This window comes from Podarcis pityusensis, assembly GCF_964106645.2.
Source record: "Podarcis pityusensis genome assembly, chromosome: 16".
Classification (NCBI taxonomy): domain Eukaryota; kingdom Metazoa; phylum Chordata; class Lepidosauria; order Squamata; family Lacertidae; genus Podarcis; species Podarcis pityusensis.
The window spans coordinates 28,063,855-28,124,802 of NC_138041.1; the positions used below are offsets into that span (position 1 = coordinate 28,063,855).

At 46.1% G+C, this 60,948-nt stretch overlaps 1 protein-coding gene across 6 annotated transcripts; it reads right to left on the reverse strand.

Moving 5' to 3' along the window:
• Positions 1-10,538: 10,538 nt before the first annotated feature.
• LOC308465349 (carbonic anhydrase 15-like) lies at positions 10,539-57,038 on the reverse strand. 6 transcript variants are annotated; one of them, XM_080985240.1, is made up of 10 exons: positions 56,973-57,038; positions 51,845-52,116; positions 27,380-27,400; positions 26,760-26,795; positions 22,896-23,066; positions 21,860-22,020; positions 16,213-16,305; positions 15,588-15,654; positions 13,179-13,345; positions 10,539-10,989 (listed from the first exon to the last, which is right to left on the reverse strand). In XM_080985240.1, the coding sequence occupies exons 2-10, from the start codon at positions 51,912-51,914 to the stop codon at positions 10,777-10,779; spliced, it is 999 nt and encodes a 332-aa protein (XP_080841366.1). In that variant the 5' UTR covers positions 51,915-52,116; positions 56,973-57,038; the 3' UTR covers positions 10,539-10,776. The 6 variants fall into 6 exon arrangements, with proteins under 6 accessions (XP_080841366.1, XP_080841365.1, XP_080841367.1 ...); XM_080985239.1 differs by lacking the exon at positions 56,973-57,038 and having other exon boundaries at positions 51,845-52,431; XM_080985241.1 differs by lacking the exons at positions 27,380-27,400; positions 56,973-57,038 and having other exon boundaries at positions 51,845-52,431.
• Positions 57,039-60,948: the final 3,910 nt, after the last annotated feature.

A 60,948-nucleotide genomic window follows, 5' to 3' on the forward strand; every position in this document is an offset into this window, starting at 1 on the left:
TGGCCGGTATCGGCCCTTGAGGGATTTGGATTATGAACAAATACATCAGCCCCTACACAGACACTTCGGAAATCCATAGCCTATTACATGTCCAGCCCAAATTATTATCAGAGGTTTGGGCCCCGCCTTGCAACAGTTTCCCCCTTGCTATCAGCGAACCTTTCCTGCCAATTCCTCCCACTTCTGAAATACATTTAAGGGATCTTTACAACAAGTGGGTCATCTGTGTACAGGAAAACTTTGAGCAGTATATTGAGTTGTTCACATGTAACGCCCAGTGAGTACATAGTCTCTGCTTAAATTTAGGTGACCTGAATAAATAAGCTTGTGTGTAGAGAGAGAGGTGGGGAACCGGGCGGCGCTGTGGGTTAAACCACAGAGGCTAGGACTTGCTCATCAGAAGGTCGGCGGTTCGAATCCCCGCGACAGGGTGAGCTCCCGTTGCTCGGTCCCTGCCCCTGCCAACCTAGCAGTTCGAAAGCATGTCAAAGTGCAAGTAGATAAATAGGTACCGCTCTGGCGGGAAGGTAAACAGTGTTTCGGTGCACTGCTCTGGTTCACCAGAAGCGGCTTAGTCCTGCTGGCCACATGACCCGGAAGCTGTACGCCGGCTCCCTCGGCCAATAAAGCACGATGAGCGCCGCAACCCCAGAGTCGGCCACGACTGGACCTAATGGTCAGGGGTCCCTTTACCTAGAGAGAGAGAGACAGCTTGGACCTGTTTTCAATGTAATGCATAGACAAGTCTTGTGTTACCCATACGAAGGAGGAGGGAACCAGAGGTAAAGAAGGCTCACTGAAAACAGGAGATGCTTCATGGTTAAGCCTGGAGGCAAGCATCTTTATTTTCTGCCAGGATGCATGGGAATTAGTGTTTCCCATGTCTCCTGATTCGGGATGGGGGTGGACCAGAAGTGGGGACCAATGACAAGGAGTCCTCACTGAGGTCAGGAGAGACCTTGCTGTTAAGGTGTGGAGGGAAGCATCTTTATTTTATACCAGGATGCATGGGAGTTAAGAGTTTCCTATGTCTCCCGATTAAGGATGGGGGGAGAAAGTTGATTTAGTTCATGCTTGTGTTGTTAATTATGTCACGGCCTAGGACCCTCGTACCTACGGGACCGCCTCTCCCGGTATGCCCCACGGAGGACCTTAAGGTCCATAAATAGCAACACCCTAGAGGTCCTGGGGTATAAGGAAGTTAGATTAGCCTCATCCAGAGCCAGGGCCTTTTCAACACTGGCTCCGGCCTGGTGAAACGCTCTGTCTCATGAGACCAGGGCCCTGCGGGATCTGATTTCTTTCCACAGGGCCTGTAAGACAGAGTTGTTCCACCTGGCCTTTGGCTTAGAGTCAATTTGATTCCCTCCCCCTCTTTCTTTTTTTCCTTTCGCCTCCTGTGAAGAGGCTGCAACTTAATGTTTTAATGTTGTATTTTAGTCTTGTTTTTTAAGTTGTATTTTAATCAACTTGTTTTTATGATTGGTTGTTAGCCGCCCTGAGCCCAGTCTTGGCTGGGGAGGGCGGGGTATAAATAATTTTTTTTATTATTTTTTTTATTATTATTATTACCATTACAGTGGTACCTCAGGTTAAGTACTTAATTTGTTCCGGAGGTCCGTACTTAACCTGAATCTGTTCTTAACCTGAAGCACCACTTTAGCTAATGGGGCCTCCTGCTGCCGCCGCGCCACCAGAGCACAATTTCGGTTCTTATCCTGAAGCAAAGTTCTTAACCTGAAGCACTATTTCTGGGTTAGCAGAGTCTGTAACCTGAAGCATATGTAACCTGAAGCATATGTAACCCGAGGTACCACTGCACGTTATTCCACCTCATTCATTTTAATGCAAAGAAAACTCTATGCAAATTGACGGGGGAGATATAATCAGCTATGTCTCATTTGCAGACGGAAAACAATTGGATTGGTTTCGCTTCTGGACATGGGACGAAGAAGCGAGCATCCTCAGTTTCCACCCCTGTTAACACTTCTTTCGGAATTCTCCTTTGAGTGTGCAAATATATAGAGCACGAACTGCTCAGAGAGCTTCTTAACACTGACAAAATCGTGTGCTCTCCGCCTTCAAATTTTCCTTCCTGAAAGAATCAAAGACTTCATCAGTTGGTTAAGATCTGACGCATTGGGACAAAACATCCCCACCAGTCGTCAGAGAAGACACAGTCATCTCCTGCTGCTTATTTTTCTGTACAGTCAATCTCCTAACGATGCCACTTCAATCATTTTGCCAGGAAGCTGCTGGGATCGGCAGAGTGACAGACGTTCGTTCGATGGCTTCGAGTGTAATTGAGCTGTTGTGTTCCCACAATGAAGGGCATGCTTGGGATCGTTGTGAACCGTGCTGATTGTTAAACTGGCAATTTACACTCTGACACAAATAAACACAGTCAACCCTGCCTCCCTCACACCCCACAGATCATCTTCCCCCCTCCCAAGCCCAAACTTTGCTGATGCCTCATCAGAACCAACTATTCTGTGAAACAGCATGCCTTTCAAGATCTAACAGGTAAAAAAGGTAAAGGTAAAGGACCCCTGGACGGTTAAGTCCAGTCAAAGGTGACTATGGGGTTGCGGCACTCATCTCGCTTTCAGGCCAAGGGAGCTGGCGTTTGTCCGCAGACAGCTTTCCAGGTCATGTGGCCAGCATGACTAAACAGCTTCTAGTGCAACGGGACACTGTGATGGAAACCAGAGCTCACAGAAACACTGTTTACCTTCCCGCTGCAGCAGTACCTATTTATCTACTTGCACTGGCATGCTTTCGAACTGCTAGGTTGGCAGGAGCTGGGACAGGAGGCTCAGTGGTTTAGACCACAGTGCCACCCACATCCCTAAGATCTAACAGGTGACCCCCTACCAGCACATCCCAGAAACACCTGAAGATATTTTTGCTCTGACAGACTGTCCCAGCTGGATGAATAGGTCTTTACCACCAGTATCCGCTTGTTTCACAATTCCCAAAGTTCCATAGGCAGAGGATTAATTGTTCAACCACTCTGGGTCTTTGTTCAGGGAATAGCGGTTCCTCACCAACTCTCAGAGTCCTGAACAAACCACAGTTCCCAGATTACTTTGGAGGAAGCTACGACTATTTAAAGTGGTATGAAATTGCTTTAAACATATAGTGCAGATGGGACATCTATCCCGCTCTGGTGGTTGGGATCTGCTATCCTTAAGTTGCCTTGCCACCTTATGGTTAATTCAAGGCAAATTTACATATAAAGTTATCAAAAGCAGTTTTAAGCACAAAAGCAGGAAATATATTTAAATCGAGACGGAAATCCTAATTATAATTCCTCATTTAAATAGCAGAAGTCTACATATTTTTAGCAGAAGGGACCCTTTGTTAAGGGTGATGAGAGTTGTTAGGAGACCCCCTTATTCTCTTCAGAGAGCTACAATTCCCAAAATCCCCTGGGAAGAGGGGTTGATTGTTAAACTTCAGAATGGTTAAGTAAGTAATCCCTATTATTCTCCCAGGCCCAATCTCACCCACTCTTGGTACGCTGCTGAAATTAGAATCAAGGCTAATAGGCCAAAGATTTTGTTAAAAATCAAAACAACCACACACAGCAAAAGTCTAATTTGCGAGAAGCATGTAGGTGCTTTGTTTTTCTTTTATGCATGTTGAGATCCAGCTGGCCTCTTCTCAAAGCTAATTTTGGAACAGGAGAACTTTCTTTGTCGGTGCTAAATTTAAACCTGCAATTAGGGAGAACAAAAGGGGGGAATTTCAGTGTCTCCTTAACAGGTTTGCTATTTGCTGAAGAGCTCAATTTCCTTGGGTTTCTGCTTTCCTGACAAATGATGGGAGGGGGGGGTTGGAGGTTTGCCTATTCTGTCTGCTTTTCTCAATGGGATTTTCCTCCTCAGAGCTCCTTTGAAATTTAAATTGGTGGGAATGGCAGAGTCGTGCTAAAAGCCCCAGGAGAGGAGTGAAGCAAAATCTATGCAGCAGGCCTAGGGAAAGTAAATAATGCAAACTTTCAGTGGTGCAAATTGGAAAGGAAAGAGGATTGTTACCGATGGGATTCGCAGCAAAATGTTGTGACGCAGAGTGGTGCTGTTCTATGTCCCAGAGACACTTTCAGACCCTCCCAGTGTCCCTATTTTCCGGGGGCAGTCCTAGATTTATAGAAGCCATCCCAGTTTCTAATTTGATCCTGGAATGGTCCGCTTTTCCTTAGGATGTCCCTGTTTTCATTGGAGAAATGTTGGAGGGTATGGACCCCTGAGCCAAGGAGATAACTAACTATACAACCTTCAGAAGACCTCTGAAGGCAGCCCTGTATAGGGAAGTTTTTTAATGTTTAATGTTTTATTATGTTTTTACATATGTTGGAAGCTGCCCAGGCTAGCTGGGGCAACCCAGTCAGATGGGTGAGGTATTATTATTATTGTTGTTATTATTATTATTATTATTATTATTATTATTATTATTAGTTATAAGAATTTTAAGGTCATATATTAAAAAAATTAAATGTTCATAACTGTATATATAAACCACATGTCTGAAACCCCATAGACAAGGTCCTGAACAAATTGACCTCAAATATTTCTCTGCAAGGTCAAAGTGGGAAACCTCCCCATTATCTCTTTCCTCCCAAATCCTGTCCCCACAAACCCTGTCTAAAGGGCACATTCAAGCTATGAACAGGGTATGAGCCTGTGACCTGTGACCTAGATTCAGGAATTAAGTACTTATAATAACAAAAGAGTGGCCAAAACCCAGATAATGCAATCAGGTAACTTGCCACACATGAGATAAACAACGCACTCAGATTTCTGTTGTAGACCGCTTTTTCTCTGATGTAGGTATGATGTTTCTGGGGGGTGGTCTTGGGTTACACCCCTTCTGTGATGTATGTATGATGTTTCTGGGGGTGGTCTTGGACTCCAGGGCAGGCAATTTAAAATGTCTATATAAGGGCTTGCACGCATGGCTCTGGGTCCTCCTCTTTCCTTACGTGTGATTGTGAGCACCCTGTTGCAACAGTTAATAAAGATCAGGCTTACTAACTGCTTTGCTTCCCAATATTCTCTGGTTGGTCTCTGTTATTTTCTCCTACCGATGGAGAACCTACAAAAGGACTCTATATGGGCTCTTGGGTACCCCATCAGGAAAAAGGAGCAGTGTTTTCTACTTATATCATATTATTATTACTATTTGATAGGACGACATTCCATAGCCACTGAACATGCTCAGTCTTCATTTGACTGCCCTCTCTCTCTCTCTCTCTCTCTCTCTCTCCCCCCCCCCCCCCCCGGCTTGGTACTTTCATATTTATCTGTTTGTTAGATTTCTACCGCACCTTTCCTCCAAGGAGCACAAGGTGTTGACATACATGCAATAAAAATGACCCCTTCAGAGGCCCTAAAGAGTGTGGGGATAGGGAGGAAGAATCCGGCCCTTTTGCTCGCTCCCATCCTCATTTTGCTTCCCTGCTCCGATTACCAACTCTAAGGGAAAGACTTGATCGATCCTCTTCCCTGTAACTCCCCATTCTAACCTGGGGCAAGTTATGGAGTGGAACGGGGGTGACAAGCTAACGTGGCAGCTCCATCTATTTGTCACAGCTCTGCTCGCATCGTATTTCAGTCGCTCTCAGCCTATAATTAGTTCCTTCTAAAGGACCATCCATTGATCATTTCTTGGCTTGACAGAGCAGAACTTCCTCCAGGCAGGAGCAGAATAAGGATGTAGGAACATAGGACACTGCCAAATACAAAGTCCAACCAGCTCAGGGTTGTCGACACAGACTTGCAGTGGCTCTCCAATAATTCAAATGCGGTTCTCTCCCAGCCCTGCCTAGAGATGTTGGGGATTGAATCTGGGACCTTTTGCATCTAAAACCAACTCTCTACCACTGTCAAGGACTGGGCAGAGAAGAAGACAGTTCAGAATTACAGCAGGGGTTTGAGGGAGGTCACAGCTCAGAGGCAGATGAGGGGAAGAGCTGAGAAATAATGGGAGAGGAGGAAGAGCTGACAGACACAGTGTCTTTAGAAAGCATTCCAGACCCCCGCCTCCCAGAACCCGGCAGGCATTGAAAGTAGGAGAGCAGAGAGCTGAAATAAAAAGATTAAGGTCTTACATATATAATAAAGGTTCATAAATGTACCAAGCAAACACGTACATAAATATATAAACCACATATCTGAAGCTGCACAGGAGAACAGCCATGAAACCATTTTGACTCCCAAACTGAACAGGTGTTTACTCTGCAAAGTCAAATGGAAAAGCCTCCCCATTGTCTTTTCCTTCACAAATCCTGTCTTAAGGGTATGTCTGTGTATGAATAGGGTGAGCCTGTGACTTGGCTCAGGAGCTAAGTGTTTAAACAACCCACTCAGATTTCTGCTTTAGCCCACCCTTTCTGTGATGTAGGTATGATGTTTCTGGGGGTGGTCTTGGACTCCAGGGCTGCCAATTTAAAATCTCTATAAGGGCAGACACACCTTGGTTCCGGGTCCTCCTCCTTCTCCTGTGTGTGAAGGGGGCACCCTGTTGCAACAGTTCAATAAAGATCAGGCTTACTAGCTGCTTTGCTTCTCAATATTCTCTGGTTGGCCTCTGTTCTTATCGCCAACCGATGAAGAACCTACAAAGGACTCTATAAGGGCTCTTGTGTCCCCCATAAGGGAATAAGGGCAGATTTTTGTTTATTACAGAGCTCAGAGGCACAGGGCACATCTTGGCACCCATGGTGATGACACATGAAGGGAGAGAGGGAGGAGGTGGAGACTCACTCGAAGCAACACCATTACTCCCAGAGGCTGCATTTCTAAGCCTCTCTCTGTGAATATTGAATAAAAAGCAACTGGTAAGAACTTTCCTTGTCTTATCCATTCCTGGCAACCTGCCCTGGGGGTTGGATCCTCTGATGCCTGACAACCACTGAGCTGAGACTCGTGAGTGGGTGCAAATGTGCAGATACCAATACATGACTGAGACAGGTCTCCTGATCTTGAAGGTTTTACCAGGTGAGCTACTGTCCTGGGATAGGGATAGAAGTTCTTCTCTGTCCACCCACTCGCCCACCCTCCCTGGGCTCACAGCATACTGGCCGTCCTGATGAAATAGGACTTGCAACTTGAGGCTGGCGCTAGCGCAAAACACAGAAGAAGAAGAAAAAGAGTTTGGATTTGATATCCCGCCTTTCACTCCCCTTCAGGAGTCTCAAAGCGGATAACATTCTCCTTTCCCTTCTTCCTCCCCCACAACAAACACTCTGTGAGGTGAGTGGGGCTGAGAGACTTCAGAGAAGTGTGACTGGCCCAAGGTTGCCCAGCAGCTGCATGTGGAGGAGCGGAGACGCGAACCCGGTTCCCCAGATTACGAGACTACCGCTCTTAACCACTGCACCACACTGGCTCAGCTGCTCCCTAGGGCATATGTCCTTAAGACACCCCAGTCTCCACTGATCTTCCCTCCACATAGCTGTCAGCCTTCCCTTTTTTTGCAGGAAATTCGCTTATTCCAGCACTGTTTAACGCTGTTTCCCGCTGCTATCCCAGATTGTTAGATATCCCGTAGACTTTCCCTGGGACAGGTGAGGCTGCTGGTCCCATATTTTCGAGGCTGCTGATCCCTTATTTTCAAATCTGGAAGTTGACAGCTATGTCCCTCCAAGGAAACTGTTATAAGAATTTTAAGGTCTCAAATATAGAATAAATATTCATAAATGCACACATGTCTAAATATATGAACCATGTGTCTGAAATAGTATGGGAGAGCAATCCTGGAGCCATTTTGACTCTCCCAATGACCTCAAATATTCCTCTGCAGTAGGGAGGAAAATGGGGAAAGCCTTCCCATTGTCTTTTCACTTGCAAATCCTTTCTTAAGGGCGTGTTTGTGTATGGATAGGGTGAGCCTGTGACCTGGATTCAGGAACTAAAGTATTATTAACCATTACAAAAGAATGGCCAGGCTGCCCAGGTAATGCAGTCAGTGACCATTATCAGGTAGCCTGGCAAACAGGATTTCTGCTGTAGACCACCTCCTCTGCTGTAGACCACCTCCTCTGCTGTAGACCGCCTCCTTCTGTGATGGATGGATGATGTTTTAGGGGGTGGTCTTGGGCTACAGGGTGGGCAATTTCAAAAGTCTATATAAGGGCTTGTGCACCATTGTTCAAGGTTCTCCTCCCTCCTGCATGTGGTGAGTGGGGAGCGTGTTGCAACAATTCCTTGAATAAAGATCAGGATTACTAGCCGCTTTGCTTTTCAGTTTACTTTGGTTGGCCTCTGTTATTTCTCCTACCGATAGGGAACCCACTTAAGGACTCTATATGGGCTCTGGAATACCCCATAAGAGAAAAGGAGCAGTTTTTTTCTTATAACAAAACTGAACTCTGGGAAAGCACCCCAGCACCATGGCATCTTTCGCTCCTTGGAGATTGTGGTGGGTACAACACTGTGTTCTTAATTGTTTGTTGCCTTATTGTTCATGTGTGTGCATTTCATGGCTTGCGCGCTTACGATGGAAGTGTGAATGTATCTAACAAGGACTTCTTCCACAAACTCAACAGGAAGGGGCTGCCCAAGACAGATAGCGAAGCAGATATTTAATATTTTGGATGGGGAATGAATGGGACAGAGGCCTCCCATCATGGAAAAACTAAGAACTCTGGATTTATTCATTATAATTTCAGTTTACATCGTTTCAGATTTTGTTTCACATTGTGCGTTATGTTCCCTCTTCCCCAAAGCAGATCACGACATCTGGCAAAGTTGAAAGTTTGGCACAATTCTATTCCCAAGGCTGCCCCCAACTTGGTGAGTCAATTGTGGGGCTACGCTATCTATTTCAATGCAACTATACACAACTTGTAGATGGAGGTGTGTGTCTTATAGGCTAGGCCAGCCTTTCCTCTTTGGGTTACTGGATGCTGCTAGATTAAACCCCCATCATCTTATAATAATGGCACCTCCCAGCTAGGGATGATGGGAGTTCTAGTCCAGCAATATCTGAGGATCCAAGTCTGGGCTAGATTACTTTTCCAAGACTAACAACAGACAGGGGGGAATTAGGTGCAAGTGATGCTATTTCTGTATGGGGTGGGGGGGGAGTGTGCTGAATTCAAATATCAAGGATGCTAATTTTTTGTTGCTTAGGCACTTGGCCGCCATCTTGGAAAATGGCCACCAATATTGCCATTTTTGGTTTCTGCAAGTGGTCAAACCTATCAAGTTTTTTTTTCCCCATCTTGAATATTCTGCAGCTACCTTTGCAAGGATTACATGATATTAGCTGGCAGCAAGGCAGACCCGGCAAAATGTCTAGCAACTCGGGTAATGGCAAAGGCACCAAATGACAAGGACACTGTGGCAGCTGGAGCTTTTGCTGAAGTGAGATCATCTAAAAACAAGTTGGCTGCAGCATCTTAATGGTGGGGCTCCACACAGGGAATAGCTGACCTGGTCCAGTTCTGTCCCCAAAGCAATTCAAGGGCAGGACTAAAGTTTAATTAGAGTTTTTTGAACCCTAAAAGAGCATCTTGCTATATACATAAGTTGCCTCTATATATTCAGCCTAGTACTATTGATATGCGTGAAGCACCATGTGCTTTCTGGGGGATAGATCAAAGGAGGTGGTGTTGCGGGAAAAGGAGGTGGTGTTGCAGGCTTCACACCCCTACCATGCGCACAGCGCCTGGAGCTCAGCCTCCATGCGATTGAGGGAATCCCCGGCCACGTCACCCCCTGGACAGCCAATCGGTCAGGGGGCGTGGCCTGCCGGGGATCTCCCTCTTTTCCCGCCTTTCAGCTGTTCCTGTTTCCCACCTTCCCGCCCTTTAAGGTTTTCATACTTGACCTTGCTATGGACCTTGGTTGGTCGCCATTGAGGGGCCTGGTAGGAATTTTTTCCACTTGGCAAATTGGCACCAGCCACTTGGTTTTTCGCTTACCTCACAGCAAATCGTCACAACTTTCTTGGTGTTGGCAGTTAGGCATTGGTATTGGTATTGTTAGGTAGATGGAAGAGGGGAGGAAGCGACATCACCTGCCCCGCATATTGAAGGGTAGTCCGATAAAGGATTCCGGGGGGTGTGGCCCTGTCCGAAGCCTATGGAGGTGAGGGCCTAAGGCACGCCCCCGAGCGGTGACCCCGGGGGAGTTCCTAGTTGATGTGCATCAGCAGGACTCCCCCTACTAGTGATTAACCCTTCCCAGACTTCAAGCGGACGGGCTGAAGCCAGATATAGTCGGTAAGGACCAATGCCTAAGCCAATACAGCTCATCACCTGTAACCAATAAAGTTGTGGCCTGAATTAGCCCATTAACCTTAATATTTGTGTCATGTGTCTTCACTGGGGGGGGGGGGCGGGAACTCACCACGCAACATAAACAGGCCACCTTTGCAGGAAGATGCAGAAAGATTAACAAGGCTGCCTTCAGGCATCAGAAAATTTGGCACCCTACGTTTTTTGATTCAGCACACTTTTTTTTTTTTTTTGCTAAGGAACACCAGTTTGCTGCTAATTCCTCAGCAATGCCAGCGGGATTTCTGGAGGCCTCCTCAGGATTTTGAGCCAGTCTGTTAACAGGATGAAAGCACCTTTCCCCCCCCCCCCCAAAAAAAAATAAGCAAAATACAATCATCAGATGTTGCGTTCTTTTCTCGTTGCCAGTTTTGTTCCAACTCATTCAGCGTTCAGATCAGCGGCTAGAAAAGGATCACAGTGAAGATGCATGGATATGAAGATGCCACGAAGCCATCACCCATCATAATTATTGAACTCAGTAGAGACACCTAGGAGGGGCCAGAAAGCTGGCCAAGCAAAGCAGCCAAAAGCAGAGGGAAGAGATGATTGACAGCCAGCGGGGAGCCACGGCTAATGGTGGCGTCTCTGGAAGCGTAGACTTTACGACCATGAAGAGGCTGCGGTGGGCGAAAGTTGTTGGTCATTTTCAGGGAAGTTGTTCCAGCGCTTCTGTAGTAAAGGGTGTTGACAAATGCATTCAGCTAAATAGAGGAATGAGAGAATGGTTCAGCAGTTACTAGGGGCTAGGTGCTGGCATGTAGAAAGATTTATAAACCGTTTGTCATATGACGCTGAATGTGGAAAGTGTCAGTTTGCATTTCTTAGTGCAGAAAGCGTTGATCTGATGTGTAGAGATCTTTCCCATTCTAATTAATTCAAGAGGGTTCTGGAGGCTTCTCTGTGTGAAAGAAGCAAGCAGAAGGTTCATGATGTTTGGCTTATTCCTTCAGAGAAGCTGAGTACAGCTGGCTTAAACTGGTCCTGTTATCTCTTCTGTCAAGGTCATGCTGGCTATAATAATAGCCTCGGTTTCTTTTTCTATCGCTCTCCCTTCTGGTGTGGTGTTCTGCACATAGTTTGCTTAGTGTTAAGGTTTAGACTTTTTATAAGTTATTGTAAGTTTAAGTTAAGTCTGCTGCTACTGGATTTCTTGTGGACAGTGCCGATCCTGAATGTATTGGATTTGTGACCTGTTATGCTCATTTGCCTTCAGTAGAAATAAAGCTCTGCTGGATGAAATATTACTTGCCTCTGGTCTATTTTTGGGGAATCCTGCAACGTGTTTAAGTTTTTACTCTGCTAATTATACAGTGGTACCACAGGTTAAGAACTTAATTAGTTCCATAGGTCCATTCTTAACCTGAAAGTGTTCTTAACCTGAAGCACCACTTTAGCTAATGGGGCCTCCTGCTGCTGCCGCGCCGCCGGAGCCTGATTTCTGTTCTCATCCTGAAGCAAAGTTCTTAACCCGAGGTACTATTTCTGGGTTAGCGGAGTCTGTAACCTGAAGTATATGTAACCCGAGGTACCACTGTACATTGGAATCTGATCAATACTGAGTGGAATTTCAATGACATATGTCAATATATACCAATATACAGTGGTACCTCGCAAGACGAATGCCTCGCAAGACAAAAAACTCGCTAGACGAAAGGGTTTTTTGTTTTTTGAGCTGCTTCGCAAGACGATTTTCCCTATGGGCTTGCTTCGCAAGACGGAAACGTCTTGCAAGTTTGTTTCCTTTTTCTTAACACCGTTAATACAGTTGCGACTTGACTTCGAGGAGCAACTCATAGAACGCGGTGTGGTAGCCTTTTTTGAGGTTTTTAAAGACTTTGGTGATTTTTGAAGCTTTACCAAAACTTTCCCGACACCGTGCTTTGCAAGACGAAAAAAATCGCAAGACAACAAAACCCGCGGAACAAATTAATTTCGTCTTGCGAGGCACCACTGTATCACAACATATACCAGGGGTCAGCAAGGTTTACTGGCCATGGGCCAGGCTGGTGCAGCGCAATGCCGGAAATCGCGTCTGTGCATGTCTGCGGTGCTGGAAATCGCTTCTGCGCATGCCCAGATGTTGAAAATCGCGCCTGTGCAGAAGCAATTTTCGGCGTCTGTGCATGCGCAGACGCGATTTCCACTGCCACTCGGCAAGTCGCTGCACTGGTTTAGCACAGCATGCAAGGGACTTGCTGAGTGGGCTGCTCAGTTCAGGGGCGGCTCGTTGGCTGGTAAAACGGTCTTCGTGGGCCGACCCCTGGCATATACCAATATATCATGATAACTGAAATAGGGCTGGAGCTCTGTAGAGGCATGGGCTGGCTTCATGGTTTTTCCTGCATTGTGATTTCTGCCAACGCCTGCTCTTGCGATTTACTGCCCCCCTGCTTGAGCCAGGGGAGAGCTGAGCCAGCCAAGTTAAGCAATATGGACTTCAACCACTGTGGCTGACAATGGCTGTGTTTTCAACTGACAGAGGCAGTATTTCTTTGAATACAGTGGTACCTCGGGTTACATACACTTCAGGTTACAGACTCCGCTAACCCAGAAATAGTACCTCAGGTTAAGAACTTTGCTTCAGCATGAGAACAGAAATCATGCTCTGGTGGCGCAGTGGCAGCGGGAGGCCCCATTAGCTAAAGTGGTGCTTCAGGTTAAGAACAGTTTCAGGTTAAGAACGGACCTCCGAAACGAATTAAGTACTTAACCTGAGGTACCACTGTACAGGATGCTTGGCTAGATAGGCCATTAGCCTGATCTGGCAAGCTCTTCTTGTGTCATTTTAGATCGGGAGCCATTTTTGTTTTTCAAAAGCCACAGCCTTTTTTGGCTAAAAGGAGAAACAAGAGCAACAACACAGAGACATAGAAATGTCTGTTTTTCTCACCTGTGGCTTGCTGATTGGGATGTTCTCTTCGAACACAGTCCATTGCACCACTTCTTCGCAGTTTGGGGTGGTGAGGGAGCCCTTGTAGCGATAATATTTGGAGAGTAAGGCCATGTTGGGGAGGAGGTTGCTCAGAGAAAACGTGGAGGCCAACTCGACATAATCCTCTAAGCAGAGAAACAGATACAGAGAATTGGGGTTTGGATTTGATATCCCGCTTTACCACTACCCAAAGGAGTCTCAAAGCAGCCAACATTTTCCTTTCTCTTCCTCTCCTTCCCCACAACAAACACTCTGTGAGGTGAGTGAGGCTGAGAGACTTCAAAGAAGTGTGACTGGCCCAAGGTCACTCAGCAGCTGCATGTGGAGGAGCGGGGAATCGAATCCGGTTCACCAGATTACGAGTCCACTGCTCTTAACCACTACACCACACTGGCTCTCTCACTGGGGTGTCAGGAAGGGAAACGAGAAAGCGGGTTCTCCTTCATGGAGAGCACGTGTTGCAGTGGGAGCAACCATGACATCCCCTGTTGCTGGGCGGGTTAGTTTGGATGGCCACTGATTTGATTGGGCACCTTCAATGTTGCTGGGGAAAACTGATTGTTGAATTTTATTTGATTGATGGAGGTGCTATATAGGTCCCTGTGCACAGCGTTGAGCTTCTTCTTTTCGCTGCGCACATCGGATTACCCGCCCACCCTCCCTTTATTTAGGGTTTGTTTGCGCTGACCTTGCTATGCCTGTCATGGGGTTGTCTGCTTTGGAGCAGGGGCCTGGTAGGAATTTTTCCATTTGGCTGATTGGCTGGTGCCATTTGGGTTTTGCCTACTGCGTAGCAAATTGTCACAACTTGTAAGTCGCGGTTAAAGGTAAAGATAAATGGACCCCTGACCATTAGGTCCAGTTGTGACCAACTCTGGGGTTGCGGTGCTCATCTCGCTTTATTGGCTGAGGGAGCCGGCGTACATGTGGCCAGCATGACTAAGCCGCTTCTGGCGAACCAGAGCAGCACACGGAAATGCCATTTACCTTCCCACCTGAGCGGTACCTATTTATCTACTTGCACTTTGACGTGCTTTCGAACTGCTAGGTTGGCAGGAGCAGGGACCGAGCAACGGGAGCTCACCCCGTCATGGGGATTCGAACCACTGACCTTCTGATCAGCAAGTCCTAGGCTCTGTGGTTTAACCCACAGCGCCACCTGGCTGTGCCTGCCCCTCTAATGCTGCTGCTGCAAGGGTATTCCGTTAAAGGAATCCAGGGGCTCGCCATGCTTTTGTCCGTATCCCTGACAAAGTGCTAGGGCTACGCAAGAGTCCCAGGGAGCATTTGGGGAGAGGTGTGAGCCTGGCGCCCAGCTTTTTTTCTCCCCAAAATTGTTTACCCTAGTGACTTCCGCACGGGTGTGGTTGTCAGTTCTGTTCCTACCTCCAAGTCGGAACAGATAGTCGCTAACCAATGCCTAAGCAACCACTCACTTACTGTAATTCAATAAAGTTGTGGCCAAAATTATGCCAAAAACCAAAACAAAAATGATGTGTGAACATGTTTTTATTCAGGGATGTCTTGGGGGTCCTTGACACGCAACTCCATTTCAAATGGAGAACGTACAAAAATGCATTGCCGTAGGGGAAATTGCTCTGCTAAAATGTGCCTGTGAGGGGAATTCGCACTAAGATCCTGCTGGATTTTCATGAGCACTTTTATTTATTTTTTAAATGAATTGATGTGAAGAGGGAACACAAGACTACAAAAATAAGAAACTGGATTTCTGGAACAACAATGGGATATCAACTCCGCCTAAGGCATGATGGTTAACAGCAACAACCGGGGGAAAGAAAGACATAACATCTTACAAGGACAGGAAGAAAAACCCGGACAGAATAATTGCCACACACAGGAAGAATGGAGATATAGTTTGAGTTCCTCACTTGTAGATTTATAAATCATTTAGCGTGTCAACACAAATAGAAGTTATTAATATTGCAGGTGTTGTATAAGAGATTATTATTATGACTGCAATGTAATGAAAATTAATAAGATTTTGGAGCACAGAGATAAAGCAAATAATCAATTCATCAAATCTAGCACACAGGTGGCCACTTTATCTAAATTATATAATTTGGTAGTTGAACAATTGGTATCAATAATTGTATTATAAATTGGCATTGTTATAATGAGGCTATTATTGGATTGTAAGTGAAAACTAATAAAAATATTATTGAAAAGAAAAGAAAAGAAACTGAAATTGGTAGATTCACCCAAACTTGCTGGCATGTTGCTTTCCCTTAGGCAATAATCAATTGGTACCAAGCACTAGCAAGATCCCCAAAAATGTGTGGTGTGCGTGTGGCCCTGATTCACCCAAATCCAAGCACTCTAAAGGATTGCCTGAGGCTCGATGCTCACCTGCACGAGTGATATTCCTCAGGCCAGTGACGATGGTGTTGTAATTGGTATTGTCTGCATCAGATACCTGCAGAGCAAAAATCTAGTATGCATCTTTGGTACTTGACCCATTGCAAATTCCCTTCGCCCTCAAGCTGTTACCCCTCCAGCATCAAGCAGACAAAGGTAACCAAACAGGATAAAGTCTCCTCCCCACATTGTAAACATTGCCTCCAAAAACCTTGCTTCAAGTACTTACTTCACTTAGAATTTTGCGAATAAACCTAAATTATGGATGGATGGATGGATGGATGGATGGATTATAGATAGATGATAGATAGATAGATAGATAGATAGATAGATAGATAGATAGATAGATAGGGAGCCAGTGTACAGCTTCTGGGTCATGTGACAAGCATGACTAAGCCACTTCTGGCGAACCAGAGCAGCGCACGGAAATGCCGTTTACCTTCCCGCTGGAGCAGTACCTATTTATCTACTTGCACTTTGACGTGCTTTTGAACTGCTAGGTTGGCAGGAGAGATAGATAGATAGATATAAATAATAGCGAATGAACATATAGGAAAGTATGTGTCTGCTGTAGGTACTTTAAATAACGTAACAGCAGCTGCTTCTCAGGAGATACCTTAAACAAGAAGCTCAAGACAGCAAGTCCGTTGGGGTGCCCTTTAGCTTCTGTGATGGTTTTGTACTTGGTGTTCATGTGAACAATGTGGAGCTGTGGAAAACAAAATGATAGTTATTCAGAGCAACTTTGGGGATATTCATTCACTGGCAGACTTTAAAGCAGGGAAGGGGGGTCAACTGATAGGTCCCTGGGTGACTTGTCACAGATTGACAAGGGGTTCCGATTCCCAATTTGCTTAACAACAAACAGGACTTTTCCCTGCCTAAATCCGGCAGCTGAAATTAAGAGAGTTGCCCAAGGGCTAATTTTCTCTCAAAAGAATGCAAACTCAGTCTTGAAATCAAAGTCAAAGGTCTAGTACAGATAGAGTTGCCATATTTCAAAAAGTAAAAACCAGGACACCCCAAAAGCGTGGAAAAATTTGACTCGCCTAAGACCCAGGACAAATTGCCCCCCTGGACATAAATTACACCATTGAAATCCCAGTGATGTGGACATATGGCAGCCCTGATAATAGAGGTTTCCAAACCCTGTGTCGCGACATTTGTGTGTCGGCTGCAGTGTGTAGGTGTGTCACATGAAACTCCCCACATTCCTCCAAGGGCTGGAAAGGGGTTCGTTCTGGTTTGCTAGTAAAACTGAACTCCTGTGTCATGAAACGATGCATGTCTAAAACGTGTGTTACCACCATGAAAAGTTTGGAAAGCTGTGGTCTAGAATGTGCTCCAAAACACCCTATTCTTTCCTTCTAACTATGGTTACACCATGGGACGTGGGTGGTGCTGTGGGTTAAACCACAGAGCCTAGGATTTGCCGATCAGAAGGTGGGCGATTTGAATCCCCGCGACAGTGTGAGCTCCCGTTGCTCGGTCCCTGCTCCTGCCAACCTAGCAATTCGAAAGCACATCAAAGTGCAAGTAGATAAATAGGTACTGCTCTGGCAGGAAGGTAAACGGCGTTTCCGTGCGCTGCTCTGGTTTGCCAGAAGCGGCTTAGTCATGCTGGCTCCCTCAGCCAATAAAGCGAGATGAACGCCGCAACCCCAGAGTTGGTCACGACTGGACCTAATGGTCAGGGGTCCCTCTACCATTTATGGTTACACTTAAAACACTATTTAGTAAGACTACCGAAAGAAACTTTGCCACAGCCACTGTGATATCATTAGACTTGTCCTTCAGAAGATATTTATTATAGTAGTCTTCAGATTTACCAGGCCGATTTGCCAGTAGGGATTTAATCAATAGATCCCTTAAAAGGTAAAGGTAAAGGACCCCTGACTGTTAAGGCCAGTCACAAACGACTCTGGGGTCGCGGCGCTCATCTCACTTTTCTGGCCGAGGGAGCCGGCGTTTGTCGGTAGACAGTTTTTCCAGGTCATGTGGCCAGCATGACTAAGCCGCTTCTGGCGAAACCAGAGCAGCACACGGAAACGCCGTTTACTTTCCCGCTGGAGCGGTACCTATTTATCTACTTGCACTTTGATGTGCTTTCAAACTGCTAGGTTGGCAGGAACAGGGACCGAGCAACAGAAGCTCACCCCGTCGCAGGAATTCGATCCGCCAGCTTTCAATCAGCAAGCCCAAGGCTCGGTGGTTTAGACCACAGCTCCACCCGCATCCCAATAGATCCCTAGCTTGCTCATATTGTCCGCAATGCAGTAGGATATGCCTCATACAATCGACGTCCTGAGAGCATACACAGAGCCTATTCTGATAAGGGATGCCTCTTAGTCTGCCATTTAGCACTTCTGATGGAAATACATATAATCTGCCTTTGGTAAAGAGACGCCGATAAGTTGGCACAGACAGATTTCTAAGATATGCAGGAAAATCGTACCCGTAATGAATTCCTACTGCTATCGGACCACAGATAACATGAGATTGAGATCGGAGATCGCTATGTGATATGTCCCAAGCCTTTGCCTCAGAGATTCAAGGGCAATATCATAACCCAGATGGTACAAGAGGGAAGGTGGCATTAAGTCTAAACAAATATCGCCTCAGTCTCCCTCTCCCGGGGGGTTGTCTGTATGAATCTGCATTTTGTTCTGAATCTATGTTACTGGTTTTTAGACCACAATAAAGATTATTCTTAACCGTGTTTTTCGCTGCATAAGACGCACTTTTTCCCTCCTAAAAAGTAAGGGGAAATGTGTGTGCATCTTATGGAGCGAATGCAGGTGGGAGGCAGGCGGGAAAAGCCCCATACACGCTCCATGCGGCTAGTGAAAGGGAGTGCAGCTCTTGCAGGCTTTTCCCCAGGAGGGAGAAGGGACTGACTGGCCACGTCAGTCCCTTCTCCCACCTCGTAGAAAAGCCTGCAGGAGCCGCGCACACTTTAAAGAGCGTGCGGCTCTTGCTGGCTTTTGTGGGAGGTGGAGGAAGGGACAGAGGGCAGCCCCTCAGTCCCTTCCCCCACCTCCCGGAAAAGCCCCCAAGAGCCGCACTCCCTTTCACTAGCCGCATGGAGCGTGTATGGGGCTCTTGGGAACTTCTCCCTCCTGGGGAAAAGCCTGCAAGCGCCGCACACATGCTCCACGCGGATCGTGAAAGGGAGCGCTGAGCAGAGCCTGGGACGCATACAGGCTCTGCTCAGCGCTCCCTTTAAAGAATATTTCTTTTCTTGCATTCCCCTTCTAAAAACTAGGTGCGTCTAACAGTCAGGTGCATCTTATGGGGCGAAAGATACGGTAGTAGTCACGGAGAATGCTGGGAATGATGGTTTGTTAAGAGCACTGAGATCACAGAGCTGCAACTCCCAGCATCTTTAACAAATGACAGCTCCCAGGATGCTCCATGACTGTGCAAGGGACGTCACGGTATGAGCGTATGGTTTGGATGCATAGCTGTCAAGTGTCCCTTATTTGAAGGTACAGTCCCTTATTCCAGCGCCATGTCCCGCTGCTGTCCCTTACTGATGGATGTCCCTTAAATGTCCCTTAAATTATGTCCCTTAAATTTCAAATGAAGCAGCTCCTCTCCCTCCCTCCCTGCCGGCCAGGGAGGAGGGAGGCTCCAACTGTGTTGCTTGGCTGTGTTGCTCACCCAATAAGAAGTCTAAGAACGACTGAGGGTGGAGCTTGCATGCCTTGTGTGTGGCTAGTTAATGCAAGCTGAGGGGTTTTTTGAATGCTTGACGCCATTTTGTTGCACGTGCTGCTGCAAACTTTGCAGTGCAAAGCCAGGCCGGGTAGCCATCTTAAGTTGAGGCTGCATAGGCCTTGTGGTGCATGCAATTCAGATTCTATTCAGTTGAACCTCTGGTTACAAAGTTGGTTAGACAGTGTTCTCAGAGCTACCAGCATGAGTTTGACCAGACTGCAGGAGGACAGGAAGACTGGAGTGCCTGGAACAGGTGAGGCTGCAGGTCCCTTATTTTGGCTGCTGGTCCCTTATTTTCAAGGCTGCTGGTCCCTTATTTTCAAATCTGTAAGTTGACAGCTATGTTTGGATGGGACCTATATGTCTTTTACCCCTTCTCTCGCCACTTCCACTATCTCTGCAGAATTGATCTGTACGCCATTTTGTAGGCCGATCCCACTTCCATGGCACTATTATGGCATTTGACATGCTGTCCCCAAAATGGCTGATTGTAGCTCTGAGGTAAAAAGAAAACACCTCATTATATTTTTACAACCTGTTTTAATACTCTGTATTTAACAGTTAAAGATAATCGAAATGATAAGACTAGTTGCCTGTAATCATCCCAGAGTCTTCTTCTTTTTTTTAATAAAGAAAAAGAACCCTTTCATGTCATCCTCATTTCAGCTATCATGATGAATGGCTGGTTTGTCCATCGTTTAGCAAGATCAAAAGGTGGAAATGCCAGGGGTCTTGCCTAATTAGTAGCTTCTTGCTAAATATAATACAGAGAGCTGATTTAGGGTTATTCACTGTACGCCATTTAATGGAGTGGCTGTTCCCTATTCCAACAAACAATATCAGAAACTTGTCTCCACTTCTACCCTGAAGGTTGGAGAAAGATCAATTTCTGAATAGATCAGTCTTGGAAAATTGGAGGTGGTGTGATTACGGGGGTCATTTCTGGGACTGTATTTCTTGATTTTATTTTATTGTACTACTGTATTTTTGTTTTGTGTCAGGGAACTGCCATCAGTGTCCGAGGGAGAGAGCAAGCTCCAAAGGGATCCCAGAGAGCGTCCCGGGAGTGGGAGAGGCAGCCCGTCTTCTGGGGAAGAGAATCAACGTAGCTCCAGTGGAGAAGGGGGGCAGATGGGGGAATCGGCGAGGCGGTCCCATGACTCCTTGCCAGGGACCAGCGGGGAGAAGAAGGGTCCTCCGCTGCCTACGCCCTCCTTGTGCAGAAGGCTTCCGCGCAGAGAGAGTAGGAGGAGACTGGGCGTCAAAGAGCTTCTTTGCTGGAAGAAGTTTAAGAAACGCCCACTGACGGATTCTGCCAGCGATTGAGACAGCCACGGGTGAGTGGCTGTCCGGACAAAAAAGGTTCACTCAGGCAACCCAGCCAGAGGTTGGGACAAGCTTACGCATGAGCAACCCCTAGAACCATTACATTTTGTTTTACACGAACCTCTTTGAGCATAGATGTACTTGGGGGAAACGTGACCTATGACTGTGATTATGACTAAAAACACATTCACACCACAGATTTACAGCACAATTTTTACTTATTTCTTGCATTTATACACCGCCCTTTTCCTCCAAGGAGCTCAAGGTGGTACACGTGGTTTGCCCCTCCCCATTTTAAGCTGACAACAACCCTGCAAGGGGGGGGGTTAGGCTGAGAGGCAGTGACTGGCTCAAGACCACCTGGTGAGCTTAATGACTGAGTGGGGATTTGAACCCTGGTCTCCCAGGCCTAGTCCAACACACTAACCACCACACCACATTGGCTTTCACAAGTATACAGTTTCCAACAGTCATGGCTTCCACCAAAGAATTCTGGGAAGTGTAGTTTGTTAAGGGTGCTGAGAGTTGTTAGGAGTCCCCTATTCCCCTCACAGAGCCATAGTTCCAATAGTTCCCTGGGGAGGTTTAAAAAAGGTAAAGGACCCCTAGACGGTTGAGACCAGTCAAAGATGACTATGGGGTTGTGGCGCCCATCTTGCTTTCAGGCCAAGAGAGACGGTATTTGTCCACAGACAGATTTCCACGTCATGTGGCCAGCAGGTCTAAACCGCTTCTGGCACAACAGGACACTGCGAAGGAAGCCAGAGTGCATGGAAATGCCATTTACCTTCCCGCCGCAGTGGTACCTATTTATCTACTTACACTGGCGTGCTTTCACACTGCTAGGTTGGCAGGAGCTGGAACAGAGCAACGGGAGCTCACCCCATCGCGGGGATTCGAACGGCTGACCTTCTGACCGGCAAGCCCAAGAGATCAGTGGTTTAGACCACAGCACCACCCTGGGAAGAGGGAGGGATTGTTAAACCAGTCTGAGAACTGTCGATCTGTGAGAGGAACAGGGGTCTCTCCTAACAACTCTCAGTGCCCTTAATGAACCTCATCTCCCAGAATTCTCTGGTGGAAGCCATGCCTATTGAAAGTAGTATCCTGGTGATTTTAATGTATAGTGTGAACGTGGCCTGTGACGATTCTAGACGGGGCCTTTTCAATACTGCACGACATTGCTAAGAAAATCAAAGTTGGGAAGCTCAATGTACCTCCATTGGGTACTGCTGACCATCAACGGTGTGCTCTGAGCCATTTCGACTGAGGTCCCCCCAGTGGAAGTGGAAATGCAAGGCCCGGTACGTGTTCTGAAGTCCTCCTTTGGTGATGTTAATTTGATCTGCAGCAGATGCTCCATCTAGGTTCATGACAACTGCCAAGGAGGCCAGGTCAAAAAGAGAGAGATCAGAGACAGACAGTTCTACACTAATGCAACACAAGACCCCAGAAGGGTTCTCTAAACCTGCATTACAAAACGCTTGGCCCAAGATTATTTATGTATGCTATTACTGCGGCCCGTGCTTTGTTAGCCCAAAAATGGAAAGCGAGTGAAGTCCCAGCCAAAGAAGAATGGCAACTCAAGTTGAGACTTAACATATAGAATAAGAGAACAAGAAGAACATACGTTTAGAGAAGATTGGAAAATGTTTATTGAATATATGGGGGAAAATTTGTGTACACTTGAAAACGTGGGCAGCATTAAGATAAATTCAACAGTGTAAATAAGTTTTGATGGATGTGATAATGGAATACTGAATGGTATAGTTTCTGTAAAGTATGCAGGGATTTATGATATGTAAAATGAACCATGGAAAGAGAGGAAGGGAAGTCATTGATATCTTAAGGATGCAAAAATGAGTACTATATAGAAAACACTTGGCCCACATTCACACCGGACCTTTAAGTCACTGTGATGCCACGTTAAACAGTCATGGCTTTGCCCAAAGAATTCTGGGAGCTGTGGTTCAATAAGTGTGATGAAAGTTGTTAAGAGAGCTCCTGTTCCCCTCAGTTCCCAGAGTTCCCAGAGAAGTGGGATTCATAGTTAAACCACTCTGTGAATTGTAGCTCTGGGAGGGAATTAGGTATCTCCTAACAACTCTCAGCACCCATAACAAGCTACAGCTCCCAGAATTATTTGGGAGAAGCCATGACTGTTTAACGTATTCTCATCGTGCTTTAAATGTATGGTGTGAATGTGGCCTTGGAAAGCATCTCCAGAAGAAGCTGCGTCCTCTCCACGCCCACCTGAGTGTCCATCGTTTATCAGTCTCCACCTGCCAGGAGGCGCCTGGTCGTAGCCTTCAAACAAGATCTCGTCGAGGTTCCTGTCTCGTTGAGTTTTCCTTCTGTCGATGTTAATGGGCGACTGGTTCTCTCCCCCACAGGTTATCATGATGTCCTTCCAGTGCAAAGGACCTAAGGAGAAGGGAAGAGTGAGGCAGAAAGGAAGAGATGGGCCCGAAGGCAGATGAAATCCTTACTCTACAAAGGCTGGAGAAGCTAAGCTTCTTGTCGGAAGGAAGGTGAGGGAAAACTTCCGTGGACAACCTGATCACTGTAGCCCATTTCATTGGTAACCTCAAGGCTGGATGACTGCAATGGACTCTATGTGGAGCCCCACATAGAGGGGCCTGGTGCAGAATGTGATTGTCAGGGATTGGGCAGAGGAGGAATGGTGGAGACCGCCTCCCCATCCTGACCCTTCTAGGGAGGAGGAAGAGGAAGACAGTATAGATTGACAACAGGGGTTTGAGGGAGGTCGCAGCTCAGATGCAGATGAAGGGGAAAGTTGGGAAATAATGGGAGAGCCAGAACAACACCCGGCTGACACCTTGTCATTAGAAAGCATCCCAGACCCTCCATCTCCCAGTGTCAGTTTCGCCCTTAAGCCGGTACCAGTGACTGGACTCAACCTCTTAAGCCTCGACCGGGCCAGGCAAGCTGGGAAAGCAGTTCCAGAGACCTTCCGCTGCAGGGAAGCAGGTCTAAGTGCAATGGACTCACAACTTTGAGCTGTGAGCACCAAAGTCAGTGCCAAAGTCAGCAGAGCCCAGCAGAGTATGAACTACACAAACGACGGCTCTGAAGCATAACGTCTTTATTCTTTTACAACTACTGCAAACTAAATAAACGAGAATCTAAAGGCTATCGGAGGCTACTGGACTGCATGAGTGTTACAGCTGCTTAAGCAGTCATCTTATCTCTACACAGATAACACTTGGATTCCCACAGAGTCAGGCTGGAGTGGAAGAAGCGATGAGCAAATTCCGCCCCCTCCTTTCTGAAAACATTGTCAGGAGATTCTTGCAATGGGAGGGGTGAAATATCCATACCCAGAACCTGCCAAGCCTTAAAAGTAGGAGAGCAAAGAGCTCAAAGACAGAGGGCTCATAGCAGCACCCATAGAGGAGATGAATGAGAAAGTGGGAGAGACGGAGGGTGGAGATTCACTCAAGACAACGCCATTATCCAAGAGGCTGGGTTCTATAGCCTCTCTCTGTAAAGACTGAAATAAAAAAGGACAATAAGAAACTTTTCCTTGCCTTATACTTTCCTGGGCAACCAACCAGGAGCCACTGACAGCATCCTGACCGTGATGGCCATAATGGGGCAGCTGGCTGAGTACTTGTGGCACCGTTGTTCAGGGGCGCCAAGTAATGGAGGCCAGGGGGCCTGGGCTCCCCAAAAATTTCAAATCAAAGGGTCCCCCAAGTTCTGCAGCGGCCATGCACGCATACCACAGGGTGTGCTCGCATTACGCGGTCAAGCCGTGGGGCATCCGCATGGCACATCAACATGCCCCGCAGCATGCGCAAGTGATGTCAGCACATTGCGGCAGTGGCAGTGGCAGCAGGTGATGCATTCCTTGGAGTCCACATCTGCTTCCCCCAGGAATCCTGCCACCCGAGGCGGTCACCTGACCTCCCCTCAAGGGTGGACCGGTCCTGCATGGCTGGAACGAAGGTAAGAGTCTCATCCGTTGCTCTCCCCTCTTCTTCCCCTCCCCCTGGCCCCACCACTTAGCACTGGCATGCGGCTCCTGGAAGGTTTCCCAGAAGGGAATGCGGTCCTCGAATTGGAAACGGCTTCCCCCTGCACCTGAGTTAAATGGAGGCTATTTGTATCGATTAAAATCAACACCTCCGCCAGCAAACCACTGCTACGCAGATCCCTCAGCCAACACGCTCATTAGTCTCTTTGTTGTTCCTTCCTCGCCTCCTGCTGCCAACGGGAGATGCCCTCTGGCTGGGCTGACCTTCATTAATAATCACGAAGCAGGGCTTTTTCTTATTTATAATTCAGCAGGGTTTCCTCGCCGGACCTATCTTTAGTCTGACAGGCTAAATGAGCTATTTTGGTGAGCATTATCGCCTCTGAAGACCAACAGCAGATTCCATTCCAAATTCCTATTTATATTCACCTTCTCTCAAGGCATCCCTGGATTGGCTACAGCTCAGGGGCAGAATATATATATATATATTGTGAGTGCACAGCATCCCTACTTTACAGAGGACTGTTATGAGAAGGGATTTAGCTCAGTGCTGGGCATCTATCTTGCATGCAGAAGGACTCAGGTTCAATCTGCATCATATTTAGGTAGCACCTCTTGCCTGAAACCCTTAGGTAGGCTGGACCAGTGTTATTTTTCTAGAAAAAGGGGTGCCAGAACTCACCAAGGGAATGGCAATGGCGGCCAACTGGGAGGTGCCGGAACTGAGTTCCAGTGAGTTCCAGCTGAAAAAAGCTCCGGACTGGACACCATTTGCACCCACGTCTTTCTGCCACATAAGACCCATCTATGATTCTTCAGTTGTTCTGAGAGATATTGTCAGGGACTGGGCAGAGGAGGAATGGTGGGGACCGCCTACCAACCTGACCCCTCCAGGGAGGAGGAACAGGAAGACAGTATAGATCTATAACAGGGGTTTGAGGGAGGTCACAGCTCAGAGGCAGATGAGGGGGAAAGTTGGGAAATAATGGAAGAGGAAGCAGAAGCGGAGCAGCAGCTGGCTGACATGGTGTATTTAGAAAGCATCCCTGACCCTCCATCTCCCAGAACCCGGCAAGCCTTAAAAGTAGGAGAGCAAAGAGCTCAAAGACAGAGGGCACATAGAAGCACCCGTAGAAGTGATGAATGAGGAAGTGGGAGAGACATGGGTGGAGATCACTTGGGACAATGCCATTATCCAAGAGGCTGGGTTCTATAGCCTCTCTCTGTAAAGATTGAAATAAAAAAGGACAATAAGAAACTTTTCCATGTCTTTATAATTTACTAGACAACCAGCTTGGAGCCTCTGGGAGCATCCTGGAAGGTTCCTGCAACCAGTCAGAAGCCGTGATTTGGACTACCGGAACGGATTCCGTTTGACTTCCAAGGTGTGACTGTACACAGTGGTACTTTGGTTCTCGAACGTAATCCATTCCGGAAGTCCATTTGACTTCTGAAAACATTCGAAAACCAAGGCACAGCTTCCGATTGGTGCTGGTGCCCCAGAAACAATAGCCTACAACCGCACTGGACATTCGGCTTCTGAAAAACGTTTTCAAACCAGAACACTTACAGTACTTCCAGGTTTGAGGCATTTGGGTTCTGATTTGTTCGTCAACTAAGCCATTTGAGAACCAAGGTTTGTGTGTGTGTGAAATTTTTATGAGTTTTCAATTACAATCCATGGAAAGGGATTCTTTTAACCTCCAGTTTGCTAGTAAAACTGAATTATTAAGTTTTATGAAATGATGCAAAAGTGAATTACTGTGTCACAAAATGATGCATGTCTAAAAAGTGTGTCACCAACATGGAAAGTTTGGAAAGCTCCAAGCTAGACCAAGAGGCCTGGAGGACATAGCTGGGGCTGATGGCAGTTGTGGTCCGAAACATCTTTTGGGGGCCCAGGTTGAGGGGAAACTGTCTTAGGGCCCAGACACGCCATGCATTTAAAGCACATTTGATGCATGTGACTTCTATCCCAGAATCCCAGGGACTGTCATTTGCCCTGCACAGAGATACGCTTCGCAGCCCCCTTAACAGACTATATTTCCCATGGCTCTTTGTGGAAGAAATGGAAGTGCAGACAGAGAAAAATTGAAAACCTCATTTCAAGTACTTACCACACTTAGGATCTTGTGAATCGTAGCACCAGGTACCTGGATTAGAGGGCATGGGAGGGACGGAGAAAGAAAATATGTAAGCTGATCGGAAAGGAAGAACCAGCCAAGAACCAGGACCTGCTACTTCCGATGGAAGGGGGGACAAGACATGCATTCTCCAACGAAACAAACCAAAGGATCATGGAGCTGGGATTGGTGCAGAAAAGGGCATTGATTTCTGGGAGATATTATGCTGTGAAATCGCGTGAGATCACAGCAACCAAAATAGCCATCATTCCCTCGCAATAAGAAACGGGGTGTCCCATTCCCCCCCCCCCCCCAGGACTTTTGCAGGGGAATCTGGCTCAGAAGCAACTAGTTCAGCTGTTTTAAAAAAGAGGTCCTATGGGTTATAAATGAAACCCCAGTCAGGAATCTTGCAGCTTTGTTTCAGAGCACTTGACTGGACTGTTAAGTTTTTGGCCGGAATATTGTCATAGGCCGTTCATTATACACAGACATGCACACGTGCATGCACACACGCACACACTTACACACTGTCTCCTTAATCCCACCCCCCAAAAAAATCTGCTCCGCTTCTAATGTCTAAATCTCCCCCAAGTCAGCATGCCAAACCATACCTGCTCCTTTCCTCTTGGGGCCTGCAGCAGTAAGAGAAAGGAGAAGCAGAGAGAGAAGTGAATATGAAAAGGGACCTCTAGAAGTTGGGACGCGGGTGGCGCTGTGGGTTAAACCACAGAGCCTAGGACTTGCCGATCAGAAGGTCAGCGGTTCAAATCCCCACAACGGGGTGAGCTCCCGTTGCTCAGTCCCTGCTCCTGCCAACCTAGCAGTTCGAAAACATGTCAAAGTGCAAGTAGATAAATAGGTACCACTCCGGCGGGAAGGTAAACGACATTTCCGTGTGCTGCTCTGGTTCACCAGAAGCAGCTTAGTCATGCTGGCCACATGACCCGGAAGCTGTACGCCGGCTCCCTTGGCCAATAAAGCGAGATGAGCGCCGCAACCCCAGAGTCGGCCTCAACTGGACCTAATGGTCAGGGGTCCCTTTACCTTTAGAAGAGAGCTCCCTTGATCTCATGCTTGAATTGAAAAAGGTTCTGTGCCTCATTTCCTCGGGTCTCTCAGCCCATGCCAGGGATGGAACCTGGGACCTTGTTAATGCAAATCAGAAGCTCCGTCCCTGAGCTATGGCCCTTCCCTTAAAAAGAAACTGTCTTACACAGAGTCAGGCCGTTGGTCTTTCTAGTTCGGGACTGGCTACAGCCTCGGCCCAGTATACCTGACGGAGCATCCAGTGGCAAAGCAAAGTCAGGTGGTACCCGGTGCGGAAAATTTCTTGTCACATTGAAAAATAATAAAAAAATTTGCCTGCAAAAATGGTTTGACTTTATTGCATACTTTTGGGGGGAGCCAGAGTTGTTGAGTTTTTTTTTACAGAGATTGCGTGCCTGCAGCTCTACAGCTGAGGGGAAGCATCTCTCTCACAGACATTCAGTTCTGCACAACATTTTGTCGCCACCCTCAGAGGTGGCACCCGGGGCGGACAGCACCCACCTTGCTCTGCCCCTGGGAGCATCTTCACCCCCATCGTTCAGCCCAGACACTGAGGTCCAGCTCTGAGGGCCTTCTGGCCGTTCCCTCACTGCGAGAAGCGAAGTTACAGGGAACCAGGCAGAGGGCCTTCTCGGTAGTGGCACCCTCCCATCAGATGTCAAGGAAATAAACAACTACCTGACTTTTAGAAGACATCTGAAGACAGCCCTGTATCAGGAAGCTTTAAATGTTTGATGCTTTATTACGCTTTTAATTCTGTTGGGAGCCGCCTAGAGTGGCCGGGGAAAACCAGCCAGATGGGTGGGGTATAAATATATTATTATTATTATTATACACCGACCAGTGGCAGCTCCCCAGGATTTTAGGCAGGGGACATTCCCAACCCTACCTGTAGGTGCCAGGAATTGAACCTAGGATCTTCTGACACCAGGAAGAACTTTCTGATGGTACGAGCTGTTTGACTGTGGAACAGACTCTCTCGGGCAATTGTGGACTGTCCTTCATTGGCGGTTTTTAAGCGGCAGTTGGGTGGCCTTCTGTCACGGATGCTTTAGTTGAGATTCCTGCATTGCGGGGGGGTTGGACTAGAGCAGGGGTCAGCAAACTTTTTCAGCAGGGGGCCGGTCCACTGTCCCTCAGAGCTTGTGGGGGGCCGGACTATATTTTTTTGGGGGGGGAATGAACGAATTCCTATGCCCCACAAATAACCCAGAGGTGAATTTTAAATAAAAGTACACATTCTACTCATGTTAAAACATGCTGATTCCCGGACTGTCAACGGGCCAGATCCAGAAGGAGATTGGGCCAGATCCGGCCCCCAGGCCTTAGTTTGCCTACCCATGGACTAGAGGACCCTTTGGTCCTTTCCAAATTCCATGATTCTGTGACTGCAAAGCTCTGTCACTGAGCTATAGCCTCCCCCTGATCGTAAAGAACCAACCAGCCACATAATTGTACTGTCCCTCTTTATTTTGGTGGGATGACCAAATGGAGGGTGGTTCTTTATATATATATATATGGTGTCTCGGGTTCAGTGAAGCATGTTAATGCATCTCCCCAGAGGAATTCAAAGTGGGCTGGAGAAGGAACAGCGAGGCATCGATTAAGGACTTGATGGATTGCGACCAAGAATGCACAGTGATTAATCTCCATGCATCGTGCTTTGGGGAGAGTGATCCCTCGAGTTGTTTCTTAGAGGATAAAGTCAGGTCCAACTTCATCACCTGCTATCAGCAATCGTCAGGGATGGACCAACCAGCATTATGTGGGTGGGGAGTTGTCACAACAGACCCTCCAAGTGTCCCTATTTCCCTGATTCAGAGAAGCCGTCCCGGTTTCTGATTTGATCCTGGAATGTCCCACGTTTCCTTAGGATGTCCCTGTTTTCATTGGAGAAATGTTGGAGGGTATGGAGTTATCCGACCCCCGAGCCGTCTGAAGGCAATCCTGTATAGGGAACGTTTTTTAAAAAAACGTTCAATGTTTCATTATGTTTTTATATATGTTGGAAGCTGCCCAGAGTGGCTGGGGCAACCCAGGAAGATGTGTGGGGTATAAATAGGGAAATTATCATTATGGAATGGGACGTCCCTATTTTCATCAGAGAAACGTTGGAGGGTATGTCAGAATGATCCAAGTAATTTAAGGCCAGCATCCAGGGCTAAAGGCTAGCTCGTAAAAATATAGAACAATTCTATTGCGATTGATCCGTTTCAAATCACCAGACTTCCAGAACGGGAGCCAGAGTGAAATACACACACACACAAAAAAAAAAAAACCACACACACTCCTAATGTGAAATGGTCTAAGCATGGATGTGTTGGGGGACAGGAGAGAGAGCCCATGTCTGGAAAATGCCTCATTTGGGGCCCCAGTTGTGTAGAAAGAAGGATTGGGTGGTAATTGATTTTATCTGTCGTATACAGTGGTACCTCGGGTTACAGACGCTTCAGGTTACAGACACTTCAGGTTTTAGACTCCACTAACCCAGAAATAGTACCTCGGGTTAAGAACTTTACTTCATGATGAGACCAGAAATCGCGCGGCGGCGGGAGGCCCCATTAGCTAAAGTGGTGCTTCAGGTTAAGAACAGTTTCAGGTTAAGAATGGTCCTCCAGAACGAATTAAGTTCTTAACCCGAGGTACCACTGTATATGAAATCAGGGGTAGGGGAGAGAATCTGCTCAAATAGTCTTTTTCCAAGCTTATATAGAAAAATAGGGGTGGTTGGCTTTTGCTGCCCAACTCCCCAAGGGACTGAGTCCCCCTAAGTCCATGATCACTCAGAGATGAATGGGTGGAGGCAGGAGGCAGTGAATGCAAGGCAGATCTTTATTTTTCTCTTGCAACAGAGTTTCCTCCCTTCCTTGCAAGGAGGCAAGAGAGACCCAGAACCAAGAGGAAACATCTCTTTTAAGGGTTCGCATTTTGGTGTGGAGAAGGAGGACATCCCCTCTACAAACAGTCAGAAATCACGTCACACATAAGGTGGGGTTGCTGTGACTCAGGCAGGCCAAGGTGTGATGTTCCTGAGGATTTAGCAAGTTTTACATAGTTCCAGACACAGTTTACACAAAACATTAGCATTTGATAAGAAATTTGGGATGCCCATCAGACGTCCCTCAGTGAAGAGCATCTGGGCAAACAATGATACAAAGGAGGTTCATAGATATAGGAGAGGAATCCCTTCAGGAACGTTCCCTGACTGCTATCTGCCTATCTCTTCTCATGCATGGAGGACTAAGGAGGCAGAGGAAATATTGAGAGTCTTTAGGAGAGTCAAGATGGCTTTGGGATTATGTATATCTGTTTGCCTTGTGCAATTATCAACATTTATTCTATATTTGAGACCTTAGAATTCCTATACCAGTACTATTTTGCCTCAACTCCTTATCCAGTCTGCTGCCAGTCTCTCTAATTTAGCTCCATTCTGTTTCATTTGGCTATTCTCAAGTAGACAGTATATTTGGAAGCAATTAATATTTGGGCTGCCAGGGCTGGCCCAGCCATGATGTAGGGTGAAACAGCCGTCTCAGGCACCAGTGAGATCTCATGAAGGGTGAGAGATCTCACGAGATCTCACTGAGATCTCACTGGAAATTGGAGGTGGAAGTGACGCAGTGGGGACGCCGGTGGAGGCAGGTGGCATGGTTGCAGTGCCAGTGACAGAGGGGCTTTCACTTCAAGCAGCAAAATGGGACATTGCAATCCCTGTCCGCTGCTCATAAACTATCAAATAATCTCCGATGAGCTTATGGCAGCCATGGGGGTTGCAACTGGCCTACTTCGCAAGGCCGTTATGCAAGGAAGCGGATTGTCCTAGTCTCCCTCTTCCATTATATGATGAACCTTGGGCCCAGCAGCCAAATATGTCCCCCTGAGGCCTCTCCATTTGGCCACATCCCGCCTCAGATATACATCACCATTGTATGCTTTCGACTGGCTAGAATGTGCCTTTGAACTCTGCTCAGGCCTTTTGCCTGCCTGTATGGAGGAGGGAGAATGACTGCATACAGAAACTAGACTACTGCACAAAGGCAAAAGTTACATTACAGTGGCACCTCGGGTTAAGTACTTAATTCGTTCCGGAGGTCCGTTCTTAACCTGAAACTGTTCTTAACCTGAAGCACCACTTTAGCTAATGGGGCCTCCTGCTGCCGCCACGCCGCTGGAGCATGATTTCTGTTCTCATCCTGAAGCAAAGTTCTTAACCCAAGGTACTATTTCTGGGTTAGCTGAGTCTGTAACCTGAAGCGTATGTAACCTGAAGCATATGTAACCCGAGGTACCATTGTAATTGCTTTGCGAACTTTTCCCTCTCGCCCTGCCCCCATGTGGCCCCTGGAAGGTTGCCTGGACAGATATGTGGCCCCCAGTCCACACAAAAAGTCCCCCCACCATTAACAGCCACTTGTCCCATTAAAACCAAACTCATTCCCATTCTTAAAAGCCCTTTTAATGCCTTCTTTCGGACTCTTCAAAGGGAGCGACAAATCAGCCCACTCCTTAAATTGAAACATTCAGACCCCTCCTGGATTATTATTTTTTATCTGGGTTGATTTTTTTTTTTGATTTTTTTTTTTTTTTGCTTTCATCTTCTATCTATTAATAATAGATCTGAAGAGCCTGTATTTTATTTAGCCAAGAGAATCTCTTGTTCGGCATTCAATATTTGCTTTTCTCTTCTAATTATCCCTGGAACCTGCCTGCATTTGTTTTCCTAACGTCCCCTTTGCAAACTGATTGCATGCTGTTGTGTGTGTGTGTGTGTGTGTGTGTGTGTGTGTGTCTTTCTCCTCCTTCTTTTCTTTACATCTCCTCTTAACCGGGTGCCCTTTGCCGGGTGTTTACGTCAGATTTCATCAAAATGAAATTCCGCTAGAGTTACCCTTCCAGCTACTCTTTAAATATTTCCACAATATGGGTCCCTGTCAAGACTCGTGAGATCTGGCCTTATTATTTCTTCCAGAAAAGCACTTAACATTTTATAGCTCCAGACCCAGAAGAAATACAGCGGTTTTATGTTTCAGCGGGGAATTATTTAAAATGTATAAAATAATGCAAAGAAAACTCCCTTATGTTTGCTAGCCTCTGTCCCAAGCCTTATCCTCCACAAATGTGCCTAATCTTCGCTTTAAAAGCCATGCAAGTTGGTGACCCCCATTGCAGGCGTGAATTCTGTGTGCTGTGAATCGGGACGCATGATGCATAGATAAAGGTAAAGGTAAAGGGACCCCTGACCATTAGAACATAGAATAGAATCATAGAGTTGGAAGAGACCACAAGGGCCATCGAGTCCAACCCCCTGCCAAGCAGGAAACACCATCAGAGCACTCCTGACATATGGTTGTCAAGCCTCTGCTTAAAGACCTCCAAAGAAGGAGACTCCACCACACTCCTTGGCAGCAAATTCCACTGTCAAACAGCTCTTACTGTCAGGAAGTTCTTCCTAATGTTTAGGTGGAATCTTCTTTCTTGTAGTTTGGATCCATTGCTCTGTGTCCGCTTCTCTGGAGCAGCAGAAAACAACCTTTCTCCCTCCTCTATGTGACATCCTTTTATATATTTGAACATGGCTATCATATAACCTCTTAACCTCCTCTTCTCCAGGCTAAACATGCCCAGCTCCCTTAGCCGTTCCTCATAAGGCATCGTTTCCAGGCCTTTGACCATTTTGGTTGCCCTCCTCTGGACACGTTCCAGTTTGTCAGTGTCCTTCTTGAACTGTGGTGCCCAGAACTGGACACAGTACTCCAGGTGAGGTCTGACCAGAGCAGGTCCAGTCCAGTCATGGCCGACTCTGGGGTTGCGGCGCTCATCTTGCTTTATTGGCCGAGGGAGCCGGTGTACAGCTTCCGGGTCATGTGGCCAGCATGACTAAGCCGCTTCTGGCAAACCAGAGCAGCACATGGAAACGCTGTTTACCTTCCCGCCGGAGCGGTACCTATTTATCTACTTGCACTTTGACGTGCTTTCGAACTGCTAGGTTGGCAGGAGCAGGGACAGAGCAACAGGAGTTCACCCCATTGCAGGGATTCGAACTGCCAACCTTCTGATCGGCAAGTCCTAGGCTCTGTAGTTTAACCCACAGCACCACCCGCATCCCAACTATCACCAAAAAATGGCCAGGCTGCCCAGGTAATGCAATCAGTGACCATTCTCAGGTATCCTGGCAAACAAGATTTCTGCTGTTTCACCTCCTGTGATGTATTTCTGCTGTAGACCACTCCCTTCTGTGATGTATGTATGATGTTTTGGGGGGTGGTCTTGAGCTGCAGGGTGGGCTTGCACACCATTGTTCTGGGTTCCTCTTCCCTCCCTGCGTAGGTTGAGTGAGGACCCTGTTGCAACAGTTTAATAAAGATCAGGCTTACTAGCCGCTTTGCTTCTCAATATGCTCTGGTTGGCCTCTGTTATTTTCTCCTACCGATAGAGAACACACTTAAGGACTCTTTACGATCTCTTGGATACCCCATAAAGGAAAAAGAGCAGGTTTTCCTCATAACAGCGTGTGACATTAACATATGAGAGTGCTGGAGGTGAAATAGTTAAACAGGTTACCCAATCAGAACCCAGGGGGGTGGAGTCAGAGGGACTATAAAACCAGCTCTGGGAGGGGCGAAGGGAGGAGTTCGTTGGGAGTTGGGTGGTTGGTTGGAGTGGGAGTGAATTGGGATAGAGTCTGTGGGTAGGTTGAGTTAGTGTAGCGAAGTAAGGTGAGTCAGGAACAGTTAAGAACTAGGAAGACAAGTAAATAGAGTGGTACCTCAGGTTACATACACTTCAGGTTAAAGACTCCACTAACCCAGAAATAGTGCTTCAGGTTAAGAACTTTGCTTCAGGATGAGAACAGAAATCGTGCTCCGGCAGCGTGGCAGCAACAGGAGGCCCCATTAGCTAAACTGGTGCTTCAGGTTAAGAACACTTTCAGGTTAAGTACGGACCTCCGGAATGAATTAAGTACTTAACCCGAGGTACCACTATATCTGAGAGGTGGTTTAGTGAGTGAGAGCAGGTAGCGGAAGTTATAGGTCTGGATAGGCACCTCATGATTGTAATTGACCGATACCTTTTATGAAACCACACGCTTGTTAAACTGCGATCAATAGACGGTGAAACGTCCGGGGACCCTGTGTGATTGCCACACAGGGTGGTCAGTTTCCTTTAAATTAATAAAATAAATGAAACCTTACTGAATGCTTCAGTAGAGGAGCGTCTTAAAACAAACACCATCTTTGAAGTACATGGAGATGCCTTGCAAACACAGGAGGAGGGGAAAGGACTTATCGGCAGACTTCCAGTCACACGGCCATGGGACTGAGAGAAGATGAGGCTCCCATTTTCTTTAATTACACACATCTCTCTTTTTCGAGTAGTGGGAAGGCACAGCCAAAGCCAGGAGACCTTAGGGACTCTGGCTGCTCCTGCTCCTGCTGTGCTCTTTATTTCTCCTACAAAACTTTCACTGTTCTTCCCTTCCCTTCTACGCCTCTCTAAGGATGGATAAAACTGTTTCCGTCCCTCATTTTTCCAGGCCAATATTCCACCTTTTATTTATTTATTGAATTTATATACCGCCCTATACCTGGGGGTCTCAGGGCGGTTCACAGAATAAAATCAAGATATAAAACCACAAAATACACAATAAAAATAATAATAACAACAACCCAATAGCCCCACCCCACACAAACAAACCCACATTTTAAAAGAGCATAGGATGTAAATCAGATCAACCAAAGGCCTGGTTAGAGAGACCTTTGCCTAGCACCTAAAGATGTATAATGAAGGCACCAGGCAAACTTCCCTGGGGAGAGCATTCCACAGAATTGATTCTTTTGAATTATGGTGCTGGAGGAGACTCTTGAGAGACCCATGGACTGCAAGAAGATCAAACCTATCCATTCTTAAGGAAATCAGCCCTGAGTGCTCACTGGAAGGACAGATCCTGAAGCTGAGGCTCCAATACTTTGGCCGCCTCATGAGAAGAGAAGACTCCCTGAAAAGACCCTGATGTTGGGAAAGATTGAGGGCACAAGGAGAAGGGGATGACAGAGGATGAGATGGTTGGATAGTGTTCTCGAAGCTACTAACATGAGTTTGACCAAACTGCAGGAGGCAGTGGAAGACAGGAGTGCCTGGCGTGCTCTGGTCCAGCGGGTCACGAAGAGTCAGACACGACTAAACGACTAAACAACAACAACCCCCAAGCTATGAACCTGCTCCTTCAAAGGAAGTGTAACCCCATCAAGAGCAGACAATCTCCCATCCCTCTGTTCCAAGGAACCACCCACTAATAGTGTCTCAGTCTTATCTGGATTGAGCTTCAGTTTGTTGGCTCTCATCCAGTCCGTTACTGAGGAAGACACTGGTCCAGCACTACCACTGCCTCACCTGCAGATGTAAAGGAGAAATAGAGCTGAGTGACATCAGCATACTGCGGACGACGTACTCCAAACCTCCGGATAATCCCACCCAGCGGTTTCATGTAGATGTTAAACAACGTGGGGATAGGATTGAGCCCTGTGGAACCCCACGTTGAAGGTTCCATGGGGCTGAAAAGCATCCCCCAAGCAACACCCTCTGGGAACGACCATCCAAGTAGGACTGGAACCACCTCAAAGTGGTGACACCCACTCCTAGTTCGGAGACTCGCTCCAGAAGGATACCATGGATGATGGTATCGAAAGCCACTGAGTGGCCGAGAACAATTTACAGGGATGTGTTTCCCTTGTCTCTCTCTCCACAGAGGTCATCGTACAGGGCGACCAGAGCAGTTTCTGTGTCAAAACCAGGCCTAAACCCCGACTGAAATGGATCCAAAAAATCAGTTTTGTTATGTGTGCCGGCATGGTTGCTCATGATCGAACAGGCAAGAACCCCACTGGTCTTTTCAAGGCTTTATTATCGGTACAAAAACATTCACAGTGCAGAACGTCTCAATTCCATGTCTTGCTCAGTCACTAGCAGAATCTGGGAGTGGGCGGTCCTTAAACTTTCCCCAGCAAAGTAGTCTTTTGACCCCCATCCTACGCCTCCCCTCTCTGCGCGTAAACCGACTGCACAGAGAGGGCGTGGGCAGAGGGGGACCTGCCTCCCCCCCCACTTTGCTCATGCACGGTGTCTTGGCTCTCCCTTGCCTCCTCCGAGCCCTGCCCCCCTTCCCCACTAGAGGCGTGGCTTCCCTCCTCCGCGGAGGAAGTGCTGCTTCTCACGATCTTTGGAGGCTCCCTGTAACCCAACTGCCCTTCCACCTCTCGCCTCTGAGCTGATGGCAGTTCCCTGACAAGTTTCTTCCAAATGCGTCTTTGGCATCATAGAACTGTAGAGTTGAAAGAGACACAAGGATAATGTAGTCCAACCCCCTGAATTGCAGGAATATTCAGCTGGCCCATACAGGAATCGAACTGACTCCCTTGACATTATCAGCACCATGCTCTAACCAGCTGAGCTTCTTTCTGGTTTTTTAAGTCATGAAAATTCATTTGTTTCATATACTAACCAAAAGGGTTTGCAAAATACGTTATCAGCTGCATTACTATAAAGCTGGCAGTCGCCACATGTAAACCTGTTGATAATTTAGTTGGAGAAGATTATCTAGCCGGGAAAAGATGTTTCCATACAACCCTGAAGGAATAGCATTAGAATCCCGTAGCAAAACTAAATAGAGGAATGAATATTGTAAAGATGCTCGTGCGATGGGGAAATGTTTATGTTATTTTTTTATGCCCATGTTTAGTTTATCTAGTTTTATCTTTTCATGCATCTGTGAAAAACCAATAAAAATTAGGTTAGAAATCTTTTGTCAGCATTTCGGTGCAAATTACTCCTTACAAACACATTTGTGCGATCGATACTCCCCCAATGTAATGCATTTTTTATATGTTGCTTTCACACAGCTATGCCCTCTTTAGGCACATTTTTCCTAATGTAAGTAATTTTGTACCCAGAATTGGGTTGGAGAAGTGCATCACAACATCTTTAGAAGTACAGAGTTCGGGGAAAAGGTGGCTGTACCTCAGTTGGTGTGTCGTTTTCAGAAGTGTGAATTTGGTAGGGTTGCATTAAGATCCACACCAAACCAAATTGCTTCCCCAACCACTGTCATTGAAATTCTAATCAATATTGATCCAGAGCAGATTCCAACGTATAGTTAGCAGAGTAAAAACATAAACATGTTGCAGGATTCCCCAAAAGTAGACCAGAGGCCATTGTATTTCATCCAGCAGAGCTTTACTGCTACTACAGGCAAATGAGCATAAAGGCAAATGAACAAATCCAATACATTCAGGACTGGCACTGTCCATAAGAAATCCAGTTGCAGCAGACTTAACTTGAACTTACAATAACTTATAATAAGACTAAAACCTTAACATACTTAAGCATACTATGTACAGAACACCATACCAGAAGGGGAAAAGAGACAGAAAAGAGTGAACCCCAGGCTCTCCTTCTGGCCTTACTTTTATAGTCAGCATGACCTTGACAGAAAGAGATAACAGACCCAGTGTAAGCCAGCTGTATTCAGCTTCTCTGAAGGAATAACCCAAACATCATGAACCTTCTGCCTCTTTCTTTCACACAGAGAAGCTTCCAGAACTCTCATGAATTAATTAGAATAGGAAAAATCTCTACACAATCAGACAAATACTTTCTGCACTAAGAAAAGCAAACTGACAACCACTACTCTCTCTCTCTTGATTTCCCCAAAGGCAAGAAAGAGTTCAGCTCAGGATCTGGGCCCTTTCTAGCAGTAGTGCAGTTAAGGCAGGCATAGGCAAACACGGCCTTCCAGATGTTTTGGGACTACAACTCCCATCATCCCTGACCACTGGTCCTGTTAGCAAGGGATGATGGGAGTTGTAGTCCCAAAACATCTGGAGGGCCGAGTTTGCCTATGCCTGAGTTAAGGCCTGCAAATGAGGCAGTTCCTCCAGCATCATCAGCGGCCCTCAGCCAATTCCAGCCACCTTCCTTCCTAAAACCTGTCCAGGGGATGTCATTGCCTCCTAGCTCCCTCCTCCTTGGAACATAAGAGGAACTAGCTAGATCAAACCTACAGCCCTTTTGGTCCAACATCCCATTCTCTCAGCGGTCAACCAAATTCCTGCAGGTAACCTGCAAGCAGGATGTGAGCACAGCATCATCTCTCCCCTCGTATGGCTTCCAGCAGCTGGTACCCAGAAGCGTTGCTGCTTCCAATCATGCAGGCAGAGCAGAACCATCAGGACTCGTAGCCATCAATAGCTTTCTCCTCCATGAGTTTGTTCAATTATCTTTTAAAGTGGCTGCCGAGACCACATAACACCGGTCCTGAATGAACGACATTGGCTCCCAGTACATTTCCAAGCACAATTCAAAGTGAAGGTGCTGACCTTTAAGGCCCTAAATGACCTTGGCCCAGTATACCTGAAGGAGCATCTCCACCCCCATCGTTCAGCCCGGGCACTGAGGTCCAGCTCCAAGGGCCTTCTGGCGGTTCCCTCAATGCAAGAAGTGAAGCTACAGGGAACCAGGCAGAGGGCCTTCTCGGTGGTGGCACCTGCCCTGTGGAATGCCCTCCCACCAGATATCAAGGAAATAAACCACTATCTGACTTTTAGAAGACATCTGAAGGCAACCCTGTTTAAGGAAGACTTTAATGTTTGATGCTTTGTTGTGTTTTTAATATTCTGTTGGGAGCTGCCCAGAGTGTCTGGGGAAACCCAGCCAGATGGGTTGGGTATAAATAATAAATGATGATGATGATGATGATGATGATGGTGATGGTGATGGTGATGGTGATGATGATGATCGAAGTTGGAGGCCCTCACTGCCTCCTGGAGGTCCCAGGTCCTGACTCAGTATGGCTGCTTCTTAGCAGGGGAAGGTCCAGAGCTCAGCAGAGAACATCAGAAGGTCTCAGGTTCCACCTCCAAGTAGGTTTCCCTGCTTGGGAAGGACCCCTGCATGGAATCTTGAAGAGCTGCTGTCAGTCAGTGCAGGCAGTATGGAGCTAGCTAGGTCTAACTCGGTTTAACGTAGTTTCCTAGTTTCCTCCCTCCTTCCTTTCTCCATAGAAGCAACCAGGAAAAGCAAGTGTCGGATTTGGACTCAGCTCTGTTCAGCAGGCTGGTTTCCACCATGCTTGGAAGGTCATCCAAGAGGCAGTGAACCCAGAGAAATGAGCACAGGTAGCATAAGACTCTTGCACACAGACCCAAACGCTGCCAACGCTGCCTTCTCAGGCTGCAACCGATGGAAGTAATGAGGAAGTTTGTTTTGTGCAGCAAGAACGGGGTGAGTTCCACCCTGTGGCCTCCTCATTGTGCACTGATTAGATATCAGTCATTCTGCTCCATCCTTTCCCAGCTGGAGAAAAACCAGAGGAGCCTTTGATTTGCTTATTGGTTGGCGCCAGCTGTGTCTGAACCACAGCAAAGGCGCAGGCAGGTAGAGATGTTGAGGAGAAGCAAATCCTTCTCATTCCAACTTTCCAACTTTTTGTTCTAAGTGAGATTTATCTTGCAGATCCAGAATTATTATTATTTTCTCCAGGAGGAAAGCAGGTTTTCAAAGTCTGTTAAACTCAGTTTGGCACTGGAAAATTGAAGCACCCGGTCTCAGGCTGAGGAGGCAGTGTCACCTGAGTGCAGCAGCGACCGTCCTCGCTTGTGATTCCCAGGAATTGGAATTCTGAAGCATATTGCCTCTGACCGTAGGGGACGGAACAGAGCCTAATCTTCCATTAGTGCTAAAGTCTGTCTGTCTCTCTGTCTGTCTGTCTGTCTGTCTGTCTGTCTTGTGGGATGTAACATAAGCAGTCAAGTGGAGCGTCTCCACCCCCATCATTCTGCCCGGACACTAAGGTCCAGCGCCAAGGGCCTTCTGGCAGTTCCCTCATTGCGAGAAGCAAAGCTACAGGGAACCAGGCAGAGGGCCTTCTCGGTAGTGGCACCCGCCCTGTGGAACGCCCTCCCATCAGATGTCAAAGCAATAAACAACTACCTGACATTCAGAAGACATCTTAAGGCAGCCCTGTTCAGGGAAGTTTTTAATGTGTGACATTTTAGTGTATTTTTGGTCTCTGTGGAAGCCGCCCAGAGTGGCTGGGGAAACCCAGCCAGATGGGCGGGGTACAAATAATAAATTATTATTATTATTATTATTATTATTATTATTATTATTATCAAGTACAACACTTCCTGTTTGCCCAGAGTGGACACACAGGGGGGTATTACTCCAACTAGGAGGACTTCCTATCACACCTGGTCTGGAGTTCCTCCCCCTGCATGTGACCAGGTAGGTGGGCATGACCCTGGAAGACCCCATAAAAGGGGATGGTCACGCAACCATCTTCCTCTTCCTCTTCTTCTTCTTCTTGATGCCATGCTCTCCTGAAACTGATGTATTTTGCTGTCTGCTGGTTCTCAGCCAGCAGGACATGGGCTCATTCCCATATGGGATAAACTCAAACCCTCTTCTGTAACTCTAAGCTAAAGCCTGCCTTCAGGGATCCAACCGTGAACTGAATGTGAGTAAACTTATTGTTACTTTTAAAAGAAGCTTTATTCTTTTTAGGAGAGATTAAAAGGGGAGTTATCAGGAACAAAATCCAATTTGAACAAAGTCAGATTGGATTGCTTATGTAAAGAGATTCAAACGATTCTACCAACTAGCTTCCTGCTATATATTGGGTAATGTCACTCTGCTGCTGACTCACAAGCGTGATTTAGGAAGGATGCTATTAAATCAATATATCCTCTCCTGGTATCTACATTCCCACATGTCTGTCTGTCTGTCTGTCTGTCTCTCATAGTGACTGGTCTGTAGAGCGCTTCCCTTTGATTGGCCAAGTGATGGCAGCTGGGAAGGCCAGTTCCAGAAGATGGAACATTTGACGAGGCCCCCAAAACTGAAGATGCTCCACGACTCTAGCAGTGCTATCATCTCCACTTCGCACAGAATATTGAAGAGTATCAGATGCAGTCTGAGACCCCACTGGCTCTACACCTTAAATGCAGCATCCTACCACTTCAAACAGTTACAAAGGTAAAGGTAAAGGGACCCCTGACCATTAGGTCCAGTCGTGGCCGACTCTGGGGTTGTGGCGCTCATCTCGCTTTGCTGGCCGAGGGAGCCGGCATACAGGTCATGTGGCCAGCATGACTAAGCCGCTTCTGGTGAACCAGAGCAGCACACGGAAACGCAATTTCCCTTCCCACCTGAGTGGTACCTATTTATCTACTTGCACTTTGACATGCTTTCGAACTGCTAGGTTGGCAGGAGCAGGGACCGAGCGACGGGAGCTCACCCCGTCGCAGGGATTCGAACCGCCGACCTTCTGATCGGCAAGTCCTAGGCTCTATGGTTTAACTCACAGCGCCACTTGCGTCCCTTCAAACAGTTATGGCTTTCCCCAAATAATTCTGGGAGCTGTAGTTTGTTAAGAGTGCTGAGAGTTGTTAGAGCGCCCTACTTATCTCACAGAACTATAGTTCCCAGAGTTCTCTGGGAAGAGGGATTGGTTGGCTTTAAAAGAAGATTGGACAAATTCATGGAGGAAAGGGCTATCCATGGCTGAGACTGTAAGTAAGAGCCAGGGAGTGGAGTTGAAATCAAAGATGAGGAGGAGCAAAGAGCACCATCTAGTGGTCATGGCATCAAACTCCACTGCCCTTCAGAAGGAGAAAGTCAACAAATATCAGCTGTCCTGTCATTGACAGCAAGCCTTTCCTTCTGTTTAAAAGTGACGGCTGGTGAAATGGTCCACCGAGCTTAGTCTGCCCTTAGTTAGGCTCCACTGGTCTGCCTTCTTACTGACAACCAGCCCAGGACATGGCCCAGGCTGCCAGCTTCTTCTTCCTCCTTTCAGTATTGACTCAGCAGTGAGGAGGAGGGAGAGAGAATTAGCTGCATCATTGGCTCTGCCTGTCAATTGGTTTGGGGGTTTTGGTGTCCCCTGCTGGTTTCTTCCCTGCCTGCCACCCTATCAGTCCGGACGGGCCACAGAAGCTACAAATCCAGAAAGGAAACTCCATGTGGATCCTTTGTTGTTCTTGCTGACATATGCAAAATAAAAAATGATCTAACAACTTCTTCTTTGGCGATCCCTCGTAGCCGAGTAAGATTGTCTTCCATAAACACGATCTTAACACTGAGTCCGTAAGTGACTGGGGAGGCCAATTCTGGATCCACACATCCTGCCACAGTGGGGACAGAGGTTTCTGGGCAGGAGTTGATCACAGTGAGGGTTTGCCAAGCGTGCCTTCCTCTTAGCACGTTTCTCCCTTTTGTCCTGAGTTCGAGCATCTTCAAAGCCCATGACACCTTTGGTAAAGGATATTCTCCAATTGGAGCACTCGCAGGCCAATGTTTATCAGTTGCCAGTGTTTATACTACATTTTTTTAGATTTGCCTTGAGAGAGTCTGTAAACCTCTTTTGTTGACCACCAGCATTACACTTTCCATTTTTAAGTTTGGAATAGAGTAGTTGCTTTGGAAGACAATAATCAGGCATCTGCACACCATGACCAGTCCAACGAAGTTAATGTTGAAGAATCATCGCTTTGACATTTTCCCCCTCCAACATATTTTCATTTTTCACTTCCCAGTGAGCATTCTCCAAATGCACTTGAGCGCATGCGGTCTTCATGGCGATGTTTATTAATTTTCCTTTAAGGGTTTGTCTTCCTGATAATTTTTTGAACTTCTGCAAACCTGAGGGTTTACCCATGTTTGCAGATGTCTTCATCTTGTGTTCCTGTTTTCATTACGTGAGCCAATGGCACTCACAGCCTGAGCATTGCGAAAAACAGGAGGAACTGATGGGGCCAAAATTCCGCTATATAAAAGAAATAAACTATCCAGAATGGGCTGGCAGAATTTGATAGTGATGACTGCAATCCTAACCCTATCTATGTACTAGAATATAAAAGCTAAAAAAGGTAAGGACCCCTGGACAGTTAAGTCCAGTCAAAGGTGACTATGGGGTTGTGGCACTCATCTCACTTCAGGCCGAGGGAGTTTGTTCACAGATAGCTTTTCCGGGTCATGTGGCCAGCAGGACTAAACCGCTTCTGGCACAACAGAACACCGTGATGGTAACCAGAGCACACGGAAACGCCGTTTACCTTCCTGCAGCAGCAGTACCTGTTTATCTACTTGCTCACAGAAACACTATTTACCTTCCCGCTGGAGTGGTACCTATTTATCTACTTGCACTGGTGTGCTTTCGAACTGCTAGGTTGCCAGGAGCTGGGACACAGCAACGGGAGCTCACCCCGTCACGGGGATTCGAACCGCTGACCTTCTGATCAGCAAGCCCAAGAGGCTCAGTGGTTCAGACCACAGTGCCACCCACATCCCACTAGAATATAAGAACCTAAGGCAAGCCTGCCGGATCAGGCCACTGGCCCATCTAGTCCAGCATCCTGTTCTCATAGTGGCTGACCCAAAGCATGTGAGAATCCTACAAGCAGAACATGAACACAACAGCACTCTGTCCACCTGCAATTCCCAAGCAACTGATAATCGTTCAGAGGCATAATGCTTTTGGCAGTGGAGGAAGAACTTGGCCACAATGACTAGTAGCCACTGATAGCCTTGAACTCCATGGATTTGTCATCCAAGTGAGCATGTCACCTCCTGCTTGCCTTTTCTCTAAACTAAAAAGTCCCAAGCGCTGTAGTCTTTCCTCGTAGGAAAGTCAGACCATCCCCTTGATAATTCTGCTTGCCATCTTGGCTGCCATATCTAGTAGGATCTGCTTCTGAGTACATCTGGTTAGGATTGCTCTGTTAGTTAGATTAAACGAAGGAAGCTAATTATTTAAGCTTGTGTTTATCTGCTGTCCAAAATTGGAATTTTCTTATTGGCCCAATAATACATGTTCTTATGAAGTCTCACCTCCAGACTGGATTATAGTAACTCGCTCTACGTGGGGCTGCCCTTGAGACTGACCCAGAAACTCCAGCGGGTGCAGAATGCCGCAGTGAGACTCCTTACGGGGTCCTCGCTGCGGGATCACATTCACCCGGTGCTATAGCAGCTGCACTGGCTCCCAGTGGAGTACAGGATCAGGTTTAAGGTGCTGGTTTAAACCTTTAAAGCCCTATACGGCCTGGGACCCTCGTACCTACGGGACCGCCTCTCCTGGTATGTCCCATGGAGGAACTTACGGTCTTCAAACAAAAACATCTTGGAGGTCCTGGGCCACAGGGAGGTTAAGCTGGCTTCAACTAGAGCCAGGGCTTTTTTGGCTGTGGCTCCGATCTGGTGGAACGCTCTGTCACAAGAGACCAGGGCCCTGAGGGACTTGACATCTTTCCGCAGGGCCTGCAAGACAGAGCTGTTCCACCAGGCCTTTGGTCAGGGCACAGTCTGACCCCCTCCTTTGGCAATCCTCACAGAACTCTAGCCCAATGGTTGCCATTAATCTGATTTGAACTGATTTTATAATGAAATGATTTTAGAATGTTGTATCATTTTACTCTTGTTAGCCGCTCTGAGCCCAGCTTCAGCTGGGGAGGGCAGGATATAAAGGGGGGAAAATATTATTATTATTATTCCACGGTTTAGATTTGACTGATGCATCGTAAACACCAGTGCTGTTGGATGCTGAGCTAGATGGATCAATGGTTGGACTTGCCAGCAGACAGATTCCTGTATTCAGGGGATGAACTGTAGCTCAATGATAGAGCAGCTGCTTATTATTATTATTATTATTATTATTATTACTTTTTTCAACCAGAGCTCACCAGAGCTCAGCTCCAGCACCTTTTAGGTGGATGCCATTGCCATTCTAAGGAAACAAGTGAGAAGTTCGTGGTGAGCTCCAGAGCCTCTTTTTCTAGAAAAATAGCACTTATTACTATTGCTGCTGTTGTTAATTTGATTTATATGTGACCCTTTATCACAAGATCCCAGGGTAGTGTTCAGCATTACATTTAGTCTACCTATAACATATAACCTACCAGGCACCATTGATTTCATCCCCAAATTTCAAAGCTAAATCATCTCAGTTGCCACTTGCAGCAGTGAATCTTTTCCATGCTAATATTTTTAATATTTTTTTATTTTTTGAGCACCCAAACCCTTCCTAGCAAATACCCACCAATTCCAATGAGATTACATTGAATCAGCTCCAAACTTGTTGACTCAGGTTGTTGGTGGTTTTCCTTCTTTTGCTTCTTCTTCTTCTTCTTCTTCTTCTTCTTCTTCTTCTTCTTCTTCTCCTTTTTTAAGTAATAGGCTCCAAGTAAAAAAACCCAACACTCATATCCTGCTTGGCAGAGAACAAATGTGTTTGACGGTAGGAAGCAACGCCATCCCTGCTGAGCTACAAATTGAATGGCACTGCAGAGAAAATACTGCACGCTCATTTCATTCATCCATCCATCCACCCCCCAGTGACCCCAGGGAGCTCAGAGATAATAGCCAATGGATTCACAGGAAGTTAAAGTGAAGGACAAAGGGCGTGAGAGATCATTGGGGTCACTGGGGGGCGTTGGGGGATTGGGCACTGCTGAGCTGTTTTTTTAAAAATGTAACTAGCTTTAACAAACTAGCTGTGTGAGTGTCTGGAGACAGTTGGAGGATGGATGGCAGTTAACAGATTGAGAATGAATGCTGACAAGACAGAAGTACTGTTTTGGGGGGACAGAGGACGGGTGGGTGTGGAAGATTCCCTGGTCCTGAATGGGGTAACTGTGCCCCTGAAGGACCAGGTGCGCAGCCTGGGAGTCATTTTGGACTCACAGCTGTCCATGGAGGCGCAGGTCAATTCTGTGTCCAGGGCGGCTGTCTACCAGCTCCACCTGGTACGCAGGCTAAGACCCTACCTGGCCACGGACTGTCTCACCAGAGTGGTGCATGCTCTAGTTATCTCCCACTTGGACTACTGCAATGCACTCTACGTGGGGCTATCTTTGAATTTGACCCGGAAACTGCAACTAATCCCGAATGCTGCAGCTAGACTGGTGTCGGGGAGTGGCCACCAAGACCATATAACACCAGTCCTGAAAGACCGACATTGGCTCCCAGTATATTTCCAAACACAATTCAAAGTGTTGGTGCTGACCTTTAAAGCCCTAAACAGCCTCGGCCCAGTATACCTGAAGGAGCGTCTCCACCCCCATCATTCAGCCTGGACACTGAGGTCCAGCTCTGAGGGCCTTCTGGCAGTTCCCTCACTGCGAGAAATGAGGTGACAGGGAACCAGGCAGAGGGCCTTCTCGGTAGTGGTGCCCTCCCATCAGATGTCAATGAAATAAACAACGACCTGACTTTTAGAAGGCATCTGAAGGCAGCCCTGTTTAGGGAAGTTTTTAATGTTTGATGTTTTATCATGTTTTTAATATCCTGTTGGAAGCCACCCAGAGTGGCTGGGAAGGCCTGGCCAGATGGCGGGGGGGTTAAATATATTATTATTATTATTATTATTATTATTATTATTATTGACAAAGAGAAATAACAGAAAAAGGTGCAACACAAAAGCTAACACAACAAGAGAGTTTCCGACCACACTGTACTCAGTCCCTGGTTTTGAAGTGCCCCTTCACTGATCCCAGCGCCACCTCTAGCTCAAATCTCTGCCAATGTTTAAAATGGTCAATTTTTCCCTCTTAGTACTTTTCCACCCCTGCTTTAGTCAAGTCCCTGGCTGTTGTTGAACACCACCATTTTCCTCTCAGTGTCTTTCCATCCACACTTTACTCAAACTCCAGCCATTGTTTGTAGCAGGCGCTTCCCCCCCTTTCAGTATTCCTCCTTTCACTGTGTATTCCAACTTCTCCCTCTTCTGTTCCTAAGCCGCCTCGCTTGAGAAAGATCAAGGATGTAGAGCCTTCAAGTATTCCATAGTTATTTACAGAAAACCTCTGCCCTTGTTTAAAACTGCCACTTCCCTCTCAGTTTCTCCCACTCCGGCCTTATTCAAATTTGGGTCATTGTTTTAAATCACCACTTTCCCCCTCTTAATGTCACTCCCTTCTCAGCCGCTGCTGTTTCACAATCTGCCTTCCTTTTTGCTCCCCTGACTCCATGCAAATCCAATAGCGGCTGCACAATGACATCCTTATGTTTTTATTATATTGAGAGATAAAAAGAAATATAACGCTCTTAGTACTTATTGACACTCCACATTTCCTCTGCTATATTTTTGGGGTTATTTGTCCTGTGTCATTCATATTTGCTCCAATTGTTATTATTACCGTATATGTTTGTCTTATTTCATGGGTTTTTTAAAATCATTTCGTATGCATATATATTTCATTACAAGTGTGAGATTCAATAAAATGAGAGAGAGAGAGAGAGAGAGAGAGAGAGAGAGAGAGAGAGAGAGCACGTAAGTATTGGTCATTGACATTCATTCCAAGTATCTGGAGGGTCAAAGATGAATGCTCTTCCATTAAAAAATATATATGTTTCTATATCTGAGTCAAAATTAGAAACAGCTAGCTTAACAACCAGAAGATCTGGGAGCCACAGCTGGCAGGAACCATGCAAGAAAGAAAGCTAATGTTTGTGGTTCAAGTGGTGGTGCACTTTAATTTCTCACTTAGAAATGGTCTCTCAGGGTAGTACTTGGGCCAGAAATATTTTATTTTTAACCAACTGTTTATCTCTTCTTGAAAGTAAGGGTCCAATCCTTCCGTGTGTGTGTGTGTGTGTGTGTGTGTGTGTGTGTGTCTTTGTGTGTAACTCCACAAGTAATATCCAAAGATAGCCCTACACAGAGTACACCCATGGAAAATAATAACCATGATAAACCTATTAATTTCAATGGTTCTATTCTGAATAAAATATAATTGGATATGTGTAGAAAGGGAAAGACATAAGGTTCAGTGGAGTTCTCCTGCGTTCTTAAGAACATAACAATACAGTGGAACCTCTATTTGCAACCATAATCCATTCCAGAGGTCCGTCTGGAGGTCGAAATGGGTCGCTGGGAGAGGCGCCGTTGTGCGCATGCGTAAATGGTGGCAAAACCACCGGTTACTTCTAGGTTTGCCGTGGTCATGACTTGGAACAACCATAAGAGGAGGCGGTGGTAAGTAGAGGTTCGACTGTAGTTTGTTTAGTGCAAGAAGCATGCTTTAGTTAAAATGGGTAGTTTTTAGTTGCATCCTTGCTTGTATCTTCCTATATACATAAAAAGGTAAGGTCGTCATCACACAGCTCCCACTGGAGGATTAGCAGTGCCACATCACAATCCTGGATTCTCATGGAGGAAATTTGAAGAGACCAAGAAAAGCGGGATTAGCATGGGGTGGGGAAACTCTAGGCAGAGGCAGATTGAGGGGAATGTGACCCTTTCGATCACACTGGGCACAAAGCCTTGGGTGTGCCGCCAGGGGTGCTACAACCATGATATGTAATGAAAGGAAAGGGCGCTAAAGTTTGGCATTGCACAGGGTGCCGCTGAAATTTGGGACCCCAAGGTCTGCTACTACTCTAGGGGGTTAATGTGAGGGGTGGGCAGGTGGTTAGTGAGTGGAGTCAGCAAGGGCACAGTCATGTGCATGTCTGTGTTCCAAAAGCAAACTTTTTTATTTCTATTTTCATTGGGTTGTAGTCACCTAAATTCTACAGAATTTGGAACTAGGATTATTAGTAAACCTAAATTCATCCCCTGAGTGAGGTTACAGGGAACCAGGCAGAGGGTCTTCTCGGTAGTGGCGCCCATCCTGTGGAATGCCCTTCCATCACAATGTCAAGGAGATAAAGAACTATCTGACTTTTATAAGACATCTGAAGGCAACCCTGTTTAGGGAAGTTTTTAATGTTTGATATTTTATCATGTTTTTAATATTCTGTTGGGAGCTGCCCAGAGTGGCTGGGGAAACCAAGCCAGATGGGTGGGGGTATGAATAAAATATTATTATTATTATTATTATTATTATTATTATTATTATTATTATGTTTTAGATGCTGTGGCCCTCATGAGCAGGTGGGGTGTGTTAGACTGCTTTTTTATGTATACACATGTTTTTAGCTTTTATTTGTTTTAGTTTTATATTAGTTTAAACTTTTGCATTATATTGTAAATGGCTTTAAGTTTACTGGTCATTTTAAAAGGTGACTAATAAGTGCAATAAATAATAGCAGTCATGTACGTCAACTTCCATGGATCTACTCTGAGTAGGACTAACGTGGAATATAACCCATTGTCATTTCTGTTGGAATAACACACATTTATTATTACTGTTCTCTATTTGTTTTGTTTTTGATTACCAGCTTTCTGTATACTGCGATCCTTGAGTGCCCTCGCCATAGCTGAGAAATCGGTTCAGAAAAATCACCTCCCATCAGCAAATCAGAGTGACTCCAAATCGACTTCCACCAACTGCCCCCTTAAATGGCTTTAATTGGCATATGTGGTTGATTCCCCTGTGGGGGCACTTGCATCACTCTGGATTTACACCCAACCTGAGTGAAATATACTCAGAGTCGAGAGTGGATTTCATGCTCTTTATTCAGCTCATAGTGGTGAGGAGGGATGAAAGTTCCCCCAGAATGCCTGCTTTATATACATTATTTACACAATGGGCCCCAAGTGATTGGCTAATTCCGGGATTCACCTGTAGGCCAATCTGGTTGCGGATTCACTTCCACCTGGAGCTGGATTGGGTGGCTCCTGTGGACCAATCAGACTGCTGCATTCTGAATCCTATTGTTCTAGGACCAATCAGACCGCTGCATTCTGGACCCTATCGTTCTAGGACCAATCAGACTGCTGCATTCTGGACCCTATCGTTCTAGGACCAATCAGACTGCTGCATTCTGGACCCTATTGTTCTAGGACCAATCAGGCTGCTGCATTCTGAATCCTATTGTTCTAGGACCAATCAGGCTGCTGCATTCTGAATCCTATTGTTCTAGGACCAATCAGACTGCTGCCTTTTGGATCCTATTCAACTCAGTACATAACACTGAGAATCAAATCCACTGGAGTCAAGATGCGTGGCCAAATTTTACATTGACATGCACACACTGTCAACGACTCCAGCATGGACCTCAATCCCAATGCACCAACATATTCCTGCCTTTTGCAACAAGCATGGGCACATGCTGGAATGATTCCAGCATGTGCCAAGAGAGATGGCCATGTGGCCATTGCAATGTGGCCACAGATCCAGTCTGAATATTCTCAAGGCTTAGGTGTACATGCTATCTGCCATGAATCAGCCCTCTGATTCATTTAAAAGTATCTCCATGTCTCACACACAGCAGCAGAACCCATCAGTGACTCCTGTTAAATATGGAGGAGAAGACTTCAAAGTTCTGGCACAGGGATGCCTCTCTTTTAGCCCATCTGCAAATTACAAAGCACGGCGCTTAATTGAGATTGACACCCAGCTGAGAACGAACAATGGCAGCCCAGTCCGGAATTTGAGGGAGGTTTTTCTGTCTTGGTTCAACAGCATCAGGAAGCGCTGAGGGGCCTCAACAGAGTTGGCCAAGGACCAACAGGTGTCTAGAGCAAGGTGGGTCCAGGTGGGAGATAAGGGGTTGCTGAACCCTGGTCTAAATTGCACTATCGACCAGCAATCCACCCACACTTTGAGAGGGTCTCTCCAACTCATGATTTGGGGGGGGGTATTCAGTTCAGTTCACAATTCAAGGCAAACTCTACCCGATTTGAACCAAACCACAGCCACTCATCAAAATTCGCACTTCTCCAACCAGGTAACATGTATTTTTTTAAAAACACACACACACACACACAAGAGCAAAACGTGCCTTAAAAGGCATATATTTGGTTTAAAAAAAACACATGGTGTATGAGGAACCGGCTTTGCCAAAAAAAAATGTTTGTATTAGGTAAGGTTACAAAGAAAAACGAGGATATTGACACTAACACGAATTCTCACGGGGACTGAGAATTTTGTTTTGTTTTGCTTTAAAATGTAAATCGATGGGCAAAAGGTGGAGAGCGGAAGGGAAGACTGGACCGAACCGAGAAATTGAAATTTGACTAAAGCACCCATCCCTAACCACATCCATTCAGAAGAGAGATAAAGAGCATCATCTCTCAATGACCAGCTCACCTGCTGTGCCCGCCTGAATGACAAAAGGCAAAGTGAGAAAAGTTATCCCTGGAAGACGCAGCATCCTCATTGCAGCCAGACGGGTCCTGGCAGTCAGGAGGCTCCCCGAGGGATGAGATGCGCTGGAAACCCCAGGCAGGGGGAAAGATCCAGCAAGCGGTGTCCTCAGGTCTGTCTTCTGCGCCCTTCTTCTTCTTCCTCCTGCTGCTGTGGAGAAAGTCCCCAGGCATCAAACCCCCGACCGGAGGAAGCTCCTTCTACACCAGCCACGGCTGTCAAGAGAAGCCGGGGAAGAAGAGATCTCCAGCGCCAGCTCTTCTGTACCGGCTGCTGTTAAATATTCATCGCAAGGAGACCAAGGCTGAGCGCTTAACTCTTTGTCTCCTGACAAGAAGCAAGGCTAAAAATGAGGGGCAACAGGAGGGTTAACCCTCATGTGAAAAAGAATGTATATTTGCCAGCCCTGATATCTGACATCAGGGTTGGGCAGGAAGCGATGCCAATGTGATCAAAAGGATCTTATGGACAAGAAAGGCTTGCTATATCCAACAGCAGTCCCTATTTATTTTTAATTTTTATTTATGCTTTTCATGTTTATACATCTCATTAATTTTACAATTGTTCCAACGTTTCAAAACTTGACTTCCTCCCCCCCCCTCTTTCTGTGGTTCCGTAAATTTATTTTTTAATATCTTCTGCAGATCCAAATTCAGTTAATTTGCTCATTTATTTATCTACTTTAAATATATACTCTTATAAAACTGCAGGTGGTTACAATAATCCTACCAATGTTTTTATTGGCTTGAAATTTATCTGTAAATATTAAATAATCCATTTCCATTCGTTTATATAAAAAGTTTGTTATCTTGATTTCTTATCTTTCTGGTAAGCAGTCCCTATTTAAGGTCCTGCGATCTGGTTAATTACAGTCCCGGTTTGGACTTAGGGAATTTTTTATTTTAAAAAATTGCTGGGTGCCTTTTTAAAAAAGAGGATGTCTTAACTATCCTTCTGTTGCATTAAGCAAACTGATTGCAAAACTTCTGACCAGTCCAGAGTGGTGATTTTTTTTTGGGGGGGGGTGTATTCTGCTATATCTCACTGATGCCAGTGCATGACCAACAGAGTGATCATTTTTGCTTTATTCTTCGTTCTACGACGCTCCCCCAATGTTGCTGTGTCATTACTGTCTAGATGAGCACTCTTGCTGGGGGTGGGGGGCAGAGGACAAAAAAAATCGGATTTGGGGTATAAAAAGTTACAGGATTTCAGCAAGATGTTACAAGACATGCATGCAATAGACACAAAGCAGTGTGTCCATCCCAAAAAAACACACCGGCAAACAAATAATGAAAGCCGTATCATCATGTATAATGGCCCCAGTACCTTCATGAGCTCAAATCAGCATAATTGCACAATAAGGAAAATGTCTCAAGGGGACCTTAGGATGATGATGATGATGATGATGATGATAGTAATAGTAATAATAATAATAATTTATACCCCACCCATCTGGCTGGGTTTCCCCAGCCACTCTGGGTGGCTTCCAACAAAACATTAAAATACAGTGGTACCTCAGGTTACATACGCTTCAGGTTACATACGCTTCAGGTTATATACACTTCAGGTTACAGACTCCACTAACCTAGAAATATTACCTCGGGTTAAAAACTTTGCTTCAGGATGAGAACAGAAATCGTGCAGTGGCGGCACAGCACCGGCGGGAGGCCCCATTAGCTAAAGTGGTGCTTCAGGTTAAGAACAGATTCAGGTTAAGAACAGCCTCCAGAACGAATTAAGTTCTTAACTCGAGGTACCACTGTACAATAATTCATCAGATAGAAAAGGTTCCCTAAACATGGCTGCCTTCAGATGTCTTCTAAAAATCGGATAGTTGTTAATTTCCTTGACATCTGATGGGAGGGTGTTCCACAGGGCGGGTGCCACCACTGAGAAGGCCCTCTGCCTAGTCCCCTGTAGCCCCGCAGTGAGGGAACCGCCAGAAGGCCCTTGGAGCTGGACCACAGTGTCCAGGCAGAACGATGGGGGTGGAGACGCTCCTTCAGGTATACAGTTTGCATCTAAGATACAGAGCATGTCCCTTACTCCTTACTGCAGATAAGCAAACAGGTGTTTGCCTTCTATTCAATAGTACATTTTTACTTACTTATTTCTGTACTGGCATTACTGTTTTAGTCATTCTATATAAGCCATGCCTTACTGAAGCCTTCCTTTTAGGAATTCTAGGTGCCAAAATCCCAAGGCAGCAGAATTGACTATTTATGTATGTGACCACGGCTGCACAGATATTATTGGTCCAGAGATGGAAAGAAGATAAAGTCCCTCCCAGAGAAGAATGGCAGATCAAGTTCATGGATTATGCCAAAACGGCAAAAAATGACCAGAAGAATCAGAAATCGGGAAGACCAAAATTTTAATAAGGAATGGGGGAAATTTATAACTTACTTTAAAAACCATTGTAAACAGTTAAAATCATTAGTACAATTGGAATAACGCTTGCAGTTTAATGGTGAATTTTGGACACAATGGAGAGGTAAAAGATTTGGATTATCATAAAAGATGCAGAAGGAAATGATTGATAATAGGACCCACTAAGGGGAGGAAGGGAATCCAGGAGATTCTTTGGAATCTTGTTTTTAAGATGTATGTTGGATATATGATTGTAAAACTTTAATTTGAGAAACCATATATATATATATATATATATATATATATATGCATGCCATACCTTAAATTACTGTACTTTTCCGTGTAGAAGAATATGTTTTTTTCTGTAAAAATCATGCTAAAAAGTTGGGGGTGTCATATACATAGGTAGTGCATAGAGTGGATGCTTGATTGGTTGCTGCCAAAGCTGTCAGCGGCTATTGTGCATGCTATTGGTTGCTGTGTCGATGGGTGGTGTTGATTGGGCGACGCTCCAGCAGTAGCAGCTTCTGCCAGCGATGGGACAGGCAGGAGGCGGATTTATGGACGTGTGTGGGTGAGCGATTTTCTGCAATCTCCCCCTAAACAACTCTAGGCAATCCTCCGCCAAAAAAAGCTGAACAACTCTGTGCCATCTCCCCCCAAAAATAAGAGTCCCCCAAAATAGGGGTCGTCCTATACACGAGGTTGTCTTATAGATGGGAAAATGTGGTTGTTGTTGTTGTTTAGTCGTTTAGTCGTGTCCGACTCTTCGTGACCCCATGAACCAGAGCATGCCAGGCATTCCTGTCTTCCACTGCCTCCCGCAGTTTGGTCAAACTCATGCTGGTAGCTTCGAGAACACTGTCCAACCATCTCGTCCTCTGTCATCCCTTTCTCTTTGTGCCCTCCATCTTTCCCGACATCAGGGTCTTTTCCAGGGAGTCTTCTCTTCTCATGAGGCGGCCAAAGTTTTGGAGCCTCAGCTTCAGGATCTGTCCTTCCAGTGAGCACTCAGGGCTGATTTCCTTAAGAATGGATAAGTTTGATCTTCTTGCAGTCCATGGGACTCTCAAGAGTCTCCTCCAGCACCATAAAAGTATGGAAAAGTACGGTAGCCTTTCCCAACTTGGTGCTCCAACAGTCACCAGAGCCATTCCTGCAAGCATCCCAGAGGCATCTGGCTGGCTGCTGCAATAACAAGATCAGGGGTCAGCAACATTTTTGAGCCATGGGCTGGTCCACCGTCCCTCAGACCATGTGGGGGGCCGGATTATATTGGGGGGGGGGGATGAACGAATTCCTATGCCCCACAAATAACCCAGAGATGCATTTTAAATAAAAGCACACATTCTATTCATGTAAAAACACGCCGGTTCCCAGACCGTCTGCGGGCCGGATTGAGAAGGTGATTGGGCCGCATCTGGCCCCCAGGCCTTAGGTTGCCTACCCCTGAACAAGATGGTACACGAGATGGGCCATTTGCCAGAGCCAATGGGGCTCTTCATTTGTCCTTATTTTGAAAGCTTGAACAAAACAATTAAATTTACAACATGTATGGCTCTCCAAGAGAATTTAATGAAAATGACGTACCTTTTGGTACATCACCCTGAGTAAGCTGGCCAAAATGTATAGGTGTCAGGGCAAATTACCGTATTTTTCGCTCTATAAGACGCACCAGACCACAAGACGCACCTAGTTTTTGGAGGAGGAAAACAAGAAAAAAATATTCTGAGTCTCAGAAGCCAGAACAGCAAGAGGGATCGCTGCGCAGTGAAAACAGCAATCCCTCTTGCTGTTCTGGCTTCTGGGATAGCTGCGCAGCCTGCATTCGCTCCATAAGACGCACACACATTTCCCCTTACTTTTTAGGAGGGGAAAAGTGAGTCTTATAGAGCAAAAAATACGGTATGTTGGAAATGTGAGGTGATGGAAGGGAACTTCCTACATATGTGGTGGTCCTGTGCTAAGGTTAAGGCTTTCTGGGACATTATCTACAATGAATTTAAAAAGATACTAAAATATAATTTCAGCGAAAAACCAGAGGCATTCTTATTAGGGCTAATTGATGAAGAAATTTATAAAAAAGATGTAAATCTATTTAACTCCCTACATTGAAAGACTGGAGAATAAAAACAGTAGAATTTGTGGAGTTGGCAAAGCTGATGGGGAGAATCAGGAATCAGCCCGAAGAAAAATATCAAAAGGACTGGAGCAAATTTATTCATTACCTGAAAGAAAATTGTACTCATTTAAAAACGTTTGTAGCATTAACGTGAAATATTTTGTAACATGAAATTAAGATGCTGATTTATAAATAAGAATGTGATCTTTTAAGGTGATTATAGGATAAAGAAGTGATTATGGGAATGCAAAAGATATGTTATAGACTACAGGGATGTCAGAAAGAGAGACAGAAGGAAGTCAAAGCTCACTTTGAGCAAATAATATAAGTTGTGAATACGTGTATTGAATTAAATGAAGCATGGAAAAATTCAATAAAAATTATGTTTTTAAAAAAATGAAAGCTTGATTTAAAAACTATAGTTTCCTTAGGTTAGAGGGGGAAATGTGTTTCTGTGTGCATCCAATTTCTCTCTTTATCCCACCCTCTTTTCCTCCATTCTACCCCACTCTCCAGTGCCACAAAATTAAACCAAGGGACATAGGCTGCCCAGCCGCATAACAAACCCTTTCTGACCTACCGTACAGGGTTGTCGTCTTATCCCAACAAATGGGAGTTCCGAGGAAGATGGCGCCGGGTCAAGTCTCAACTGAGTCTCTGCTGCGTAAGTAGGAGCTCTAATGATCAAATTACCCTGATAAAAAGTCTCAACCTTTGAAAATATCTGCCAACTTTTATCAGTAAAGGACTCCGGGAGCTGTCGGGTGGACTTTTAAACCTCCCCTCCCTTTTAATGCTACTTAAATCAACTTTGAACCACCTCCCTTGAAAAGCCCATAAAGCCGTGGGTTGGATAAAATAGCCCCATTTATTTCTGAATACGAAGATGGTACTTACAAGACAATGTTGCAAAGAACTGGGGTCCTGCAACAAAATACTGCGGCTCCTGTTCAGAGCTCCAGCCACCTATACAGTTTCCCAGCATATTCCGTTCCTCCCATGGCAATAGAAGTTAATAGATGGAAAGATGACGCAGGCCTGGCAGAGGCAAGATGTGAAAACATGGCGTTGGGGAGATTTGAACCCAGGACTTGGCTGCACTCTTGTGAGCACCTGCTTAAAACTTTTATGTTTGGGCAAACCTATCCAGACATGTAGATGTTGAGGTGTTTTAATCTTTTTCTTTTTACTGTTAATTTTAATTACAGTGGTACCTCAGGTTACATACGCTTCAGGTTACAGACTCCGCTAACCCAGAAATAGTGCTTCAGGTTAAGAACTTTGCTTCAGGATGAGAACAGAAATCGTGCTCCGACAGCGCGGTGACAGCGGGAGGCAGCGGCGTAGCGTGGGTTGTCAACACCCGGGGCAAGGCAAGTAATTTGTGCCCCCTAACCCGGGGCAAGGCAAGTAATTTGCGCCCCCTAACCCCTAACCTGCCGCCACTGCCAGCTTCTTCTTGCTGCTGCCTGGTCTGGTCTGGTGTGGTTCTCTCCCGCGCTCAGCGCTGCGCTGGGCAGCCGCTGCACTGTCCCTCCCCCAGATAGTCCCTCGCTCTCTCTCCGCACCGCACGCCTGGCACCCACCCCCTCCACAGTGGGCGGCGACCCAGCGGCTCGGATCGGATTCGCACAGCCAGCACTGCAGTGAGAGAGAGTGAGTGAGCCAGGTAGGGGCAGAGAGCTGCGAGTGCGCCCCCCCCCAGATGTTGCGCCCGGGGCAGCCAGCCCCCCCTGCACCCCCCACGCTACACCACTGGCGGGAGGCCCCATTAGCTAAAGTGGTGCTTCAGGTTAAGAATAGTTTCAGGTTAAGAATGGACCTCCGGAATGAATTAAGTACCATATTTTTTGCTCTCTAAGACTCACTTTTTCCCTCCTAAAAAGTAAGGGGAAATGTGTGTGCGTCTTACGGAGCGAATGCAGGCTGCGCAACTATCACAGAAGCCAGAACAGCAAGAGGGATTGCTGCTTTCACTGCGCAGCGATCCCTCTTGCTGTTCTGGCTTCTGAGATTCAGAATATTTTTTTTCTTGTTTTCCTTCCTCTGGTGCGTCTTATAGAGTGAAAAATACCTTAACCCGGGGTACCACTGTATCTGTTTTTGACTGTTGTTAACTGTTTTTATTGATGGTGTTAGCATTTCTTGTAAACTGCTTGGAGGTTTTCCTACAATCAAGTGGTATATGCATTTTGTTAAATAAACCACAGAGGCTCTAATTTACTATTGCTTTGTTCTGCCTAGCGCACTGGCTTTTAAAACAAGTCGTTAATTCAAAGCACTTGGAATTTTGGACAAAGAAAAGGAAGCAGAAGGGAATCCAGATCAGGAAGGATAGTGAAGGCATTTCAAACATGGTCTCTGCTCCACCATGAGGGCTAGCTGCTTGATATTTTAAAGATGCAGGGGAATCAGATTCTCCGGCTATGATTGTAACTTGTAGGATGTGGAATATACACATAGCCTAATGTACAGTTGGGACGCGGGTGGCGCTGTGGGTTAAACCACAGAGCCTAGGACTTGCCGATCAGAAGGTCGGCGGTTCGTATCCCCGCGACGGGGTGAGCTCCCGTTGCTCGGTCCCTGCTCCTGCCAACCAAGCAGTTCAAAAGCACATCAAAGTGCAAGTAGATAAATAGGTACCACTCCGGCGGGAAGGTAAACGGCATTTCCGTGCGCTGCTCTGGTTCGCCAGAAGCGGCTTAGTCATGCTCGCCACATGACCCGGAAGCTGTACGCCGGCTCCTTCGGCCAATAAAGCGAGATGAGCACTGCAACCCCAGAGTCGGGCACGACTGGACCTAATGGTCAGGGGTCCCTTTACCTTTACCTTTAATGTACAGTTGAACAACACCATATTGGCAACAGCTCATTCTCTGCATTGTTATGTTTTAAGAGAAGTCACATGCCCTAAGTGTCATTTTTGAGAAATGGTAAGCAACATTAATTGGGTGCATGCAGCCGTTATTGTCATCGATCAATACATGCAACATGATTTACAATGTAATAGGAGGGCTGTGAGCTAAAAGCAAAATGAAAAAAAAAAAACCAAGAAAAATCAGATTCTACATCAGTATTCTCTTTGAAAACTCAAATATCTGCTCATTTTGCACAATTAATAATGATTTTTATTAGTTTTCAATTACAATCCAATAATGGCCTCATTATGACAATACCAGTTTATAATACAATTATTAATACCAATCATTCAAATACCAGGAAAACTTATGCCAGTAAACAAGTGGTTGGGGCAACGAAGAACCGTTGGTATCCTGATCAGTCCTAGTTCTGGATTCTGAGACTTTGCCACATACTAGAAGCACTGAAAGCTTGCAATTACAGTGGTACCTTGGGTTACATACGCTTCAGGTTACATATGCTTCAGGTTACAGACTCCGCTAACCCAGAAATAGTGCTTCAGGTTAAGAACTTTGCTTCAGGATGAGAACAGAAATTGTGCTCCGGCGGTGGGGCAGCAGCAGGAGGCCCCATTAGCTAAAGTGGTGCTTCAGGTTAAGAACAGTTTCAGGTTAAGAACGGACCTCTGGAATGAATTAAGTACTTAACCTGAGGTACCACTGTATTACTATTTTAAGGAAGCTGAAAATCTCAAAACGCTGAGTTCTGCATCCACCTGCCAAATTAGCTTGCTCAGCACTTGGGCGCAATTCATTGAGCCATGAAATGACAGGAGATCGATGCTCCATCCTTTAGATCATAAATGGCAGAGGGCTGAAACCCGAACCACAACCTTTCAGGAGCCTCAGAGTCCCACACTGAATCTACCTTGTGGGAGCTGTACACTCTTCTTCTTCTTCTTTTAAGTTTTTATTTATACTTTTCAAGTTTATACATTCCATTCGTTTACAATCAATTCAACATTTCAAAGTTTGACTTCCTTCCCCCCCCTTTCTGCAGTTCCTTAAATTTACTTATTTCTTTAATCTTCTGCATATCCAGATTCATTTAATTTGCTCATTTCATTATCTACTTTAAATATATACTCTTAGGAAACTGCAGGTTATTACAGTAATCCTGCTCATGTTTTTATCTGTTTGCAATTTATCTGTAAATATTCAATAAACCATTTCCATTCTTCTATTAAAAAAAGTTTGTTATCTTGAGTCCTTATTTTTTCCTTTGTCCTTAAGTTTTTCCTTTGTCCTTAAGTTTTGCCATTTCTACATATTCCATCACTTCTTGTATCAGTTCTTCCTTTACTGGGACTTCTGCTTCTTTCCACTTCTAGGCAAGTAACGTAAATAAATTTCTATACAATTTAGGTAGTTCTGTCTCCATACTTCCCAAAAGAAAAGCTTCTGGGTTTGTTTGTTTTTACAAAAGTTATTTTGAACATCCTTTTCAGTGCATTGTATATCATTTCCCAGTAAGCTTTAACCTTACTACAGCAGGGAACATAGAAGCTACCAGATAAACATGCCCAAATTCTAAGACATGAGAGAGGAACCTTTTTTGGCTCTGCAGAATATATCCTCATCTCCCAGTTCCCTTCATTTCTCACTAGCGATGGAGGGCTCTCTCCATTTCTCAT

Coding starts and splice junctions, on each gene's coding strand:
- LOC308465349 (XM_080985238.1), bottom strand. CDS start 26,913: ATGCATGTCTTGTCCCCCCTTCCATCGGAAGTAGCAGGTCCTGGTTCT. Junction 15,655..16,212: donor TCTTGAGCTTCTTGTTTAAG/GTATCTCCTGAG, acceptor TTTGCTCTGCAG/GTATCTGATGCAGACAATAC. Junction 10,990..13,178: donor TCCCAATCAGCAAGCCACAG/GTGAGAAAAACA, acceptor TCCTCTATTTAG/CTGAATGCATTTGTCAACAC.